Raw genomic sequence first — 72,089 nt, 5'->3', positions numbered from 1 at the left:
ATAGAGAACAAATCTTTAGAAGCTGACTCATTTCAGCTGCATTTGTTTTTTACTTTGTGGCTGGGGAATGTCTTCCCCCATTAACATTCGTTGCAAAAAAGCCCTGACAATTGCTTTCTGTTTCAGTAAGAAGTGGTGAATTTATATAAAAAGGACTTAGCTTCAATTTTCCCTTGCTTGGTGTCACTTTCTGACTGGTAGTGAGCACAAAGGTGTATCCTGTAGAGTAGACCCTTGGCAGCTGCCATGGGTATCATCAACATTCAGGCTGTCCTTTGCTATGTAAAGCTTAGCATCCTTTTTCCTGCTGGCAATATGGGCATGATATTGTGCAGCAATATCAGACCATTTTGTGGGATTTTGAATAATTCAGAAGCACAATATCCCACATTCATAAACAGGAGGTTATTTGAAGAATCACATACACTTATTTAAATTTTATATATATATATATATTTTAATGTCTAATTGTAGTCCATATCGCTTAATAAAATGCATATGAATATAGTAGGTTCGAGACAGGCTAAACTTATACAGTCATGATGTTTTCATCCCCAGTAGCAAAGCTACTGCTGTAGACATGGGATAATGCAGCAAGATTCCAGGCCACAGTGTCCATGGCAACCTTTGCAGCATTCCCCTTTATTAGGTCAATGGTTCATGTTTTGTTATGTAATTGCTCATGCATATTCATGTTGCTGAGAGGGGGAGCCAAGAGTGATGCTATAAGAGGCGGAGTCAGAGTGAGTCAAGGGGTCAGAGAGAGAGAAATAGTTTTGGAGGGAAAGAAGTAAATAGTGTGTGTAGTTTGGGCAATTCTGAGGTGTGATTAGAGTTAGGCAAAGAAGTTTGGTTCTTCACTAGAGCTTTTGGGAAAAGCTTAGTGGTGGTGGCTTCTGAACCCAGATCGGGGGGGGGGGGTCTAAGCTAGGGAACGACTCTGAAAGAAAATTCTTGTATTTTACCTCATGATCTGAGGATCAGTGGGCTAGCTTAAGGCTCAAGGCTCTAAGAGTTTAGAGAGCGCTTGTGAAAAAGCAGAAGCCAGGGGTCAGAGCGGATCTGAGGGAGGAGAAGAAAAGGCCTTTGCTTGAAATAGAATTATTTTAGTGAATGGAAGTAAGAGAAGAAATACAGGTCTTTTAAAAATCAGTAAACACTGTACTAATCATCTCAGAAGTAAAAATGCCACCCAAACATACCAAAAGGGGGAGTCCTGAGGCTAAGGTTTTACCTCAAGAAATGGAGAGGAACAGTGACCCTTTATCTCAAATAGAGCAGGAGGAAATTGATGAGGGTGCCTCAGAGGAACAAAAGGAATTAATGGTTGTTGTGGTCGTTATGGGTTTTTCGGGCTTTTTGGCCATGTTCTGAAGGTTGTTCTTCCTAACGTTTTGCCAGTCTCTGTGGCTGGCATCTTCAGAGGACAGCACTCTGTGCTCTGGGATTAAGCTCCTAGGAGTTTGAAAAATGGAAGCTGGAACGGGAATTTAAATTTAAGGAACTACAGCTCAGAGCTGAGCAAGAGACCAAACAAAGGGAACTAGAAATCAAAGAAAAAGCTGAAGCTGAGGCTAGACAAATGGAATTAAGACAAAAAGAGATGGATTTTCAATTACAGATGAGACAATTAGAAATTTCTGCTCCAAACAATAACGTTAACAATAACAACAATGTTGGAGGGGGAATTCTCTCAAAAATTGATCTTAAGAAGTTTCCCCAATATAAAAGAGGGGACTGTCCCGAATCTTTTCTCATTGCTTTTGAGCACGCCTGCTGGGACTTTGAAATACAAGATGATGAAAGGATGATTGTTTTGAGGGCTCAAATAAGTGGAGATTTGGCTGAGTTGTACTCCCAGATGCCCCTTGAGAAAGTGAGAGATTCTGAGGTGTAAAAAAAGATGGTTTATTCACGCTTTTGGATTAATGCTGAACACCTGAGGTGAACATTTCACTCTCTTACTAAAAGGCAGGAGGAATCTTATTCACAGTTGGGAGCTAAATTGCTGCAATGTCTTGAGAAGTGGATGGAAAGAGAGATCATTTCTCTAGAACAAATGAAGAATTTGATTGGGTTAGAACAATTTTACTCCATATTACCTGGGAAATTATGTTATTTAGTTAGGGACAAAAATCCTAAAAATCTACTATAAGCGGGTGAACAGGCAGACTTTATTAATGAGTACAGGGACCCAAGATTCTCATAGTTAAAAATTAACAGACCAAACTGGGACAACAATAAAAAAAACCCTTTAATAAAAATCACCTCAGCAAAATAACAGGAAGAGAAGGCCAGGGTAGTCTTTCACCTAAATTGCCAAGAACAAGCCTGTCAAACCAAATAAACCCCAAGTCAAAGTTCATCAAACTGCCTCAGATTGAGAGAAAGAACTATAAATGTTTTAATTGCAGCCAGCCAGGCAATTTACAATTCCAGTGTGTGCGAAATAAACCTAATACAGGGAAGAATGATAATCAAATCAATTAAGTGCATTTTTTAAAGCAAGTGGAAGCAGTAACCATAGACCTATTTCCATGACAACCACTGCTTCTACTGATCTTGAGGAGCAGGTCATTCCTGAAGCCCTTGTAGTACATTGACAATACCCTTCTCAGAAATGCTGGTGAAGAGATAATGTTCTGAAGGTTGTTCTTCCTAAAAAAATGCATTGCTATAAGGGACACAGGATCTCAAATTTCTATAGTACATTCTGATCTGATAACCCAGGATGACATAATTCCAAACTGTACAATGACCTCAAAAGGGATTGGGAAGGAAACCATGGAGTTAAAAGTGGCTGAGATTCAAATACAGTGGTGCCCTGCACCACGATGATAATTTCTTCCCCTGAAATTGCTGTTAAGCGAAAACATCATCCAGCGAAAACAGTTTCCCCATTGGAATACATTGAAATCCATTGTGGTGATCTCCCTTTGTGCCCTTTATATCTTTGGGCTCTACAAAGGTAAATACGCCCTTTTCGCTGCCACCAGGTATTCTCTTAATACCAATTCAGGTCCCCCACACACAGGAGTTGCTCATATTTATTATTATTTATTTATTGGACTTATATACCTCCCCATAGCGCTACAAGCACTCTCCAGGCGGTTTACAATTTAATTATACAGGCTACACATTGCCCCCCCAGCAAGCTGGGTACTCATTTTACCGACCTCGGAAGGATGGAAGGCTGAGTCAACCTTGAGCCGGCTACCTGGGATTTGAACCCCAGGTCGTGAGCACAGTTTTAGCTGCAGTACAGCATTTTAACCACTGCGCCACGAGGCTTAGGAATCAAGTTTTCAATTAAACATTCTTTTATTAATGAACAAATAAAAAGGAAATCAATATATAACCGGTTCAGGTATTCATGTATAATAAATCATGTGTTCAATCACTGGTATTCAAAACTCTTGTGTACTTTAAATCAATATCTCCCATGTTTTATTTATAAGTTCATTTCTGCCTGTTACATGTGTGTTTTAATCTTTCAGTTTCTTTTCTGAACTCCTTTTTATCTATTCCTAAACCCTAACACTTTCTCAACATCTTGTGGTCCCTAACTCTCTCTGTCTCTCCCTGATTCCAACTCTATCCCTATCTCATTCCAACCATCTCTTAACTGTCTTTTCCAGCTGTCTTAACTGTCCTTTTGGCTCCGCCTCCCCTGCCCTATCCTCTGATTGACAGGCAGGGATGACGTCATCTTTTGGATTCCGCTACACCCATTTAATGTGTTCCAATGCGGAAATTACCTTGTCGTCCAGCGAAGATCGCCCATAGGGGGCCCATTTTCTGAGCGCCGATCAGCTGTTAAAATGGCTGCCCTGCGAAGCATGGGTCTGGAAAACACAGGGCAGCCATTTTGTGGAGCCAGAAAACATCGCCGTCTTGCAAACAAATGGTTCGCAAAGCACAGACCTAATCGTCATCAAACAAAAGTCCCCCATAGGAAACATCATTTTGCGATCGCTATAGCGATTGCAAAAAGTCACCATCCTGCGGATTCCTCATACCGCGGGGTAATCGTCTAGCGAGGTACCACTGTAGTCTATAGGAATTGGTGTGGAAAGTGGCAGGTTGCCATTTCAGATGAAATACCAGCAGCTTTTCTACTTGGTTGGGACTTAATAGAGCATCTGCAGAGTGCTTTTGAAGTAACATGTTCCATGAGGGAGCAGTTAACAATCCCTGAGGGAAAAATTGATTCCCTAACCTCCAATTCTATTCAGCGATGCCCCAGTTTAGAAAAGGACCATGAGGTAACCAAAATGGCTGTTGAGGGTATTTTGGAAAACCCTTATGATCCTTCCTGTATTAAGGAACAGAGAGGAGATAGTACTTTGAAAGATTGTACTACACTAACCCCTGAACGGCCAGAGAGGTCTGTGACTGATAAAGATCTGAATATGGAGATGGGTTGCAGTTGATAGAGCTTGTTAAGAATGTTTTTGCACTTACACTCTCACCAGGGGGTCAGGAATTTCCTACTGCAGTAGAATTGGATACTGTAGCACAGGGGAGCCTGGAGGGAGAGGTTTCCTTGGATACCCAGCTTAAGAGTGGTGCTGAAGCTTATCTCATGCTTTTGAAAACCTCAAACAGAAATAGTTTGGCTCAGGAGGAGGACGACACTATTTGAGTAGACTGCTTTGAAGCAGACACCAATGCACCCACTTTGTTGTCTCCTGAATACCCTGAAAGGTCTTGCTTGGATAAGGAGCTTTTATATAAAGCAAGGTCTGTAGTGTTCCCCTTTATTAGGTCAATGGTTCGTGTTTTGTTAAGTAATTATTCATGCATATTCATGTTGCTGAGAGGTGGAGTCGAGAGAGATGCTATAAAAGGCGCAGTCAGAGTGAGTCAGAAAGAGAGAGATAGTTTTGGAGGAAGAGAAGTAGTTAGAGTGTGGAGTTTGGGGAATTCTGAGGTGTGATTAGAGTTAGGAGTGTATTATCAAATAGAAGGTTGTTGTTAATAATAAATTTACCTAAAGAAGATATTAATGAATCAATATCAATTTCTGTAATCAATAAACAAAAGTTCAATTTAAAAGACCTTGAAGTGTGGACCTGAATCTTTATCTTCCTGAAGTAATGGTGATTTAGTGATCACCTGGTGGCAGCAGTGTAAAAGAGCGGATTGTTGCCTTTGTGTGCTCTGAGTTTTGATAGTCAAGAAAGGGGCACGAGGGTGAACACCACACAGCCTTTGCCTCTAATACTGATTTTGCAGTTCCATATTGATATTTCCACCACACTCATGTGAAAAGGAGACCAATCAAGGTTGTTTCTAAATAACACTTTTAATGTGTAATTACTTTGTCTCATTCACGTAGTGTCACATGACATAGAACTCTTGGAGTCTTCCATTTCTAATATTTCTGTCTAACCCTTCCCACTGCTTCTTTCTTCCCACCTCCACCAACACCATTAGAGAGGAAAAGATGGATTACTACATAATGTTTTCTGTACCTTGTGTAGGAATGGCAGGCATACCATGATGATGGCAAAGAACCCAGTTCACATTCCATTGTGACAGGTGAGAGAAGTGTCTCATATAGCCATGCTGGAGTATGGCTAAGATAACAACTTTAGTGACTGTATGAATGAGTAAGTAGAGATGTCTCAGTCTGGGCATGGTCCAGAGTCTCATTCTGGGATTTATTCAAGCTTCAGTTACACCAACATCACTACTAATGAAAAACATTTGCCTACATGCAACAAAACAAAAAGACTTGAACTGAGTGTTGGGTGTTACAGTAATACACGCAATGCAGATATATCTAAGTCAGATATATCTAAGTCAGATCCATGGCTGAATGTCCAATTATTGCATTTTCTGGCTCTACTGAGAATTCCAGCATCCTTTTCGGATGGTACCAGCTGACAAACAACCAGAGTACATAACTTCTGTATCATGATATGCTGAACAGTGGTACAGGACTCCCCCCTCCCCCTTTACTACACTGGCTGAGACAACACACTGTCTGAATGGCAAAAATTGATAGATGTATTTGGTCCCTGCTCTTTTCTTTTTGTGAAAAACAAACCTGTACATGGCAAATGGCTGAAATTTGAGAGCACTGTTTATAACTGTTTAGTTGTTCAGGCATGTGGATTCTTAACAAAATGTGATTCTGAGGGACTATAATGTGCTCCTGAACATTCATTGTACTTGATAAAGCTAGAAATAAAAAGCAAACCAATATACTGTAGTAGTTAAATTGTTGGCCTAGTATATGGGAGAACTGGGCTTAAGCTATGCCATAGTTTAAGCAAAGAAACCCACTGGTTGACCACAGCCTCTTAGTCTGACCTTCCTCACACAGTTTTTGTAAGGTTTCTATAAAGATAAAACAGGAAGCAGGAGACCCATGTATGCCACCCAGAAAGCACGGGATAAAGAACAATATGTAAATGTACCCTTATCTTATTTTTAATATCTCATTATCAAAATGTTATTTGAGATACATACTTTTATCTACTGGGAAAATGGTAAAAGTCTTAACAGTCCAGACATCCCTTTCATTTTAATGTGGAGAACCATACTGAATGAAACAAACATTCTAGTTAAATAAAAGGAAGACTGCAAAAGCAGTTACTGAACAACGACTGACCAAAAGCTACACTGCTTTGTAGCATACAGAAAACTTTCCCCCAAGATGGTATTTCCATTTGTCTCCACCATGTCTTTTTTGCAATACTAGTGGGAAGTTCATAAATGTTTGCTATTTTTATCTTCATATGGAAGAAACCTATTGCTTTCTAAGCATGTAGGGGGTGGCTGAACACATGCTTTGCATTTTGTTGTGTTTTCAGATATAAATGAATGTAGCCTGATGCAGTGGCACACATAAATCATGTCAAGGCTGTTCGGATTAGAGTCTTTTCAGCACATGGCAGCTGTCACATTCCAAGTAGACATGTGAATAAAAGGTGTATGATACGTTGTCATTACTCGATCCTCAGTTCAACATGCAGTTTTAATATCCTAAAAAAATAAAGCATATGCACATTTAGGTGACACTATATCCCACTGAACTTAGTAAGGTTTATCTCCAAGTAAACATATATAGGATTGTGCAGGGAATCAGGTAACTAGATGTGAGATCCTTCTCCATGAAAGTGAAGGACGGAGGTGAGGGAATAGTCTAAAGCTAGAATGACACAGTGAAAAATAAAAATCATGAACTGAAACAGTTCTACAACTACATTTTTATGTGTTATATTGCACATATTCACAGGCAAAATATTTTGACATTAGTCAACATATATTTCTTTTGTAGTAGGTTAGGATTAGGATTCATTCATTCCTCAAAATACTTTTGGTACCTATTTTGAATCCATTCACTACAAAATGCTCTTATTTCTACCTTTTAGATGATGATGATGTCCCCTCCTAGTTGTGCATTATGTAATATACTAGTCACAACTTCAAATGCTTTCTATTATAGTTTAAAGTTAAAACAGGAACAGTTCTACTCCCTCTTATCATTTATGTGCATTTGTTTTCATAATTTATTCATTGATGAGTATTTTAAACTGTTACACTGAAAAATTTCAGATCATGGCTTAAGAAGGCGGATAAGATTTTTGGTATGGCCTCTAGGCATAGTTAGTATAATTGCTATGAATCAGGCCAGGTGTAACTAAATGATTTTTCAGGCAAAGAACTAATAGCAAAGCTTTTTACACAGTAATTTCCTTGGTAAGGTTCAACAAAATGAAAACTCATCAGAAACCCTGCTGGGATTCCATCAGCAAGCATTTATTTGCAGTTGCTTCTACACCTGCTTACACAGTAATAATACACCACTGAGTTAAGTCTCTATGCCAATGCAAATTAGCTTTATTTTGAACCAAACACAGGATTTTAGCACACATGATAAGCAGGAAAATGTGCTACCACTAGATGGATAGGCAGTGTGGAAAAAAAAATCCCCATACATACATTGCCGATTGCTGGTTTTCTTTATGCAGATAGGTCTCATAGGATTATCTAGCTGCTACTATTTATAGCATTTAGCTGGAACATATGCTTTATTCCGCTGGTATAACAAGGATTTTTTCTCTCTTGCAGTCTGAGCTTTACCATCTGTGATTTGAATTTGTTTTAAAAGATGATCCATATTTCAATCTAGGAAGAAATTCCTTCCTTTACACCATATGGGAATCTCTTCTCTATAAGATCAATTTCTCTCCATATGCTTTCATTTTATGTATGAAAGAAAGACCTCTATGCAGCTTTAATATTCATTTGGAGTTTCTGTGGGATGAACTTTTACATCAAATATTGAAGTTTAACTAATTCCTCATTTAGATCATATTTAGATTAAAGAATGCAGTTTGAAGAGACATGGCCAGTTATATAACTTCTATTTGTAGGTGCATTCTAAATCTGCTGGAAATCCCACCAGTATAGTAATACACCTTTTAGATAATATATGTCAACAGGCTCCATTTTAAAATTGGACTTTTTAGATTTTCATTTCATTTTCTCCCAATAAATGAGACTTAAGGTGACTAAGAAAAATGATAAAGCAATAAAAATCAATTGCATAAAAGCGACTAAGACAACTTTAATTGTTTAAAAATATATAAAAATTCAAACAAAACAATTACAACCAAAACAAAAAAGGCATCAACCACCTCCATTAAAAGTTTCTTTCATTGGACTCAACCAGCTGAAAAGGTCTGCTTGATCTTAGAAGACTCTTCTATGCTCAAAAATCCTCAGTGGAATGTTTTGCTGGTTTTATATGGTGTTAAGTCAGTTCTGAGGGAGAGCGGAGTTTAATTTGTCTAATAGCTGGCCTTTCGGAGATGGGAGAAAGCAAATGGACAGTTCCATTCTGAACCTAACCTCCCTATTCTTCCTCTGTCCATCTATCTATATATGTGTCTGTTCAGTGCAGACCTAAAGAAACGGCATTCAGTTTCCAGCACCACAGAGCAAATAAAAATACGCCCCATATTCTCCCAAACATTTCCACATGAGGTGGGAAAAGAGGCAATATTTTGCATTTCCTTTTCCTTTTCGAATAGATTTTGAGGGAAGGCTGGGCATCATAAATATATCCCCTCCCCCTCCCAACAATAATCATGGAGATGATGATTTCTGGAAAAGGAAGAGAACATTGCTCTTTCCTCTCCACAATGCCTCTGCTCATGGTGGTGCCTGCAAATTACAAGTCAGAGATGGCTGGTAGACCAGATTTCCTCCCTCACTAAGAGTCCTCAAATACTGAATGTCTGCTTATAGCAATAAATAATAGCCATTGGCTTACACAGAGAAATCCTGAAGGGGTGAGTGTGGGGACATGATTCAAGACAGAGACAGTCCTGCTCCCTATCACCTTCTGACTCTAGCCATTAATAATCACAGTGGCTCCTGTCTGCCAAGCACTATAATTGGTTTTTCCTTCCCTTTATCTTGCTATAGTTGAATGTAATATTGGGATTAGCTTTTAAGTAGACCAGTGGGACCTGCAAGAAAATGTCAAGTAGAGCTCCATCCCTTAATAGCTATGCTCCTGTTCAAGTTCTAACAAACCAGTCATTCCTTTCTCCAGGATACCACAAGCTGTACTGGGCTCAAGAAAGCCAATTCACTTCCCTTATCCCAGTTTTCTCAATTTTATTTCAACCTGGCATTCAACATTCAATAGCTTTATTAATTTAATTACTTAATTATTGAGATGCTCTCCTTGTATTGTCCAATAACCAAGCACTGTGGATGCTCAGTAAATAGTGTGCATCTGTGTGGTTTTTGTCAGTGCGCTTCTGGTATTTGATATTGGTTAAATTTGTTCTACTGATAAAAAATCTTAGCATTTTCTTGAGCACTCTGATACATTCCTCTTGCTTCTTAGTAACCTCAGTGATTCAGTCCACCCACTTGCCTTGATGATGTCTGTGGGAGCATTTCTATTTTCATTTTGCTCTCGTTGTCATTTTAATGGATTTAGCTAGGCAATGGTGGGATTCGGAGATGCGCACATGTGCATACTCATAAAGTAATTTAAAGAAACACACCAATTCAATATTGCTGTGTGAAACAGACAATGACATCAAGGACAAATGGAATGGCATGACATCCAATGGGCCATGCATTTCAGCTTACATAAGTTATATTAGCTCACATTAGGTGGACAGAAAACATAAAGCAAAGGGGAAACGTATGCGCCATGGCCTCAGTTTGGAAACCTTTAATCTACTATGGCACAACATTTTTCTCATATGTAGTTCTTGCCCTAGGCTACAGGCTGATTTGCTTTTGTGTCCTTTGCTAATTAAAGAAAGGTTACTTACCTGTAACGATGGTTCTTCAAGTGGTCATTCTGTGAATTCACACAAAGGGTTAATACCAGCGCCAGCGTTGGGCCTCTCGGAACGTTTTCTAGCTGCAAGAGAAAAGTAACAATGTTTAGGACTACCCCTACTGCGCACGCCCAGCCTAACCGTCCCTCAGTTCCATTTGTCCGCCATAGGCCCTCGAGTCAGAGAGATGCCAGTGACAGACAGACAGAGGGGAGGCCGGGCGGGATTGTGTGAATTCACAGAATGACCACTTGAAGAACCATCGTTACAGGTAAGTAACCTTTCTTTCTTCATCGTGGTCTTCTGTGAATGCACACAAAGGGTGATTAGCACGCTTACTAACCGGATGGTGGGCTGTCACTGAAGAGCCGATGCTAGCACTGCCCTCCCGAATTTGGTCTCCTCTTTTGCCCTCACGTCCAATCTGTAGTGGGTTATGAAGGTAGAGGCATTAGACCACGTAGCGGACCGGCAGATGTCGGGCAGGTCGACGCCACGAAGTAAGGCAGTGGAGGAGGCAACAGCCCGGGTGGAATGGGCTTTAAGTCCCTGTGGAGGATCTCTGTGGTTGAGCTCGTAGGCAAGGGCGATGGTAGACACGAGCCACCGAGAGAGCGTGGACGGCGAGGCCGGGCAACCCTTCTTAGGGCCAAAGTGGCAAAGGAAGAGTCTGTTGGCCAGGCGAAAGTCTTTGGTCCTGGATACGTAAAAAGCTAAGGACCGTCGAACATCGAGCATGTGGAGCATGCGTTCAACATCAGTCGTCGGAGACGGAAACAAAGTCGGCAGAATAAGTGGCTGGTTGACGTGGAAGTCGGAGACCACCTTAGGAAGAAAGGAGACGTCCAGGTAAAGCATAACCTTGTCCTTAAAGAACTGAAGAAAAGGTTGGTCATGGCGGAGAGCTGCCAACTCGCTAGCTCGACGAGCAGAGGTGATAGCCACTAGGAATAGCGTTTTTAAAGAGAGCATTTTGAGGTCACAGGTAGCCATAGGTTCAAATGGGGGTCTGGATAGGGCATGCAGAACCAAATGGAGGGACCACTGAGGGAGTGGAGGACGAACGGGAGGTCGGAGGTTAGAGAGACCCCTCAAAAACATCCTGACGGTAGGATGGGAGAAAAAGCGGGATGAGGGAGAAGCTCTGGGCTGAAAGAAGACAACCGCAGCCAGGTACACCTTGATAGTAGAGATAGACAGGTGGAAATCAAACAGGTAACGGAGATACTGCAGAAGTGTGGAAAGAGACACAGGTGAGGAGGTGAGATCCCTGTGCTGGGTAAATTTCAGAAAGCTGTTCCATTTGTAGGCATACAAGCGAGACGTGGAGGGTTTGATGGCATTGGTCAAGACCTCCTGAATTTCTGGACGATCCTCCACGCCGTCAGATGGAGCGTGTCGAGGTCGGGGTGAAGGACTTTGCCTGCTTCCTGGGTCAGTAGGTCTGGCCACATTGGAAGGGTTACTGAGTCCACAGCCATGCTGACTAGAGTGGGAAACCACACTTGGCGAGGCCAAAAGGGTGCGATGAAGATGGCCGGAGTCATCGAGCGTCGGAGTTTGATCAAGGATCTCTGTATTAACGGGATCGGTGGAAACATGTACAAGAGACCCTGGTTCCATGGAATCATGAATGCGTCGCCGAGCGAGTGGTGACCGAGACCTGCCCGGGAGGCATAGCGGGAGCATTTTGCGTTGTGAGGGGATGCGAACACGTCCAGCACTGGGGTCCCCCACTGGTTGCAAAGGTCCTGGAAGACCAGAGGGTTCAACTCCCATTCGTGAGTCTGATAGTGAAGCCTGCTCAGAGTGTCGGCAAGTGTGTTGTCCTCCGTGGCTACATGGATGGCCACCGGGTAGATATGATGACGGTAACACCATTCCCAAAGGAGGATGGAGAGATATAGGAGTGAATGAGAGCGGGTTCCTCCCTGCTTGTTGACATAGTGCATTGTGGTAGTGTTGTCCGTCACTAGCTGAACTCCGCGGCCGCGGAGGAGAGGGAGGAAGGACTTGAAGGCCTTGATAACCGCCAGCAGTTCCAGGTAATTGATGTGGAACATGGCTTCTTGAGGCGTCCAGAGGGCGTGAATGGTGCGGCGCCCGCAGTGCGCCCCCCAGCCGGACGGACTGGCGTCCGTTGTAACTTGAACGGTGAGACGGAGTGGACGAAAGGGCCGGCCAACCGTGAGATGGGGTGTGTACATCCACCACTGGAGTTGTCTGGTGAGCTCCGGGGTGACACGAAGGCGTTTCCTTTGACTGTCGATCATGGGGTCGAAAAGGGTGAGAAACCAAGATTGGAGCGACCGGAGTTTGAGGCGAGCGTGCGCTAACGCCGGCGTCGTAGAAGACATCAGGCCGAGGAGGTGCTGGGCATGGTGGGCTGTCACCCGAGCACCGGGGAAAAATTTCCTGATGGCTCGTCGAATCTTGTGTATTCTTTCCGGGGGAAGAAAGACTCGACCCTTTACAGCGTCCAAGCAGACCCCTATGTATTGAACTGTCTTGGAGGGAATGAGCCGGGATTTCTGATTGTTGACAGTGAGACCGAGATTGGAAAGAAGATACAGAATGAATCTTGTGTCTTTCAGGGATTGCCTTCTCGAGGTGGAGACTACGAGCCAATCGTCCAGGTAAGGGTAAACGTGAATGCCCCTGAGACGAAGGTAAGCCGCCACCGGAGCCATAACCTTGGTGAAGGTCCGGGGAGCTGTGGACAGACCGAATGGCAGGGCCTGGAATTCGTAGACCGTGTCCTGAAAGATGAACCGAAGGAACCTGCGGTGGTCGGGGTGAATAGTGACGTGAAAGTATGCGTCCTTTAGATCTATAAGGACGAACCAGTTGCTCTTTTTCAGCAAGTGCATGATGGACTCTAAGGTAAGCATCCGAAACCGTCTGGGTCGCAGGTAAGTATTGAGGAGTCTTAGATCGAGGATGGGTCTTATGCCTCCTCCGCTTTTTGAGACGGCGAAGTAGCGGGAGTAAAACCCGCATTGTACGTCGTGAGGTGGTACTGTAGAGATGGCCTCTTTTTCTAAGAGAGATGATATTTCTTCCTCTAGCGAGGAGTCGAAGGGAGAATGAGTAATGAAACCCAGCGGAGGAGATCTTATAAACTCCAGCTGGTAACCGTGCTGAATAATTTTTAGAGCCCAAGTGTCGTTTGTGATGACAGACCAGTTGTGAAGAAACGGTTGAAGGCGGGTGGTAGGTGGTGAGTGGGTGAAAACGGGGGGCCGAAAGTCAAAGATACTGTTTTTGTTTTCTGCCAGGTGGCTTAAAAGGTTGGCGGCGATGGGGCGGACGAGGGCGGTATCCCTGATAGCCCTGGACAGAAGAAGAGGACTGGCCAGAGCGCTGCTGAGGAAGGTGTTTGTAAGGACGGTATTGTTGGGAAGATTGATACTGTCCATAAGATTTACGCCATTGAGGGCGTCGCTGTCTAGATTGAGTCTGAACAGAATAAGACTTAGCAGTTCTCTTAGCCTTATGAAGGTCCTCCAAATGGGAGTCGGTCTTTTCGTTGAACAGCCCGGTAGCGTCGAAGGCGAGGCTTTCAACTTTTGATTTGACGTCCTCCATTATGTCCGCAGAACGGAGCCAAGCATGGCGCCGGATAGAGATGGCAGACATGAGGACTCTGGCAGAGATTTCTGCTGCATGTCTGATGGAAAGACGTTCATACTTGGATACCGTCTGAGCTTCCTCATATGAGTTAAGAAAAGCTTGCCTGGTGTCTTCAGGTATCATTTTCAACCCAGGCAAAAGTTTGAGCCACAATTGTTTGTGATAAGCTCCCAAAACAGTTTGATAATTTATGACTCGAAGTAGCAAGGTGACAAGGGAGTAGATTTTCCTGCCGATGAGTTCCAGCTTTTTACCCTCCTTGTCGACTGGAGTAACATGAGCTTTGGCCGAAGGCCTTGAACAGCTTGTTTCAACAATGAGTGAGTTTGGAATGGGATGCTTGAGCAGAAAATGAGTATCGGCCCCATGAATCTTGTAGAAGTGTTCTGTGCGACGAGGGACATTAGGTGTAGCCGCAGGCTGAGCCCAGAATTCCTTGATGGCCTCCATAACTACAGGCACAAAGGCTATACTGGGGGGAGCGGTACTGTCTCGTTTTATGTCTCCAAAGAACAAGTCCTCTCCTGGAGGGGAAGGGAGATTCAAGTCCAATTTAAGCGTCTTGGCAAGCCTGGACATCATCTGAGAGTAAGAAGAAAAATCCTCAGATGGAGAAGGAGCGTGAGTATCGCCAGTATCGGAAAGCACCAGATCACCCGGAGGTAAATCATGCGGTGGTAAGGGTGGGGGTGGCTCCTGATCGGAGTCAGAAGACCGCTCCGTGGACACCTCATCTGGATCAGAGGAGAAGACGTCCCTCTTCTTCCTTGGAGGGGGCTTCTCGACGTCGACCTGCGTTGTCGGGGGTCGAACGGGGACCACGGTCGGTGCCGAGGTGGGAGGGGCCGGTTGCGGTGGAGGGGCAACCGGTACCGGAAGAGGGTGGTCTTTGGCTCGAATGGCCCGACGTCGGCGTCGAGGTCGGGTCGACTCCGAAGAAGAAGAGACATATATGTACCGGATCTTTTTGCGGTACCGGTCTCGAGAGGCGGATGTCGACGACGAAGGAGGAGACCGCGAACGGCCGCGTCGACGTCGATGGTGCTTACGACGCTTAGGGCGGTCGGAATCCGCCGAACGGGAAGAAGAGGACCGACGTCGGTGCTTGGTACGACGTCGATGAGAATGGTGCTTCTTCTTAGAGCGTTTACGCTTAGAGGATTTCGAGTCCGAGCGATCGCTAGAGTCGGACTGAGTGGAAGCTCGATGCCTCTTCTTCGATCGTTTCTGTCGAGGAGACTTCGACCTCGAGCGGCCGGAGGACGGGGACCGACTCGGGGAGCCATGCTTCTCCGTGCGAGAACGTTTGCCTCGAGGAGATTTAGACCTCGAGCGCACAGGTGATCGAGGTATCTTCTCTCGAGGAGATCTCGAGTCCGAGTGTACGGACGAGATCGACACGGGAGGCGACCCCTGGCCCGCAGGAAAAGGGCTATGTGGGGCAGAAGCGAGGCCAGTAGTGACGGCGACTAACTGGCTCGGCGTCGGGGAAGACCTTCCCGAAGGCGGTATCACTTCAGTACGTCGAGCAGGAGGAGGTGCGGGTGCCTCGGCCGAGGCCCCGAAGCGCCTCGACAACTCCTCAAGAATTGGCGATGGGATGGAACCCGAGCTCGGAGAAAGTGGAATAGATGTCATTTTAAGCTGGGCGGCCGCCTTAGCTTTGGACGATTTCGACGGCTTAGCTTTCGGAGCCGGAGGCTCGGGTGAAGCAGGAGCGGCCGATTTCGACGACGCGGATTTCTTCGACATTTTGGAAACTTTGGAGACGACTGAGTGAACAGGAGCTGCTCGAGAAGTGGAAGCCATTTCCCCCTCAGAGGGCGCCGTGGAAGACAACGTTGACTCCCACAGATGAAGTTTAAGGCGCTGTTGGCGAGCCTTGAGAGCGGCCTTAGTGAAGGCTTTGCAGTGTGGGCAAGCTTTGGGATTGTGCGACTCGCCCAAACAATACAGGCAAGTATCGTGGCCGTCTTGATGGGGGATTTTGCGGTCGCACACCACACACCTGCTGAACGGCCCTGAAGGGGACATAGGGTAGTAAGGAAACCGAAACGACAAGTCCAAGGATAAGGCAGAGCAGTCCAAACACAGTCCGAGTAAGCCAGAATATACACCGGGTCGTCAAGTTGAAGGGAAAAAGCGCTAGGGTAGTCCGTGAGCGAAGCAAAGGTCAAAGCCAAAAATCAGATAGATCGCAATAACGCAGCAATAAACGCAGCTAAGACGAGAGGCTCCAAACCGCTAGGCGGAAAAATGGAACTGAGGGACGGTTAGGCTGGGCGTGCGCAGTAGGGGTAGTCCTAAACATTGTTACTTTTCTCTTGCAGCTAGAAAACGTTCCGAGAGGCCCAACGCTGGCGCTGGTATTAACCCTTTGTGTGCATTCACAGAAGACCACGATGAAGAAGGACAGTTACTCACTGGTGGGGAAGAGGAAAGGTAGAATCATAAAATTTGGTGCATGTGCTGACCAACCAGTAGCAAGAAATCTGCTACAGTTAGGTAATCCGATCCACAGATTTGCTTCAAAAGATGAAAACTAGAGTTTGTATTTACATGAACCTAAAATATTTTGAAAAGACTATCTGAGCGTTCAATGGCTAGAAAATTGTTGACATTCCTAAGATGGAAAATAAGTATAACATGTTTGTGCATTTTGACCTTTTCGTGCCTTGACTTTTCACCTTCATTTAAAGTGCAATTTGTAAGGTTTCAGAACAGTTGGGTGCACCTACATATTGACATACTATTACTATTCATGGGAATTTAGATTTTGGAATCTATAGCAATCAGCAAGATACTATTCAACAGCAAATGCCCCTAGGGACCTACCTTTTGTAGCACTGCCAGTGAGATCTGCAGAGTATTTTCTAAAATATAACTAGCAATTTTTAAAAAATGGAATTTAAGGCTGGTGCAGAGCAAAACACACTACTGGATTGTCTGCTCAGTGGGCTGTGTATAATAAGCAATTGTAATCCACTTGCTTCCTCAGGGATATGTGTCTGTATTAAACAAAGACAATACAGAATTGCTACAGTAAGCACCCTAGTGAGCAGTTTCATCAGAAAGGCCAAAGACTGGAAATTGAAAAATTTCTCTCACATATAAAAACTGAAAAGTGCCAGAAGCTATGACAAGAAACTTGCATTCCAATAGCTGTTCTCTGCCAACTATGTGAATAAACAATAGAGAGAGAATCAAATTTTAATCTCAAGCAATGCGATGTACTCTAAAAGTTATTATTACAATTGGTATTAGGAGAAAAAGAAGGTATGTTATGCATGCAAGCCACTCACTTGGACTGGGTGAAAAAAAGAGCAATTACTCCAAATTCAGGATTAAGGTGTGTGTATGTGCATTTGTGTGTGTGTGTAAAACTATGCAGCTATACTGGAAAAAATGTGGGAAAAGCTACAGGTTTGGGGTGGGCTGATTTACATTTTTCCCACTGATCACACAATACAAAAAGGAATGTGATTCAGCTGGAAGTTCCCTCCACCTTTAATTTGTAGTTTCCCCTTCTGCCACTGGGGTGTTTACTCTTTAAAAAACAAACAAAACAAACAAACTCAAAAGGCAAATTAACATCAATTCGGTCATGTGATTGCTTGAACCAGTACAGAAAAGCCACCACACTAGCAAACACTCAGGAACCACAAAGTCCACAGACAACACTTTTTCTTTTCTTTTCTTTTTTTTTACAGCTAAAGGTGAAGCAAAGCCACTCTCGGAACTCTCACCAAGACCCCCTTTCTCTCCCCCCTCTTTTTGTTTTACATCTAAGGGTGAGCAAAACATCTCTCAGCAATACTTTTTTAAAAAAATATTTTGGTGCCAATGCTCTTCCACTAGCTAGGGTACCGAAACAGCCACCCCCAAGCTAATGAGATGAGGAAGGTAAAGGTAAAGGTTCCCCTTGACAATTTTTTGTCCAGTCGTGTTCGACTCTAGGGGGCGGTGCTCATCCCCTTTTCCAAGCCATAGAACCAGCATTTTGTCCGAAGACAATCTTCCGTGGTCACATGGCCAGTGCGACTTAGACACGGAACGCTGTTACCTTCCCACCGAGGTGGTCCCTATTTATCTACTTGCATTTGCATGCTTTCGAACCGCTAGGTTGGTGGGAGCTGGGACAAGCGACCGGCGCTCACTCCATCACGTGGATTCGATCTTACGACTGCTTGGTCTTCTGACCCTGCAGCACAGGCTTCTGTGTTTTAGCCCACAGCGCCACCATGTCCCTTGATGAGGAAACCAGAAGAGGAAACTCTTGTTACACCTTTTAAGCAGTTCCTTTTAACTGTGCCCCCTACAGGGCTTCAATACAACTGCAAAGAAGCAACAAAGAAGACTTTTCTCCTATCTCCCTGTGTAGCTGCTTAAATTGAACAGATTTGAATTCCCCCATGCAAATTCAGCAAGTGAATGCAAGTGAATTCACATATCCTTGGCTGTGTAGTCACATCCTGAGTCAGTCCATTCACTTGCTTTGCTTATAATTCAACTTCAGTTGAAGCAGTGAAAACTGGACAACTCTGTGATGCTGCAACTGAAACAGGCTCTAGAGAAGCAGACTGTTTTAGTGAGGTATAGAAGAGAACATAGTAAGTGGCACATGAATCCCCCCCCACCAAATATAGTGGGTTTTTTTAAAATCTAATGAAAAATATAAATATAAAGCACATGCTAAACTCAGGTAGTGCCTTGAAGAAAATGAACCTAGACAGTTAAAAAAAATGAGGAAAGTCAAATGAAATGCAGAACAGAAATACTGACAACATATTTTTCCCACTGATTAAATGTAACCAACCACATTTCAAAGACAGACAACCCCTTGGGTGATTTGCTGCTTGTAAAATACATAAATAGTTTTTGAAGTATGGGTGTAGAAGCAATATGTCTTACATCTTTGTTTCCTTTTATGTAATAATATTGTGACTCTGGGAGATGACAAGAAAGCATATTTTAATTTACTGGCTCTTGAATTTTTCTGATTTTAAACCTACAATTTTGCATCAGACAACTGCAATATTGTTTTGTAATTTATGTCTAAGACCACCCAGAAAACCATTGTGGTTTGGCTGAAGGTGCGATTTGATGCTTTTCTATCCATTATTGTTTATTTTGACAGCATTATCAGCATGCCTGGAACTTTAAAGGGTACAAGAGAAGAAGGTAGGTCCCTGTCCTGGGGAGTTTGCAGTTCTGAGACAGGATGGAGAGGGAACAGTACAGAGAACAGTAGGAAAATAGAGAGAAGGCATGAACAGAAAAGCAGTTTCCAGTGGTTTTGCTTAGGGATGCATAAGCTTACTTAAAAGCTCAGTTGCAGTGGAATATGGAAACTAGGTTGATTTTAGGAAGTATTTGTGGGAAATATTACATAGACACCAGATAGGCAGTTCCAACATTTGAAGCAGTAAAGAAAGGGTAGTATTTTTGAGAAAGCAGGAGACTTTCGGACAGTGTTAGATCTGGAAAAGGAATGATCCCAAGTAAGAGTGTCCTGGGATGAAAGAGCAAAGACATAAAAGAAAGCAAGGTCTAAAACAGTGGTTCCCAAAAGATATTCCTGGACAAAAACTCACAGAAATCTTGAGCAGCACAGTCAGGGGTGAAGGCTTCTGGGAGTTTTAGTTCAAGAACATCTGTGGACCCAAGGTTGGGAACCACTGGAAGATATGTAGATATGTACAGGAGCTTCTGCTGCATCTGAGATGAGAGAAAAAGAATTTTAAAAGGGCTATTGGGAGATCAGAGCAATGAGAGGTGGAAGTTTTAGCAGAAGGATATTGGACAGACACGAGGTGACAAACACAAGGCAAGGAAGACTAGAAGGGAAAGTTTGCAATCATCTAGGCAAATGATGACCAGTGTATGGTGCTGAATTGTAATACAGTGGTGCCCCGCTTGATGCTTACCCCACATGACGTCAAAATCACTCAACGATGACTTTTTTGCAATTGCTCTTGTGATTGCAAAATGATGGTTCTTATTGGGGAAATCCGCATTACATTGATAAGGAGCCTGCTTCACGAACCGTTTGTTCGCTATACAATGATTTTTCCAGTTCCGCAAAATGGCTTCCCTCCCTTCTCAAAATGGATGGAAGCTTCGCATTACAGCGATTTAAAACAGCTGATTGGCGGTTCTCTATGGGCAATCTTCACTGGCCGAGGAGGTATTTCCCCCATTGGAACACATTGACCGGTTTTCAATGCATTCCAATGGGTTTTTTCCGCTTGACGACGATTTTGCTTAACAGCGATTTTCCTGGAACGGACTATCATCGTCAAGCAGGGCACCATTGTATTATAAAGCAGGGGTAGAAACTGCATGATTTATGGGCCATGTGCAGCACATGGTGAGCTTGTGGGTAGTCCCTGCACCTTAGTTTCACACAATTAAACAAAAGTGTGTGAAACAGAAGAATTACAATTCGAGAGGCCTGAAAGGGGCACATTTCTCACTGTAATTTTTATTCTAACCTACCCCATATCAAGGAATTTTAGATAACTGGATCAGGCTTTCTAATTATTTGTGGCTCCAGGAAAATGGGAGAGTGAGGTCCTGTGTGGGTCTAGTAGAATAGAAAAAGGTACATATGTGGCCTTTGCATCTTCCACAACTGTCCACTCCTGTTGTAAAATGAATATTGCACATCTTGGCAACAGACCAAATATGAAGAGAGCCAGCAGTGAAATACAGACCCCAATTGTGTAGGAATAAATGAATGAATGAATAAGAGTAATATATGAGGAGAGGATGGGTAAATATCTACTTCAGGACAACTTGCCCTTCAGAGATGTAAAGAACATCCACTTAATTCTTCATTCTAATTTTTTAGTCTGTCTCAAATTGGCAAACACTTGAATGAGAAATATTCTAGCCCACAAAATTCCTCACAACCAGGTGTGAATCGGGTGCTAATTTTTTTCTTATCAGGATGTCCATTATATACACAAAATCTTTGTGTGCAAAATAGATGTCCTTTCCTTTTCAATAGCAAAGCACAACCCTGTTCAAGCATGGAGTGACTGAATATAAATAACATCCCCCATACTTCTTATCCTTAAAGTTGTATGTGGCCATCATTTTGTGCAATGGTTTAGGTATTTGGCCACAAAGCTAAATGTTAGGGGTTCATTTCCCCACTGTGTCTCCTGTGAATGGAGCCAGCTTCTGTAGCCTTGGGCAAACCCCACAATCCCAGAATACACCAAGAAGAAGGGAATGGTAAATCACTTTTCTACCTGGAAGACCTTGGAAAAGATAACATTAAATCAAAATTGACTTGACAGCACATGATGATGATGATGATGATTGTGTTACACAATTTCCTTTATCTGTGTAAGTTTCCTTAATATTTATCAAATGTATTCTAACTTTCTTCTATTGTCTATAAGAACAAAATAACTCAGTAACTTGTGGATCAAGGGAAAAATGTATGGTTCTTCATCCTTGCATGTGAAGTTGTGAGGATTTACATCCATTCTATATGCTTTCACTTGTAAATTTCAACACAAGAAACACAAATCTGGTGTGGTTACTTTCATGATGGTATTTTTGTAGTTCTTTTCTTGGAGTAGCTGCTGTAGCATGAGTAAGAGAGTTGTACATTGCATTCTCGAAGGCTTTCACAGCTGGGATCTGCTGGTTGCTCCTCCTGCAGAGGACGGGAGTCAGACAGCGTTCTGACTCCTGTCCTCTGAAGATGCTGGCCACAAAGACTGGTGAAACATTAGGAAGAACAACTGTCAGAACACGGCCAAAGAATCCGAAAAACTCACAGCAACCAGAGTTATACATTCTTGACTAAAGCTGCTTCATCTGCGGACTGTCTAGGTATCACAATTTCAGGAGTCTTGGTAATAATTATTAGCTATGCAATAGACAAATTCTCATCACCTTGGTGGGGAATGAGTTAATTATGAGCTGCCTTTCCTGAATTGTAAGTTGGTTCTTGTACACTGATGGAGGTATAAGGAGTGCTGTCCTGCATTTCTTTTGTCCCTGTGGACATTCCCAGTTCTCTAGACCAACTATGACTGCTTCTAACCTTACGCCCAACTCTGCTTCTCCTAAACACAGAGGGGTGCCAATGCAGGATTTAGAGCAATGATCACAGAAAATATTTGCAAAATATGAGATTATAGTTGGATTTGCACTATATCAACTGGACATTCACTACAAACAAAAGGCGGCCTTAATCACGTTGGTTCAGTCAACAAGAAACTAAGGGATTAAATGAACATACTTACACTCATGTGCAAAGTGCTTCATTCAACATTCACCAAATTTTCCATCAGAATAACATTAAATAGCATGAACACACATATTTATAAACCAACTGGAAACCTGGCCTACTTAATGCTGACTACACACACTCTAGTTGTATTCTGAACTGAACAAGAATGAGCTGCACATTGATATAGTGAATGAATTAATCACACACTTTAGCATTGACAATGAGAGCTCTAATTCATCAACTACTGAAATGACACAGATTTTGCAATCCCTGGTTTGATACTCAAATTTACAATAATGATATCCCTGCAAAGGTTTTAAGCCTTTTCATATAATAGAAAACAAAAAAAAATGTACAGTATTTGTTAACATGTCCTCATGCCTGTATCAATCATTTGAAACAAAAATCTCAACATAACCCTACCCACATTTTTTACTCACTGAGCTAGATTTAATGGTCTCAAATGAGTTGACTGGTATGTTTAGATAATTTGTTTAGGCATTGAATTGTATAATTTATTTGATTTATTCCTACAAGAAATTGCATCAACTTCCTACACTGTTTGACAGTTCATCTTTGTCCCAGAGGGCAAAGTAGTAAAGCCACTGTAAGTTCAATTTGTGAAAGTCCTTCAATGGCTACGGTGAATTCAATACATTGTCATACACTGCTATGTTACATGTTTCTGTTCTGTTCTGTATTGTAAGAACATAAGAAAAGCCCTGCTGGATCATGCCAGGGGCCCATCTAGTACAGCTTCCTGTATCTCACAATGGCCCCACCAGATGCCTCTGGGAGCACATGAGACAACTAGAAACCTTTCTGCTGATACCCCTTCCTTGCATCAGGCATTTTGAGGTACCTTCCTTTTAAACCTGGAGATTATACATCCCCATCATGGCTTGCAACCTGTGATGGACTTTTCCTCCAGAAATCTGTCCAATCCCCTTTTAAAGGCATCTAGGCCAGATGCCATCACCACATCCCATGGCAAGGAGTTCCACAGACTAACAACATGCTGGGTAAAGAAATATTTTATTTTGTCTGTTTTAACTCTCCCAACACTCAATTTGAGTGGATGTCCCCTGGTTCTAGTACTGTGTGGGAGGGAGAAGAGTTTCCCTCTATCCACTTGATCCATCCCCTACATAATTTTATACAGTGGTGCCTCAACTTATTAACATCCCTACTTACGACCATTTCAAGTTACGACCAGCTCAGGCCAAAAATTTTTGCTTCTATTTGAGACCAGAGGTTCCAGTTATGAACAGAAAAAGGCAGGGGAAAAGGCAGGAAATTCAAATTGCTAACTGTAGGTGGCGACGAGGCTGCTTCCTTGTAGCTCTTTCGCCCCAGCAGTTAGACTGTGTGGGATCGGAGGAGCTTGGAACTGCCTTGCTTCTGCTTCTGAGTGTGTGTGTGTGTGTTTGCAGGAAGGCTTTGGGCTGCCTGGTGAGGTAAGGTGCTGTTATCTGTTTTTTAAAAACTGTTCTGCTTGTTTTGTAGCGTGGTTTTGGGTTGCGGAGGTTATGTTTCTGTGCTGTGATGCATCTTGGGGGGTCCGGCTGCTCATTGGTTTTCCCCCCATTTCCAACGGATCTTGGGGGGTTGTTTGTTTTTTGGCTCCCCTCCATTTCTGATGGGTCTTGGCGGGTTTGGTTGCTTTTTGGTTTTTTCCCCCCATTTCCGATGGGTTTTGGGTTTTTTTTGTTTTTTGGCATTGCCCCTCATGTCTGATGGGTCTTTGAGGGTTTGGTTGCTTTTTGGGTTTTTCCCCCATTTCTGATGGGTCTTGCATGCTTCCCTTGCTTTTTCCTTTGTTTTCTTTGCATTTCCGACCTGCTCCCTTTGCTCTCTGTGCATTTCCAATCTGCTCCATTTCATTTCTGTGCATTTCCTATGGGTCTTGCACGCTTGATGTCTTTTATTTCTTTCCCCCCCATTCAGCCAGAAGGGATTAATCATGTTTCCAATTAGCCTTGCAGTGATTTTTTTTGTGATTTTTTTTCCTTCGGCCAGAACACAATAATCACATTTCAATGCATTCCTATGGGAAATGGTGCTTTGACTTATGACCATTTCGAGTTACGTCCATCTTCTGGAACAGATTATGGTTGTAAGTCGAGGCACAACTGTACATCTCAATCATGTCCCCCTTCAGGCTCCGTGTCTCTAGACTAAAGAGCCCCAAACACTGTAGCCTTTCCTCATAAGGGAGGTGCCCCAGCCCAGTCATCATTTGAGTCGCTCTCTTCTCCACCTTTTCCAGTTCCACAATGTCTTTTTTGAAATGCAGCGACCAGAACTGTACATAATAGTCCAGTTGCGGCCTTACCATTGTTTTGTGCAATGACATTATAATGTTAGCTGTTTTATTTTCGATTCCTTTTTAAAATGATACCTAGCATGGGTATCACTGCCACTGCAGTGGGCATTTTGATTGAGCTGTCCACCAACACACCAAGATCTCTTTCCTGATCCATCACAGACAGCTCAGAACCCATTAATAAAATTTTGATTTTTTGCCCCAATGTGCATTACTTTACATTTTCTTATACTGAAATGTATTTGCCATCTTGCCACCCATTCTCCCAGTTTGGAGAGATCCTTCTGGAGCTCTTCACAATTTCTTCTGGTCTTCAGCACCTGGGACAGTTTTGTGTCATCTGCAAGCTTGCCTACCTCACTGCTTATCCCTGTCTCCATATTGAACAGGTTGAAAAGCACCACTCCCAGGACAGATCCCTGGGGCACACCGCTTTTCACTTCTCTCCATTGTGAAAATTGCCCATTGACACCCACTTTCTGGTTCTCAGCCAATTCTCAATCCATAAGAGGACCTGCTCTCTTATCCCCTGACTGTGGAGTTCTCTCAGTAGACTTTGGTGAGAAATCGCATCAAACATCTTCTGAAAATCCAGATAGACAATATCCACTGGTTTGCCCGCAATTTGTCTGGTGCAAGTCTTTGACAGTAATAAAGTCAACTATGTACTGCTGTTTGAATTATGATACATATCATTAGTTAAATACAAGGTATATGCCAGTTGAAACGTATTATTTTTCCATGTCTTAAATATAATTTTAAAAATTGAAAGCTAAATTTTTTTTTTTCATGGCAAACCATTCACTGGATCTTGCCATAACTTATTACATAACGCCATGACAAATCTGCTCATGTGTTATTATTTCAATGAGCAGGAGCAACAACAGCAGCAACAAAAACCCAGAGATGATATTTGAGGCACTCTCCCAATTTCCTACAGAGAAACATCTGTGATAAGGTAAGAAAATACGCTGGTGTTGTAAGACTTCAGTACAGAAAGAAATTTATTGGAAAATTTGATGAGATACCTTGAAATTGACTGTGCTGCTGAGCTATATTAGCTTCTCACAACAGTAGTAAGATGTTTCTTTCCAAGATTTAAGCATTTTTTGGGGGTGGGGGGACTTGAGGTGGTTCTATGAAAGTTTCTTAACCTTTTAAAAATTGTTTTACTGTGTCTGATCTCACTGGTGCATTTCATGGGAATAAAGCCCTTTGTCTAAACTTGCTCAAAAGTTCAGCCTACTGGAAAGGATTATTTCTCAACAGCTGCCACTGCTGGAATCTTATATGGATCTCTAGACACCAAAGGTTAAAAAAATATAGGCTGAGAGGAGGAAATGCCTATCTCTTGCTACCTGGCTCTTCAGTCACTTTTGAAGAAAGCAACTTACCAAACTGTCTATGTAGCTTTTATTCATAAGAATGACAGTGCAAACAACTGGCCATTTAGAATTTTCAATGAAACAAAATAAATGTATTGAGAAGCCAATGAGAGCAGAATATCTTCAGTGTACATGGTGACAAAGGTTTTATCATTATGTGAAGAAAAGCATGAAGCAGGCATGTAGAGGACAACCACACATCCCTCTCTGTGTGCAACATAAAATTGAAAACCTATGTCTTTCAGCTAGAACCGTTCAATTGGTAAACTTTGCCCATTGTTTAAAACTGATTTTGTAACCTGTTTAAAAGTAGAGCTGATTGGCCATGATGGCCCATATTTACCAATCCATGATACTACAGCTCATGGACTGGCATGGGTCACTGAGGAATGTTGCTGAACTTAGACTCTAGCTCTGCAGTTATTTGGTAACACTATTATATTTCAGTGTCTGAGGCTGTTCCTCTGATTGTGGCCATTAAGTCATAGCCACTCAGGGTCTAATGCCTCTTTCATTTTTACACAAACATGCATTACTTACACACAGAGAGAGACACAAACACACCACATAGTCACACACACATACACTCACATACATGCATGTCAGGGTGTGTTTGGGTGTCTATGTATATGAGTATACATATGCGCCTACAAAAGCTACAGTGTTCCTCTGTGAACAGAATTATTATTATTATTTATTTAATTTATATCCCGCCTATCTAGTTGTGGTGGACTACTCTAGGCGGCCAACAACAGAGATAAAATACAATAACATAAAACAGCATAATTACAACAACAATTAAAAATAGGGAAACAATAAAGGAGAGAAGAAAATCAAAAGTAATCTGGAGAGAAGGCCAAAAGAGAAGGCCAAAAGTAATCTGGAGAGAACTGTTGAGAGAACAGTTCTCAAAGGAAAATATTTTGTATTGAGTAACAAAAAAATGACACTGCTATTCATTTTTCTGATTGACACAGAACACAAAAATACGACTGGGGGGGGAGGGGAAAGTGGAACACTCATCAGGTCCAGACGGTGGACATGGTTTGAACATTTTCTGAGAAAAATTAGTTCCTAATGTCAGAGTAGAAAGAAGTCATTTAAAAATCATAGCCTCATGGCGCAATGGTTAAACCGCTATACCGCAGCTAAAACTGTGCGCACGACCTGGGGTTCAAATCCCAGGTAGCCGGCTCAAGGCTGACTCAGCCTTCTATCCTTCCAAGGTCGGTAAAATGAGTACCCAGCTCGCTGGGGGGGGGCAATGTGTAGCCTGCATAATTAACTTGTAAACCGCCCAGAGAGTGCTTGAAGCGCTATGGGGTGGTATATAAGCAGCACGCTTTGCTTTTTTTTTTTTAACCTAACATTCTCTATTGTATTTGCAAGGCTACTGGTACACTCACTATCACAGAACAAAATGCATAACAGAACATAATGTTTACGAAATAAATGTACTGGCTTTCACAGCACAGTCCCTTTCTATCTATAGACCCCAATAAAAATGCAAAGCAAAAAGCAAAGTGTGCTGCTGATATACCGTCCCATAGTGCTTAAAGCACTCTCTGTGCAGTGTACAATTTAATTATACAGGCTACACATTGCCCTCCCCAGTGAGCTGGGTACTCACAGTACCCAGAAACCTGTGGCCAAAATAATTCAGAGGAAACTTTAATACCAAGCTGCAACTTGGCCATTTTATTTCCATGTGATTTTTGAGCAATGAACTCCCTAGAAAACAAGTTTACAATCTGTTACTGTCAACAGACCAAAATGCCTCTTATTCTATTAAGTGTCGTCATGACTAAAATAATTTCAGTTATCTCTTTGAAGCACTCCTCAACCACATTGACATCTATTTATTTATTGCATACTCTATAAATATCTCAGTCATATTCAACCTGTTCTTCTCAGCACAGACTACATCAGCTTTTACTGATACAGTTCCAGTCAAAGGCCCTCAGCTTTATAGCCTCAAGGCAGTTATTCAGGTGTCAAACAAAATATGATTTTTCCTTTTTTGCATTCTTCTGAAGTGTAGAGGACTCGTGCTCAGCAACATTCTGCCAGACATAGACACTCTCCACCTTCCAATTACAAAAAACACCTCAGTGGAACAATCATTGTGATTTCTAAGCATACTGTCAGTGAAGTAAACTATATCGGGCAACAAAACAAAAACAGGAGTAAAAACAAAAGAAGAAGAAAAAGAAGAAAATGTTGTGGCATTTTAAACACTGTATTTTAATGTGAACTTTCATGGATAAGTCCACTTCTTCAGACAGAATGACATTACATGGCAAATATTTATACATGGCTGCCAAATAAACAGCTGTTTCCCCCTACACGTTATTGACAATGTGGTGTGTCATACTTGGTAATGATTTTCAAGACCCTTGCTTGATATTCAGTCCTTTCATTAGGAGCTTTGTTCTGTAAAAAGGACAATGGTTGTGGCTAAATTAACCGGAGGCTAGTTTACTAGAAAAGTGACACTTCAGTTTAAAGTCTTTTGTTCTATTTGGTATTTTGTAAAAGGACTTGGATGTTAATATAGCTCTAAGGCAAAATGGACTACATGAAAAACAAATTACTCTGTGCATTTTTAATTTAGAGACAAACAGTCCACAAACATATGTGCTTGGCATAAGTAGCCTTTATGGTATGAAAGCAACCATAGCATACCTTGTAAACAAGCAAAAAGCCCTGTGGTAATAGACTGTCAATGAATAGAAGAATGTAAATTATTTAATTTTTTAAATACCTTGTTATGTAATTAAGCAATGTTATTTTCAAAAGAGAACAGTTTTGAAGAAAAAACAACTATAAATAAGACATGAAATGTGCATTGGAAGAATGTACTACATGATATGAGATGATGAATGTTACCCAGAGCAAAGAAATAAAAATTAATAAAACCCTTTTTCTTAGCTACATGTAATTCACTAGAGGGCCTTATTATATCTCTGAAATAATTAAAAGACATTTATTTTATTTATTTTTATTTATTATTATATTTTTATCTCGCACCTTCTAGACAAAGTCTACTCAGGGCAGCTTACATAAAATCATTCATAAGACAATATACATATACAGTTAAAACAACAATTTAAATTAACAAGATTAACATTGGTCAAGATGGGAAGAAATAATGAAAAAACTAAATAAAAAGAAAAATCAAGTATTGATAGGAGGGAAGGCCTCCTTAAACAGCCAGGTCTTTGATTAGCTTTTTAAAAAACCCAGCGAGGGTGCCAGGTGAATCTCTGGTGGCAAACTGTTCCAAAGTTGAGGGGCCACTGCCGAGAAGGCCCGATTTTTTGTTCTTTCTGTTTGGACCTCTCTTGGTGTTAGACCCCTCAACCGTCTTTCCTGGCTATGACATGTGACTCGAGTAGATATAGGTGGGAGATGGCGTTCTGCTAAGTATCAAGGTCCTAAACCATTTAGGGCTTTATAAGTCATCATTAACACTTTGAAATCAATGCGGAAACGAATGGGCAGCCAATGCAATGCAGCCAAAATGGGAGAGAGGTGCTGGTATTTTCTCGCTCCACTAAGTAGTCTGGCCGCTGCGTGCTGCACCATTTGAAGCTTCCGCATCAATATCAAAGGTAGCCCCACATACAGTGCATTGCAGTGGTCTAATCTTGAGATTATGAGTGCATGGACCAGAGTGGTGAGGGCTCCACCATCAAGCTGGCAATCTGCCACAGATAGTAATAGGCGGAGTGGACCACTGATGCCACCTGGGTTTCCATGGTGAGCGCCAGGTCTAGACTTGTCTTACTCTTTTCCCAATTTTGAACTAATCAGTTGTTCCATATCCAGTTCTAACTGTTGCTTCCTGTCCCACATATAGATTTCTCAGGAGACAGATAAGGTGGTCAGACATTCCCATTTCTTTAAGGACTTGCCATAGTTTGTTGTGGTCCACACAGTCAAAGGCTTTTGCATAGTCTATGAAGCAGAAGTAGATGTTTTTCTTTTTGTCTCCTGACCACATGGCCTGGGGGTGGGGCCTAGGGGTGGGACTTCCTGCTTTAAAAGAGTGTGTCCCAGGACCCAGGACCCCTTTTCCCTAGGAAGCTGGGCTGAGGGCGAAGGCCAGGTCTGTTTGCATGGATGCCTTGCTGAGTTTTTTTTCCCCTGGGCTTTCTTTTTGTCTCCTGAGCACATGGCCTGGGGGTGGGGCCTAGGGGTAGGACTTCCTGCTTTAAAAGAGCGTGTCCCAGGACCGCGCACCTAACAGTGCGCGAAATTCTTAAATTTTGTATCTGGCCTTAATATGGTAAATAGGAAAGCCAATTAGATTTGCATAAGCCTGGGAGTCTGGAAAGTTTTAAGGATCAGATCGTACTTTTGCACTAGTAAAGAGCAGGCTGGGTAGGTGGGGCTCGTCAGCCATGGAAGGCAGCCCATCTAGGAGAAGGAAAACTCCAATTTCAAACCTCCACTGCCTTGTGGCCATATCCACTCATGGAAAAGGCTTCAGGAGTTAACCTCGAGGCAAAATCTGGAACTGGAGTCCCGAAGGCAGCATGTGTTGTTCTGCCAACTCCTGCGACATTGCTGGAACCAGTTGTATTGGCTCTTGCCTTTCCATTGGATCATTTCAGCAATGTGGAGAGGGGGGGTCTGCTGCTTGGGTAACAGCCTATCCTCCACATTACCTTACCCGGGCTTCATGTTCTGGAGAGGACACTCCTCGATTCAGAGCATGTTACCATAGTCTCTTGAGACTGAAGGATGCCTATGAGATGTTTTTCTGGAACTCTCTGGCTTTCTCCATAATCCAGGACATATTAGCAATTTGGTCTCTAGTTCCTCTGCCCCTTCAAAATCCAGGTTTTAATTCTGGGAGTTCTCAGTCCACATACTGCTGAAGGATTTCAGAAGTATGTGGGATTTTGAGCATGACCTTGCCAGCGTATGAAATGAGTGCAATTGTCCGGTAGTTGGAGCATTCTTTGGCACTTCCTTTCTTTGGGACTGGGATGTAGACTGATCTTTTCCAGTCCTCTGGCCACTGTTGAGTTTTCCAAACTTGTTGGCATATTGAATGTAGCACCTTAACAGCATCATCTTTTAAGATTTTAAATAGTTCAACTGGAATGCCATCACCTCCACTGGCCTTGTTGTTAGCCATGCTTTCTAAGGCCCACTTGACTTCACTCTCCAGGATGTCTGTCTCAAGGTCAGCCAACCACACTATCTGTGTTGTTTGGGATATCCAAATATTTCTGGTGTAATTCCTCTGTGTATTCTTGCCACCTCTTCTTGATGTCTTCTGTTTCTGTTAGGTCCCTCCCATTTTTGTCCTTTATCATGTCCATCTTTGTGTTAAAGGCCTTGTTGGACGGCCACTTTGCTTTCTTGCATTTCTTTTTCTTTGGGATGGTTTTTGTTGCTGCTTCCTGTACAATGCTATGAGCCTCCATCCATAGTTCTTCAGGCACTCTATCCACCAAATCCCGTTCCTAAAATCTGTTCTTCACTTCCACTGTGTATTCATAAGGGATTTGGTTTAGATTATACCTGACTAGCGCAAGCTCAGTTTAAGCTTGCATTTTGCTATAAGAAGCTGATGATCAGAGCCACAATCAGCTCCAGGTCTTGTTTTTGCTGACTGTATAGAGCTTCTCCATCTTTGGCTGCAGAGAATATAGGTAAAGTTTCCCCTTGACATTTTCAGTCCAGTCGTGTCCGACTTTAGGGGGCGGTGCTCATCCCGCTTTTCAAGCCGTAGAGACAGTGCTTGTCCGAAGACAGTTTTCCGTTGTCACATGGCCAGCGTGACTAGGGAACACCGTTTTACCTTCCCACTGAGATGGTACCTATTTATCTACTTGCATTTACATGCTTTCGAACTGCTAGGTTGGCGAGGAGCTGGGACAAAGCTCACTCCATTGCGTGGATTCGATCTTACGACTGCTGGTCTTTTGACCCTGCAGCACAGGCTTCTGCGGTTTAGCCCACAGCGCCACCACGTCCCTTGAAGAGAATATAATCAATCTGATTTCGGTATTGCCCATCTGATGATTTCCATGAGTTTGTTGGAAAAGAGTGTTTGTGATGATCAGATTGTTCTCTTGACAAAACTCTATTAGCCTTTGCCCCACTTCATTTTGAACTCCAAGACCAAACTTACCTGTTGTTGCTTTATCTCTTGACTCCCTACTTTAGCTTTCCAGTCATCTATAATGAGAAGAACATCCTTCTTTGGTGTCAGTTCTAGAAGGTGTTGTAAGTCTTCATAGAATTGGTCAATTGGTTGGTTGGTGCATAAACTTCTATTACTGTGATGTTGAAAGGTCTGCCTTGGATTCATATTGAAATTATATCATTTTTGAGACTGTATCCCTATACAGCTTTTCCCACTCTTTTGCCTCATGGTGCAGTGGTTAAACCACTGTACTGCAGCCAACACTGTGCTCACGACCTGGGGTTCAATCTCAGGTAGCCGGCTCAAGGTTGACTCAGCCTTCTATCCTTCTGAGGTCGGTAAAATTAATACCCAGCTTGCTGGGGAGGCAATGTGTAGCCTGCATAATGAACTTGTAAACATCCCAGAGAGTGCTTCAAGCACTATAAGCAGCACACTTTGCTTTTTCTTTACTCCATTTCTTCTATGGGATTCTTGCCCACAATAGTAGATATAATAATCGTCTGAATTAAATTCACCCATTCACCTCCATTTTAGTTCACTGATGCCCAGGATGTCAATGTTTCTTCTTCCCATCTCTTGTTTGACCACATCCAGCTTCCCAAGGTTCATAGATCTTACATTCCATGTTCCTATGCAGTATTTTTCTTTGTACCATCAGACTTTCCTTTCACTTCCAGGCGCGTCCGCAACTGAGTGTCCTTTCGGCTTCAGCCAACCACTTCATTAGCTCTGGAGCTACTTGTACTTGTCCTCCGCTCTTCCTCAGTAGCATGTTGGACAACCTCTGACCTGAGGGGCTCATCTGTCACGTTCCCGGGAGTTACGACAAGCCAGAGTCCGATAATCAGTCTAAGGTCAGCAATACCAAAAGTTCAAAGCCAGAGTTCCAAACAAACTTACAGAGCGCAGAGCGAAAGGCAAAGTCCAGGTCCAGATACACGGTCAGAGTCCAGGGTACAAAGCATGTAGTCCAAAGCCAAGGTCCGAAGTCCGATGCAACGCAGATCCAGGGTCAAGGTCCAGGGTACAGGAGCAGGAGACGTGGATGCCAAACAGGTTTTCGACACCTTGCTTCCACGAAGTTTCCTGCTTTGCTGAAGCTCATTTTATCCTAAAACAGCTCCCTGAGCTGTTGGAACGCTCTCCATTCTGCTAATACTCAGGGCTAGGTGAGCGCAGGTCCCTGTGGAAAGCTTTAGAGCGATCCTCTGCTCTTCTTTCCCTGAGTCTTTTCCGAAGCCTGCCCTGAAGCCTGTCTGCTGTGGAGGGAGAATCTGGAGGCTGCTCAGCTGTTTCTAATCTCTCCACATTCTCCTCAGCCACAGTTAACCCTTCTGGGTTCAGATCTTCGGGTGCACTCATGACATCATCTTCCAACATCATATATTTTAGCCTTTTGTTTCTGTTCACGGGGTTTTCTTGGCAAAGATACTGGAGTGGCTTGCCAGTTCGTGCTCCAGGTGGATCGCATTTAGTCAGAACTCTTCACTATGACGTATCTGTCTTGGTTGTCCATGCATGGCATAGCCCATAGCTTCTCTGAATTACTCAAGCCCCTTCACCACGACAAGGCAGCAATCTGTGAAGGGATGTATACATACTAATTTTTAACTTATATACATATTTACCTTGTTTGAATGTGGCTCATAATTAGGAGAGATATTTAGGGCAGTTATTATAGAGCTCTGAGAATAACTGTAGTTCTGGAAGAACTGAAAGGGACCGATTCATCCCAACAGAAAAAATGTTTTCATTTAGAACAACAGAGGGAGTGAGATTGTCTCACCAAATGTTTTTGAAAGGTGAACTTGTTTCCTCAGCATATGCATCACTAACACTGTAGTGTAAGAGAATGCTGTTCAACTGGGCCCTCCACCAGTTCATATCTCTACATAGAAGATTTGTGAAGCAGCTGGTAGATGAAAGCAAGGACAACAACTGTCTCTATCAGAAAAGTATAGTGTGAATTTCCCATATGAAGTCTATTGTTACAAAGAAGAATTATGTTCATTATATTACTGAACTGAAGAGCTCTATTTCAGAGCTCTAGAATTCAGGCATTTCATGTAGAAATCCTTTTTCCAGCTGATTTGAAAGGCTGTGAGTGGTTTGCAGAAAATGCTAACATATACAATTTTGATAGCCTTTGTGTAAAGCATTCTATTAGAACACTAATACAATGTCCTTGGGTTGCTGGTGCTTTTCATTTTTAAATAAATGGGTATAGAATCGAGTACATAATTTTTCTGAACATTTAAAAAATAACTAATATGATCCACCCATTATATTCCTTTTAACTGAATGGCAAAATATTCATTCGCTCTAATTGTTACATATTATGAACTGTCAGTACTTATTCTCCTCCCTTTCCCAATTGTTTTATAGTTTATACCTTGTTTCAGTAGTGTAGCAATCTTTATCCTGGTCTGGAGACTTGATTTTAGTAAACACAGGACAAAAACATGTTTCAGTGGCAGCAGTTGTGTAGAGTGATTGTGTCTCTGTGATTGCTTTCCATGTCATGTTGCTAACATTTCTACCCAGGAAGACATTTGCATCCCATTTTTACAAATCTGTCACCAGCTACTCTAGAATAAGAGTGACATTTGGGTGGCAAATAACTAGTTGTTTGTCCCATCCATATGGTTTTCAAACCAAGTGTCACAGAGGTTTGTAAGGAATCCATAAACACACTCCCATGTTCATTGTCAGTAATGTATGGATTGCTGTGCTGAAATACTTAAGTTAAGCATCAGTTGTGGGCTTGGGTATGCCTTGTGTGCTTGGAGAAAAATGCCTTTAGGATTATTTTCATTGGATAACTTCTTTCTGTCTGTGGGGGATAGAATTAATCTGTGCATTTGGTGTGCATTCTCTTGATATAAGCTCTAAATCCATGGGCTCTGCACTATTGCAAAGCAATTTTCAGAAGAATTAATCAGGACAAGGTAAATTTGAAATTTTATTTTGTGATGGCATCTCAAGATGTCAGCATAACACATTCAGTCCAGGCGGCAAGGTAACAAATACCAAAAAAGTTCTCTAAGAGGAGGTATGGTTGGCTCCTTAGAATTATTTATGGAAGCAGGAGATGCAACTGGGTACAGTACTTGTTATTATATTCAAGAGCAACTGTGGTACTTTTTCAGTATAGAGTTCCATATACAAAAGTAGTTAACTCTGATGACTTTTTAGGTATGAAAAAAGAAATGGAACACACATCCATGTTGTCAGTTAATTCCTCATTTAGGCTTTACACATATTTATAAGATAACCAGTTTGTGCATACATTAAGGGAGAGAAAGAGAGAGCTCACTGCTAATGATTTAAATGCAGGTTTGTAGGTAGTTTTCTTCAAAGGAAAAGAAAAAATGATGGGAGGCTAGCATCTGGACCCTACTTTACTGTAAACTTGGTTGGATACAACATATGAAAAGAAAGGTCTTGTGTATATTTCACTTAATCTAATTCCCCATCTCTTTTATTTAAAATGGATGCATTTTTTTTTCATTTACGAGGAGCAATGTACAATAGATACATTGCTATAGGGACTTGGCAATATTATCAGCTTTAGAAAAGTGACAAATTGGTGCATATTTCTCTAAAAAGAGCAAAACAGTGAGTGAATATAGAGAATATAACCAAGAGTGGACAACAGCTATATACTTCTTCAGGATGTGGTGGCTATTCAGGAAGTCTTTAGACACCCACATTTGTTACTGCTTATAAAAACATGTCAGCTTTCTATGGAAAACAAAACAAAATGGGAGATACTGTTCAGATCAGTATCTAATTTATTAGTTTTGATTCCATCAGTTAACTGTGCTGAATAGTCAATATTCTGTATTCTTTTATTATATCATAATGCAAGTATCAATATTCCCATGACATTTCAACTTTTACCCTTTCCCTACATGAATCATTATTTCTATAAAGCATGAATTGTTTCCTTCTTGTCTACAAATCTTACAAATAAAACAGTAGCAGAAGGCTATAAATTCAACAGTTGTACACATGAGACCAGTTGGGACACATGAAATATTTTCTCATGCATTTCAGAATGCGATTGTCTTGAACGTCGTCCTCTTCCTTGTAATTCAACATTTCAAAATGAAGTTCTTAAAAACTAGAGCTTTGATCCTCCTTATGAAAGTCTACATTGGGCATGTGTTCATAAAAAACAGAACTGTGGGTTTTATGGTAGTTCATAGACTGCAAAAGCATAATCATGTACATGCTTACTCAGTAGTAAATCTCAGTGTTCAATGGGATTTATTCCTACTGAATGTCTTAGATTGCAGCCCATATATGAAAATCTGACCATTCTGATATCATTGTCTTTTTTTAAAAAAATCTCTGACTATTCAGGAGTTTTATCCTTGATCCAGGACAAGAAGCTATGAAAGAAACTAAAACCTGCAGAAATTACCTGTACAGTGCCTCTGAAAACTATTTTCTTCAAACAAGGTAATTCATTAGAACAGCCGTTTAAGTCACTGGTGTCATGATGATGGGATATGTGATCAGAAATGTGTCATGATGATGGGATATGTAGTCAGAGAAATGTAAAATTGAGTCATACAGGTTTTGTGTAAAGATGATTTGAGAGACTTTGGAATGTGTTTTTCTAAGCGCCATGAGAGTGTTTTTCTGAAGACTGTACAGCCTGTTTTGAGATAACCATGAAGGCCAAATTGAGAGCCCCTGGAAGACTCAACATTCCAAGCTTGTTACAGAATAAACAACACATGGACTTTCATGGGAATAAGGAGAAAGTTGACTCTAAAAAGTTAACTGGTTAACAGCCAGAAAGGCCATGAAGAAGGGAGGAGTTAGGAGGGTAGAAAATGGAAGATGGGTTATGTGAAAGTGATTGATGGTGAGGGAGGAGAATGGAATGTGATGGTTTGTGTGTTGTTTGATTTCATGAAGGAGAGAGGATATAAGTAAAGGAGAAAGAAGAAGAGGGGGGCTAGCTCACTATAGCATACCCTAGGTTAGCTTTTTAGTGTTTATTATTTTAGATGGGAAATAGTTATCTTATTTAACTGCAAATGATCTTTGAATATGTTTCTGATGCTAATGCTTATGCAATATAAACTGATTTCTAATGAAACTCTTTTTGTAATGAAAATTAATTATAAAAATTCTACCAAAGGTCTGGTCTCTTGAACAGCAGGGTCTGGCTAAATCCAGGAGTGGAGAGGGCCACAAACTAGCTATCATTTAAGACTCCTACCTAACTGAGCTGTTGTGAATTCTAAGGGATCACAAAGCCCATGTGCCTGTACTTGCAAAGTACTGAGTAAGTGCAAAGTGTTCTTTTTAAGTCAGACTTGTCCAAAGGGCTTATGCTACGCACTGCTGAGGTCTTGGGGCTTGCCCCAGTGCAAAGGTGGCAGGTAAGTGCCAGTCAAACTCTCTGGCCAAATGCCCAGCGGCCCTTTAGGGGGTCCGGTGCATCACAACTGGTATTCTTCTTTCAACCCTCTAAGGTCTACCATAGTTCAACTTATTATGATTTGATCAGACTCAGAAATATAATACATCCAAACTGTTTCCTTACAGCTGCCTCATCCTGTCATTAAACGTTGCAATGAAAGAAGTGTGTAGGACTTGGTCTTAATTTTAAAGCTAGCAAAGAAAACGGTTGGCTGACTTCCTGATTGTTATAATATCTGATGCACTTCTGGAACAACAATATTCTCCAGCATGAACATGCCACTCTTCTGGGAAGGACACTTGCAGTATAAAGTCCTGCAAAGTGAGAGTGAGGTAAAGGGCTTCTGCTCTAATGTTAAGTGTGTTCTGATGCCATAGGCACTGCTTTGCATTGGATGAATAGTATTGTATAGGGTAGTGTATGGATTTGTAGTTCAGCCTTTTATGTTTCTTAGTGCAGCATGGTAAAACCTGGGGTAGAAGGTATGTCATTCTTGTACTTAGCAATTGTGCAAATGGCTTTTAAAAAGTAAATAGCAAATGCACCACACGCTAGCCTGGAAAGTTGGTGTGAAGGCTAGGGGGCTTTAAGACTTTATGTATTGCTGTAGTGATAATCCAAAAGGTCCTCTGTCCCACATCTTGTCTTTGCATTTGAAAAAATGCCCATGTTTAGTATATGTGTTAATGATCCCTTTCGTTACATATAGTGCAACAAACTCATGTAATAAAATGCACTGAAATTCCCTTATGGCTTACTGAATAAACTTTTCCTGTCATGAACAATTTTTATTAATAGCATTTTACTTTGAATTAAATTTAAAACTAAGTGGCCAGGCAATTTCCTGTGCAATAAGAAAAATTTAGTACCTCTTTCTTCATTCACCAACATTTCATTCTCACATAGTGGATGGATTGCAAATCTAGCCAATTAAAATGTGGGCAATATTTTTCCCCAGTTTTATTACCACTGTTCACTTTGCCTACAGGAGATATAATAGATTTAATTACTGCTACTACTTACTTAGGAAACAATAGTACAACACATTTACCAAAAGAAACACTTATGTGATGGCTAAAGGACAAAGTTCTTGGGATAGATGAATGACTCTCTTCATGCAGGTGTGGAACTTTAATATAGCTATCAGTCTATTTCTACAGCTGCTGATCTTTAACACCTGTCAAGAGGCCAGGCTGTGGCTGATTTTGTAGCTCTATAATGAATGAGTACAATAGACTACAGCCAAATTTGTAATTAGTTTTCCTCTTCAATTTCTTTGATGTGTTCATTGATGTAAAAAAAACTGTACTTTTTAAAAACAAGAAAAGTATAAAAAATATGAACCCACAAAATAATTACCTATGCCAGGAATTTTTTAATGACTATGGTAATACTAGTTTTGACTTTCTTTCTAACTGTGAAGGTTATGTACAGGTCAGAGAGGCCCATACTAACCATTCAACACTGCCCAGGCTTTCCTGGTACGGGTAGATTTCAGGAGAGCTAAATGTGCTGATGGCTGCAGGAAATCTTCCTGCCTCATACTCATTTCCAACATGTTGAGTCACCCTGACTGCTCAGTGCTTCATGGAATTACCAAGAAATTCATGAGGCTGAATATTTCAGACTGCATGTCATCTCTGTCGGATAAGAATACCAAAATATCCACAAATGTATAAGGAATCTAGTAGGTGATAAGGGCAAGGTCCTTTTAAAAGTACTGATCAAAGTGTGCTGCTTATATACTGCATTATACCACTTAAAGTACTCTTTGTGTGGTTTATAGTTTAATTATGTAGGCTACACATTGACACCACCACCCATCAAGCTGGACTTGTATGTTACTGACCTCAAAAGAATGGAAGGCTAAGTCAAACTTCAGGCAGCTACTTGAGCTGCCAGGATTGAACCCAGGTTATGAGCAGAGTTTCGTCTGCAGTACTATCATTGTTCCACAAGGCTCCAATCAACCCTCCTTTCCCAAGATAATCAAACTGCTCTAAACATTTTATTATTTTATTGAAGATTTTGCAAAAAGATAAAATTTCAAACAGTTCCAAAAGATAGTTTCAAAAAATCCAAAAGCAAGGTCTATTATTCAAAATATATTGAGGCAAAGGCAGTTTCAGAACAGTTCCCACAAAGAAACAAACTATCCTGAGCTAATACTCACATTTAAGAAGGGCTTCAGCATGTTTCTATAACATGTGCAGAGTACAAATCAGGTAACAAAGCAGCAGATGAGCATACTATTCTCCTGAGAGAGACTAGACTAAACTAAACAAATAATTTTTCCATTTTTATACCCAACATTCCATTTTCTAAACCTTTCTAGGGAACTCATCATTCAAGCCTCAAGTCACAGTGAACCTTCTTGAAGAACAGGGTAATTTCTGCATAGTACATTTGCTCCCCTCCACTTTACTTCAGCTGAAACCCATTTTATTAATTAGCTCATACCAAGACTGAAGTTTTATGCTTGAAAATTCCTTCTCACTCAAATAAAACAGTGATGCCAAAACCTTCCAATTAACGAACAGTTTCTCCCCATCTTCTGGCTTGCTTGTTCCAGGTAGAAGCTAAGAAGCTTGTATTTCAAAGGACAACTGAAACCATCATTCCCCCATTTTCCAACCACTTAACACTATTTCAGTAGTATGAATACATACTAATAGACATGTATGGAAGGCCAAATTGCCCTTTCTGAACAAATCTGGTGATCTGGCAATAAGGACATATCCTAATAGAATTCTTCTAGATGCATTCTGTATTTTATGACAGTAAGGCCCATAACAGCAAACAGATTATTGCAGTGTGATCTTTTTGTGGACTATAACCTCTGTTTTCTTCTGCATCATAGAAAACCAGATGTCCTATTTACAACCACAGGCTGAAAGGTAGTGAGATGCCACGAAGTGTTGGGCAAATCCTAGTGGAAGTTTTCCCTATAGAAAGTGGAGAGGAGATTTCGAATAGCTGTGAAGAACATGTGGGAGAAGAATGGAAATGATTATTTTCACAGTGGTCACAAAAATGACATATAACTGTTTCCATGTTTATAAATACATTTTTCTTCTGTGTGAATATTCCCTCCTCTCTTTTATAGTATTTTGTGTGCTGATAAAGATGTGCACTTTCTCTTTTATTTGTCTGAGTCTCCTTGTCTTACAGACAATTTGGAGGACCTTGCAAAAGGGATGTACATGAATGATATCAAATGGTGATGGGAATACAGTAACTTCCTAAGTGTCTGTAAGGGTCCACTGAGGTCTTGTTGCTTAGTCTTTTCTCCCACCATTGCAAGACTCACTGCCTTTCAAACAGCCTTAGAAATACACCATGCAAAAGTCATGATGTATTTTTAAGTCTTAATTCAACTCTTGTATACTGTTTTTCTAAGGCTAATATGGTATTTTAAGACCATATTTTAAGTGTAGCACATATGGTTAAACATCTTCAATTAATCTGAACACACTGATTTGTTGAAAATTGAATCATATGTGGAGAAGTATCAGTACTGTATGTCAAGAACTCCCAGGGTGAAAAAATCAGAAGTACTTGCCTCTTTTTTTCTTTTTTCTATCCACAGTAAATTATACAATGGTTCAGATTTCAATCTTGGCATGTAAGCCTAGGAATTAATTGATGTGGGAAACAAGAACATGTGGAAGAAGTGCTCTGCAATTCCTGCTGCATTCATGCAGGAATTGTTGTCTAGGATAAAACCTTTAAACAGCTCAGAATTGTTCAATAAACAAAGCTGACATAATGTTGAACTATGGGTTTGGATTTACTTGCGCTACAATCATAGTTTGGAAACCATACGCAAATACTGAGAGTACAATTTTCGAAGTGACCTATCAAGAAGAATTAGGCACAAAATTTCCATTAAAAATAAATGGAGTTGCTGGTTTAATTTTCACAGACTAGTGCTGAAAATGTACCCTGAGTCTATTTTTCCCTTCTAAAATTGAACCAAGTGAATAATTAATGTGGTTCAATTTTTGCATTTTTCCATGGCTGATGTCAAAGGATGGAATGTATAATTTCCTATGATTTTCTAAAAGGAAAAAAAGAGAGAGAATGTGTTAAAAATGACAAATTAATTGTCATTTCTAAAAGTTAAAATATTTGTTTGGACCCTTGTGCCACCCCTTTTACCATTAAATTCTAACTGTGAACCCTACAGCAATGTATACGTTATCCATAGAACAAAATGGCAGAGTGGAAAGAGAATCTAGAATAATATCAAAATCTTTCTCTAATATATATAACATCCAGGTGCAATAACACCCTGCAGTTTAGATGAATTCAGGATATATACATCTTGATGAGGTGTTAGATTGCATTGTACAAGCTTATTCTACTGTTTAGAATTTACCAATCTAATAGACTTTGTTGTTTATTTTATTTTGCAGAAAGTTCCTTGGTGTATGTTTTGTCCGAGAAAATCACCAAGAGACTAATGGGACTTATTTCCCAGATTCAGGTGCCATTGACCACCTACCTGATTAATGTCTGTTACATTTGCAACTTTATTCTGGGATTATTGATGAGATCACCATTGCTGGGCAACTTTATGCAGAAAAAAAAAAGAATCAAGACTACATAAGCTCTCTTGCACACCTTAACAGATCTATCATTTTTAAATATATTCTTTCTTTTAAGAAAGTATGCCATACATGCCATATTTGATGTCAGCCTTCAGTTAGTAGTTTGTCTGTTATTGTCTCTCTCTCTCTCTCTCTCCCTCCCTCTCTCTCTTTTTTTTCTTTTTTGGCTACCATCAATCACGAAAACAAAATCTTGATATCAATTTTTTTTCATTTAAAAAATTTAATATGTTTAAAAACCCAAATGAAGTGTTTTTTGGGGAAGGGCGCTGGCTATGGTTCCAGTACCTCATAGGTGTGTTTGTGGGGTCACCGCAGTAAAACAACCTAATGAAAATATCAGTAGCTATTGAAAGAGTTTAGATGTATATGTTATGCAGGCAAAACAATCTTTTACCCCCTGCCACTATTGATGCCCATACACAGTAATGCCTGACACTTTTGTTTCACTTCAGCTTTGGCCATTTCTCAGAAAATCTACCTGGTGCTGGACCAGCAGAGGGAGCACAGAACACATGGTTATAGCACTTCAGTTTTCAGACTGTTCAGATGCTTAAAGCTAAGTACTGATTTTAAATGCTTTGTAGACCTGAGTGCACTATAACAAATCTATGTTTCTCATCATCTGCTATGCCATACAGTTTCCATTTGCCAAATTCAGTGGCTTAGCTAAAGGACAGTGATGCAAAGTTAAGATCTCCAATGACCTGAGGGAAATTGAAACCTCTCACTGCTTCCTTAAGAATTCTTAAGTCATTACCAACTGTGAAATGCAACACAATTTGCAACTTACGCCAGTTATGCTATTCACAGCCTGATAGCCAGCTTCTTTACTAACAAACCATTGTCACTTTGCCTTTTATCTATAGTATATCCCAACCTGGTCATGGGGCCATATATAAATATGGCTGTTATATGTCTATGTCACTCACTCTTATGTCTGAGGGAGTGGACTTGATTCACAAAAGCTACATTAAAGTATAGTAGTTAGTCTTTAAGGTGCCACAACATTTTTGTCTCTTATTTTTATTTTTTGTTTTGTTTCTTGCCTGATTTCCTTAATACAGCTTGTATTAAGTATCTTAATTATCTGAGCATTTGCTTGTAGAAACACAGAGAAGGAAGATGGTTAAATTTCAAAGGTCATAATCCTTTTCAGGTACTGGAACCTTCTCAGAAGTACAGTATTGGACTGGAAAATGACAGTTCGGCACAATGGCTGTTCTGGGTCTAAAGCCAGAAGGTGCAACAAAAGGCAGATTTGGCTGTACACCTGCAATTCAACATTTAACAAATAATCCACACAGACTGGAACCAAAGTTTCCTGAAATCAACATTGTGCTTTTCTGTAACCTACTCACAACTGCAACTAGTGGTCTTAAAGCAATGGATTCATACCTGTCTTACTTAAGCATCATTCACATATTTTCACCAGCTGTTTCTTGGTGCCATTCTGCCTCAAATTTAAACAGGCCCCTGTCCAAAAGAGTCTGGAAAATATTTTGAAATTAGACATTCAAAGAACACTAAAGCTTTAAAAGTAGCTTCTTCAGCCCCCTTGACATTTTTAGTCCAGTCGTGTCCAATTCTATGGGGTGGTGCTCATCCCGTTTTCAAACCGTAGAGCCAGCGCTTGTCCAAAGACAGTTTCTGTTGTCACATGGCCAGCGTGACTAGGGAACGCCATTTTACCTTCCAACCAAGGTGGTACCTATTTATTTACTCGCATTTGCATGCTTTCGAACTGCTAGGTTGGTGAGGAGCTGGGACAAAGCGACGGGAGCTCACTCCGTTGAATGGATTCAATCTTACAACTTCTGACCCTGCAGCACACAGGCTTCTGTGGTTTAGCCCGCAGTGCCACCATGTCCCACCCATAATCCATACTGAGTAATATAATAAGTGTCTAAATCTCACTTTCAATTTTATCAGAATTTATCTATGTTATCCTCCTCCCCAATCTACCCAAGTTATCTCATGGCCCTTTTGCCTGCACTCAATTGAACTAAACTGAAATACTAGATCCTGTGCAGAGCACAGGAAAGAACTTGCAGGAACAAACATGAAGATGGGCCCCTGTAGATCATTTGAGTTCTATCAAGTATACCTCAGTTACTGCTTATAAGCATCTGTTTCCCACTGTCATAGAAACTGCTGGAACTAATGCTTTCTAAGAACTGAAAAAACACTCTTTAAAGTGTAGCTTGAGAATCATCCATGTACATGGGATTTCCAATGATCTACATCAGCTTTCACTCTCCACCATCTGTTTCTAACTGCTATAGGAGATGTTTGAATGGAGATTAGTTTGAATTGAGATTTTAAATGCCCTATTGATTGAATTTTGGTGATGGGAAAGCTGTGAAATTTTGTTAGGATGGGGTGGGACCTGAATCTGAGAATGTGACTACAGAGGGAGGGGATATAAATTCACTTGCATCCACTCACTGTGAAGTCGTACCAGGAAATTCAGGTCTGTTTAACTTAAGTGGCCTCATAGTGTGGAGAGGAAGAAAAGACTTGTTAGCTCCTTGCTTGCAGTTTTATCTATAGTCTTGCAAGTGCAGTATGACAAAGAACTGCATTAACATGGTAGAAAAAGGCTTTTTCTTCCTCAATCCTTCCTTGATCTCCTCAATATCCATCTATAAAAAACTTTTGAGGATTGAGAGAAGCCTTGCTTTCTGTTTTTCAGCTGTTAAAAAACAAACAAGAGTGTTACCCATGGAGCAGAAGGTGCCCATGCAGAATGGTTTTGCTTGTTGTGAGTATGTGCTGGCACTGCTCTCCCCCCCACACCTTTCTGTGTCTTGTCCTCTCTCATGAAATAAGAGGTGAGGTGGAAGGTGCTTTGGGACGGCACTGCTTAGTGTGTGGGCGCATGCACTTGGCTTGTCCGGCCTTTCTGCATCAGTTCAAGCAATCATATACTAGAACCAATGCAAACACACACACACACACACAGACACACACACAGACACACACACAGACACACACACACTTTAAAAAGTAGAAGCCCAATTAATAGAGGGGGAAATTTTGGGGAAGAGAATTCTGTACAGTATTGTGTAATCCCTTTGTACAGTATTGTGTAATCAATGGACAAAAAAGCAAATCAGCCCATTCCAAACCCAAAGTATTTCCTGCATTTTCCCCCAGTGTAGTTGCAGGCTAGTTGGGTTTTCTCTCTCTGATTTTGTTGCCATAATGTTTTCCTTGCCCTTAGGTAGATTAACTGAGTTATATGAACAAGGGCGGGAGAAAAAAACATGCAGGAGTGAACTGAAGTATATCTTTTCTCCCTGCAGAACTTTTTTATGGAAAAGTGAACAAACTGAAGTCCATGAAGTAGCATTGTAATTGGAGAAAATACTGCATCACTTCTTTTCCACCATTCTCGAATACAAAGGCCTCACCTTGGAAAAGGAGGTTTCAGGTGTGCTCATTGGCACTAGTTGGCGCATCTTTTTGGAAACTGTGAGACAGAGGAGTTCACCTTGCAATGTAAACTTCACAGATTTCTAAGTTATCCTCAGTTCAGGAGGTGGAATGCTTGTGTCCAATAAATGTCTTCTAAGGGGTACACAGTGGCTTTGTATGAGAACATACAAAGAATTGTATATCCTTTATTCATATACAGAGAGGGTTGAGAAGCTTCCATACACCTCTAAGTTAAGGCTAAACCCAGAATCATGTGGAGGCAAAAAGAAACAAAGGAGATAGAGAAGAAATAGACACCTTATGGAGCATTTGCCCTCTTGAGCATCAGACCCTGGATTTAGCCATATATTTTTGGACCCAGGTGAATCCATAATAGGTACATCTGAAATTGTTCAATGGAAGTTGTAATAGTTGGTTTTGGCTAGTTGTGCCTTGAAACACTGTCAGATCCTGAGGAAAAGCCATTTAGAAAAATTGAAAGTATCAACTTGTGGCTGGCAGGAACTTAACATATCTATTGGTCAAATATGCCACAAACATCGCTGAAGGAGACATTGAATATGGGGGAAAGTATACATTTGGAATGTAACTTCAGAAGAATATTATAAAGTGTTGAAGTTGTGAGAAAAAATGGAAAGAAGCAAACAACAAAAATTGTTGAAATAATTTATTCCTTTTTCATAGAAAGATGAAATGAGGAAACCAATGGCAGAGATATGTAATTCTTTGCTGATAAGAGAATAAGAAAAATGCACTAGGGACATGAGGGAAGTGTATATGCCATCTATATTTAGAATAGGAACTAAGTACAGAAGAAGGTTTCAGAATCATTGAGTAAGGACAAGACTAGAGAACATTTTAACAGGTACAGACTTAGACAGGTCAAAGCCATTTAAAGTGGAGGTCAAGCTGAACAAATCTGATTAACTTCTTCAAGGGAGTGACAATGACAGCTGACAGAAATGAAGCAACAGACATAATCTACTTGGACTTCAAGAAGCCTTTTGCCACAGAATTGCCTCAAAGAACAGCACAAAAGGTTAGGGAAGATGGTATTGCTAGCAAACCCTCTAAGTAAAAATTGAAGAGAAGTCATTGAAGGTTAACAGCTAATTCATATTTGAATCTAAACGTTTTCGAACTGTTCCTTTTCCAGACGATGTGCTTCCATTTTAAATTAAAGGCTTATACTCACATACTGAAGTAATTACTTGAAAACCAGGAATCTAAGAATGGCTACGGCGCTGGTAGAGGGGACAAAGTCATGCCTCAAGGGGGGAGCAGACTGCTGACTTTCAGGATCTATCTTTTTAGAATTTGAACTCCAGAATCTTTTGAGAATCTCTGTGTGGAGACCTTGATATGTAAATACAGGGATATGGATTTACGTTAGTGGAACAGGTAGGGTGGGGATGGGTTTGTCCAAAGCTATGAGTGAAATCCTGCAAATACATACAGAGAGAGCCTATGTGCATAAGAAGGCTCATTGCATTTCAAAAACCAATGTACATAGAACATGTAAATGCATAGGCTATCCATACAAGTTGAGATAAATCGGTGAGAGAACACAAGAGCAACAAGCTTACTCCTCTTCTGTACTGCTTGTGTATTTACTTGGCTGGAAATGACAGGATTGGACACAATGCATTAAAAGTAATAATTTTACTTGTATAAATGTTACTTTTTGTGTAATTAAAATATTGCTATTTTCAATACATTTATAATAACCATGTAACTGTTACCATTTTCCCATTAGGAGTAATGTTTTTTTGTTCCTTCAAACCTTATTTGGTGGATGAGGTTTCAGCAATTTCTGGTCATTTCTAAAAATGTAATTATTCTTCAAAGTTTAATAGAAATTTTTGAAAATAAAGTTATCAGTGATGCATTAATAATGTTTTGCTTTGCATGTTGGTTTTAAAAAATTCCATCAACAGGTAATGTGTTATTTAAAGAGAGAGAGAGAGAGAGAGAGAGAGAGAGAGAGAGAGAGAGAGAGAGAACTTCTGCCACCTGACCATGACAAGCCTGCCCTGGCTTTGAGGTCTGCTGTAGAGGCCCTGCTCACAGACCCACTACTTTCAGAGGCCTGCTTTGTGGTGGCTCCAAAGAGGAGGTTCTCTGTGGCTGTGCTCAGGCTCCAGAACTCCTAGGTAAAGCAAGATAGGTGAGTTCTTTCCCTGCTGTTTTTCGAGTAGCACTCAAAGAGCTTTTTATTAAGGCAGGACTCTGGCAATCAACTACCTCTTACAGCTAGTTGAGCATTCACATAAATAGGTATTGTTTGCACAGTATTCCAGCCATGTTCACCAGCCGAGCTGAGCATGCATTCCTGAACTCACTAACTAGACCTATAAATATGTAGACTAGACTAGAGACAAACAATATAAGATATACAATGAGCTTAAAGGAAACTAGCAGGATCGTATAAATAACTCTGTATCCCACAGAAATAACTGAGGATATAGATAAGTATTCAGAAAAGCAAAATTTATGTTACACCAAAATAATAACATTTCCATTTGAGATAATATGCTTATCAACACACTCATTAATGTGTAGGAAGCCATCTAAAGTTTTCACTGGGCTGAGCTCCAGATCTGCTTGCTGTATAATAAATGAAAATACTCTGGCATGAAATGTCAATGTTCATGTTACCGATTATGTTACAGGCGCTGAAGTCTGCTAGCTGGAGCAAATAATATTTTAATTTCAAAAAATAGAATTCTGATCCAGTTTGATACTATACTGATAGTTTTGTAGTCAGGTTGCAAAATGCAGCCATTCACATGGAAGTATCACAGACCAATCTGCACCAAAAGATACGACTGCAAGGTAGCAGAAGGCTTAACTCCATTTCCCTTGTATTGCTATTATTTTATTTTTATCTGCCATAACTTGAGATAACATTCCACAACACCTGTCTATTACCTTATTGTGATTTATTGCCATTCTCTCAAATGAAGATACTGAGAAAATAGTGGTTAGAGTTTCTTCTTCTTCTTTTCTATTCAAGCCTTACTGGAATTATTTTTATTGTTTGTCAGTTTTACAAAATGGTGACATTTCAGGTAGCCTTTGCCTGTTTTTTTCATATATAAATACTCAGCTTCTATCTTGTATAATATATTTTCAATAACCAAGAATAAAGTTTTACAAGGTGTTTCTGTTAATTTCAAGAAAGAAAAAGGGTGGAAAGGGCTCTGCCACAATAAGCATTGCAAGTCCATTGCTTATAAAACATGTTATCAACAATCTATTTGAATAAGTCTACAAATACAATCATGCCAACCTAGCAGTTCGAAAGCATATAATGCGAGTAGATAAATAGGTACCACCTTGGTGGGAAGGTAATGACATTCTGTGTCTAGTCACATGACCATGAAAAGTGTCTTCGGACAAAGAGTGGCTCTATGGCTTAGAAAAGGGGACGAGCACCGCACCCTAGAGTCGGACACGACTGGTCTAAATGTCAAGGGGAACCTTTACCTTTACATTACAAATGCACCAGATTTCAAATTGACCAGACAACAATTGCCACAGATATAGCAGGTTAAACTGTCCTGAAAACTGCCACATTTCCCTTTTTTTATTCCAGATTTTACTCAGGGTCATCTTATATTTCACTGTCATTTTGGATGAAACTATGAAATACTTTATATCTAGGCTTATTGATGAGTGATGTCTTTCACAGGGTTAGTGAAGTTTTGAGTGGTGGTTCAGAAGCCATTGATGGTTTCCTCCTCCATTGACATCTCTATGGCAGCAGCTGCTGGCAAATTTGCATAAAACATACACATGTTTTATTTTGAAATCAGAATGTTACTAGTACCAGTGTCTTCAGGGAGATTCTGTAATGCAAAGGAAATTTAGTACATCCAAAGGATATGTTTTAGTTATAAATATTGGCAGAGTATGGAAGTTTGGGGACGTGGTGGCGCTGCAGGGACGTGGTGGCGCTGCGGGCTAAACCGCAGAAGCCTGTGCTGCAGGGTCAGAAGACCAAGCAGTCGTAAGATCAAATCCATGCGACGGAGTGAGCTCCCATCGCTTGTCCCAGCTCCCGCCAACCTAGCAGTTCGAAAGCATGCAAATGCAAGTAGATAAATAGGGACCACCTCGGTGGGAAGGTAACAGCGTTCCGTGTCTAAATCGCACTGGCCATGTGACCACGGAAGATTGTCTTCGGACAAAACGCTGGCTCTGTGGCTTGGAAATGGGGATGAGCACCGCCCCCTAGAGTCGAACACAACTGGACAAAAAAATTGTCAAGGGGAACCTTTACCTTTACCTATGGAAGTTTAGTGCCTTAAAAACCTTGAACTATGCAGTGGATAAAAGTTCAGAGACCTGCGGAACAGAATTAGTTTTAATTTTCCCTGTAGTAGACCACACCTTATTGTTAGTTATCCTCAACTGGCAGTTACTGTCTCAGTAAATTACTCAGAGACATTGGTAAGAAAAAGAATAATAATAAAAAGGTTCTTGATCTTCATAGACCAAGAACAAACAGCATTCTTTAGAAAAATATTAACTGGTTTGATCAGTGGATCCCAGCCTTTTTCAAGTCCTGACACATCTTTATAGTAGTCAAGTAACCTGTGGACCCCCCATACAAATTTGCATTAAAAGGCATTTTAATGGAATAAGGTCATTCCTTCTCAGAAGTAGAGGCTTCTCTCTCCCCACTCCTAAGGGCCAGTTTCTCATACATACACATACCCACTAACTTTAATATCCCACTCTGAAAGGTCAAAGAAGAAATTATTTAACAAGTGTACAACAAATATCCTCTATGTGTCCTCTATGTGACACATATGCCTGACTACGGAAAAGCCTTTGACTGTGTCTTTGACCAATGGCAGTGGAAGACAGGAGGGCCTGGCGTGCTCTGGTCCATTGGGTCACAAAGAGTCGGACACGACTTAACAACTAAACAGCAACAACACATATAAGATGACTCACAATCCTCAGAAAGCACTTTGTGACCCCCTTGAGGGTCACGACCCTCAGGTTGGGAAACACTGGGTTAGATGAACAGAGGTTAGCTAATTAATTAGCTTCATAACTGATTCAATAAATGACTGACTAATTACGTAGCTCTAACTTAATTTTTACTAAAAAGAATGGGAAAAGAATTCTTATTTAGAGAGGTATGGCTGTCTTCAAAATCTGAGGCAGATACGGAACAATTTGCTTCCACTGGATTGAGTCAGAGTAAGTAACCCCAGTCCAAAAAGATCCCTCCCTCCAAAAACCTCTTAAAGGGAACATACAAAGGTTGCTAGTAATTCCACAATAAAATCTGACCTCACAGTGTCAGGTGACACACTACGACATAAACTTGGATGTGAACATGGATGGATGTGAGCATCAGAGGCATCCTATTATCATGTATGAGGCATGAGACTACAGACATGAGAAAGGGCTTAGAGCACTGGTTCTTAACCTTGGGTTACTCAGGGGTTTTGGACTGCAACTCCCAGAAGCCTTCACCACCAGCTGTCCTGACTGGAGTTTCTGGGAGTTGCAGTTCAAAAGCATCCGAGTAACAAAGGTTAAGAACCACTGGCTTAGAGCTCCTTATCCTTTGACTCCAGGCTTCTCATCAGTATCAGGTTCTATATGCTTGATTGGAGGGAGTGCATAAGGGAGAAAAGTCAGAGGATCAGCTTCTGGAGGTGATGGACCTTGTCCTCACTTTCTGAAGACACAAATACAGGGTGAGGTTCCTTAATCCTACTAATTCTTTGTACAAAGGATTGTTTCTCACATACTACAATTATATCTGTACATATACAAAGGCACACTTAGTAAGAAGGTTGTGAGAATTTCACTGAACTTCTACATACAAATAGAAGAGTGGGGATGATATTTATCATATCTTCTCTCTTTCCTGTCACATTGTCACTGTCCACTAGATATGGAAGGTGTTTGTCTCCAAAGCAAAGCCTTCTGTTTTTAAAAATTGTCTCTAAGATTTTATAATCCTGAATCCAGTTAATGAGTTTGTTGCTTGTTTTTGCATGAGTATTTTAAAGACCACCATGAAAATAATGTTCCTTTTAATGTACCAGAGAAACAGCAACATATTTACAATAAAAATAAAAACTAATTTACCCGGATGGTAGAGGATATGGAAACAGAATTCTAATGAGGAATGCATGGAGGAGTTGGGTATGTTTAGCCTAGAGAAGAGAAGACTGAGAGGTGATAATGATAGCAGGCTTGAACTAACTGTAGAATTGTCGTTTAGAACAGCCAATCTCAATCTTGTTTTGGCCACAACCATAAACACAATATGAAAGAAATATAGGCCAAATTAGGATTGTACAAGAGGGATAACAAACCTTATAAGGCAGTGTGTGAAGAATTGTTCTAGTTTGTGGCCCCCTTCAAATGTGCCAGAGGCCCCCAGGGGTCATATGGCCCCCACTGAGAATGGCTGATTTAGAAAATGGAACAAGCTAGTTTACTGCTGATCTAGAAGGTAGGATCTGAATTGATAGATTCATATTACATGAACATAGGTTCCAGTTAATGATTCCGGGGGGGGGGGAATTCAACAATACAACCTGTTCAAAAGTACAATGTACAGCATCAGCCCTTTCCAACTCAGGTTGGATGGCCATATGCTAGGGATGGAGTTTGTTGCAGATTTCAGAATGCATAGGGGATTGGACTAGATGATAATTGGAATCTTTTTTTAAAGCTACAGTTTTGTTGTTACTCACAATGGTGGCATTAGCACCAGATATTCTATCCCAAGATATTAGCAACAAGAACACTATAGATCCTTTTGAAGATTTGAAGGTCTTCAGTTTCTCACTGTTTAACCCATTCTGCTGACTACTGATGTAAAGAACAAACAGATATGGATCAGCTCTAAGGAAGGCTCATAAGTGTCATAAGACAATATAGAACCAGCAGAAGGTGTGATATCTTTGGAAATCCCATGCACTCAAACTTCCCTGTCTACAATTGGGTGTGAAAAACCAAGGCAAAGTGTGGGTGCATACAAAATAAGTAAAAAGGAAGCATAACACAACAGCATTACTGATTATGCTCATGTCTGTTAAGGCATCAGTCTCTGCTTCCGCTTTTCTTGGCTTTGCAAAGCTTGAGCCACCATGACTTAACCTGGTTCTTAAACCAACAGTTTTGGCATAAAAAATAATAATTGAGCAGTAATCCATAATAAATGGTGGGGGGGGGATCACACATTTGGTTCAGGCATATGAAGCTGGAACTCATGTGTAACTGCACCTCCTCAAATAAAAGAAGACAAAAAGGGGAAAGGCTAAATGCCAGAGCACATCTAAGGAGAACGAACGGGAGATCTGGGGGATTGCAGCAGATGTCAGATGGAAAATTCTAGAATTTAATACTTCACAGCTCAGTGTAAGCCACAAGGAGAACCTATCATCATCCAATTGGAAGTGTGAGTTTCGGGGACCATTGAACACTGAACATTCACAATGTACTGCAATTACAGGAACAATTGTGCTAAATAACTTTGTGCTGATAGTGCATGAACACCTGCATTTTTCTCAGCAGCTCTCCAAATTTCACATTTCTTTCTGCCGGAGAGGTTGACTGCTCATCGGACTGGGATACCGAATGTTTAGGGCATGAAGTTACTGCTTCATTTACTTCAAAAGATGCCTGTGCCCAGATACTTATCTTGCAGAAGTGATAGTAATTTCCATTTAGTGTTTCTTTTGACATTTAAGTGTTGTATTTGTATTTCATAGGGCAGAATGATAAACAGGTTTAATACTGTTTGATATCAGTTTGAGGACTTCTGGGGTATAGTCCATATCTTCAGCAGTTTAAATGCAAGCAGAAATTGCTTCATGCTTCTTTTCTTTTCAAAACATGAAGAATGTGTATCATAAACAGGCAGGATTGTATCACAGTAAGACAACAATAGTTGCTTTTGCAGTCAACATGATACTCATTTTGAATATAGGAACAATGCTGCATATTTCTGACCTAAGGGAGGATATATACAAGAATTATTCATCAACAAGTGACTTTTAATCTACAGTTATGGGGGACCAATTATGAACAAAACTACTCATCATGATCCACAGAGTATAATCTGCCCCTATTACTATTACACACATTGGCACTATCTTTTAACAATGAGAAATGAACTCAGGAGTAGCAATGTTGTGGAGGGATTTAATTCCCTGTTGGAGGGCTACCTTGGTCATGACCTTTTCATCCTAGATGGTGATTGTGTGACCTTTGTGAGAGGAAATTGTGGATTTGCCCCTGTTCCCAAAGGACAGTTGCTTATATCCATCAAAATCTAAACCCTCCTTATTATTAAGCTACGAAATAGAAATAACATATTGCAATTTCCTTCCTCATATGACTATTGTAGAGAGCTTTTGTAATAACATCAGAACTATTGGTCAGTTGAAATCTTTCTGCTGAGAATAAACAGAAGACATCGAATTCTAAAAGTTCCAAATACCGTTGTTGAAAATTATTCCCCTTACTTAGAATTTTAGCAGATGTTATAAGGTAACCCAATGACAGTAAAGAACAACTCAGTTATCCTGTCTTAGTACAAAAGGCAGCACAAACTAACCTCTGTTGAAGATACCTTGTGGGGGAAAAAACAGTTAAGAAAAATCTGTCTCTTACATATATTTAGGGAAGCATAAGAACTGTCTGAAAGAAGCAACCATGTGTCTTTGTTCCTTTGCGGCTACAGCCTGAAGACTCTGGAAGTTATAGAGAAAAAAATCCATATCATCACAAATGTGAGCATAAACTACTGTAGTAGCATAGTTACTGGACAGGTGGCCATCAGCTAATATAACACTGAAGATACAATGTAGGTCAGAGAACAAGTATAAGCCCTACCAGTCCCCTTCCTTTCTAATGTTTCCCCTTACTATTCCCTGTCTTCAAACTACAGTTCTCAACAGTCAGTGTACTGCAAGCTCACCAGAATATTGGGACAGTGAACATTCACACAGCATAGAGGCTTCTACAGTGGATCTCAACTGTGTTATAGGCATAATACTCTGTGAACTTTGTTCCTGGCTTCTTTTCAAATTCTTATTTTTTACTCTGTGAATTTCTTTGGGTATGCTTTGCTTCAGAAGGTGACATAGAAAGACTTCACAGAAGCAAATAAGCAAACAAACCACTATGGCTTCTAAATAAAATTGGGAACTGTAATTTGGTGAAGAGAGTTTTGTTAGAAATATCCTTCTTCCTGTAATAAAATATTGATAGTGACCTAGAAATAAGGCATACATATTCAACCTGATCTTGCCAAATACAGCATTTTTTGGAAGAAACCCTTATCTCTGTCCTCTCAGCACTGTGGGCACACTTGGCAGGAATGTAACAGAAGACCATCTTTGGAACTGTTTCCAGGCTGCAGGTCTCACTGCCAACAGAAGCTAGCTCCTGCTTCAATGTCACATTATGTCCTGATGAACTGAACATACTCCTCAATTAAGTTTCTTTCCAAGAATTGAGCATCCAGGTTTGTCTTCTTCCTCTTCCCTCCTAATAATGTTTCCTTTTGTGTCATGTGTTTTTCTCATTTTGGACATCTGCAAAACATCCCGAAAGATTTTTGGAAGAAATTTGCAAGTTATATGCACAACTGAGAAAGAAACAGGTTGTTGGCCCTACGTATACAAAGCCCACATGCTGTTTTATGGTAATGTAAGAACAAAGACATATTGTTCTGAAGAGTACTTTCCAAGCTGCTATGCTGGCAATATAAGTAGAAATTTTTATCAAATTAGATACTGAATGTTGCCAGAAATCCTCGCATTCCTCTGATTAACTGTTGTGCCTTCTAATTAAAAAGTAAATTAGGCTGAAAATAGTAAGTGCTACAAAGTCTTTGCTTTTGTAGCTTGATTGTGTTTTTAATCTTAATAGAACTGAGAGAATAAAATGATTATGATTATTGCCTTGTATATGAGACTGATCTTCCGAGAATAAAGATTTTTATAGCAGGATAAAAATATCTCTGTGCCTGACAAAAGGAAACAGTTATTATGTGCACAAGTACCATGTGCATTATATTTGAAATGCTTCTTAGATGTACTATTAAGAATTCAACATTTTGTGTTCCATTGTCAATGTGTTTAAACTTTGTGTTTTGCTAACATGTCTCAGTTATGGTGTTTGTAAGCATAAGGCTTCTATACTGTTTTTTTTTTTTAATTTTTTTGTTTTATTTTGTTGGTTGCATTTAGATCCTCTAACAGCAGCTTAAAAATAGGAGAGAGATAATGGTCCCTGACTAAAGGTGTATAGTCTAAAATTGTACATACAGTTGTAAGTACAGACTTAGAACCTTTCTCATTATCTTCTTAGGTTTCAGTCCCATCCTTAACTTGGCCCGTTTATCCTTACACATAATAGTATTGGAGGAATTGTCATTTAATTCATTTTAGTTAGCAAAGCATAAATACAGAAGCCAGGAGCAGCACAGGGAAACATGAAGGAGAATAACTAGAAGTCCCAGATTTTACCCAGACACTTTTGGTTTCACAGTGACTAGCTCTTTGTATATAAAAAATCACTATACAAGTAGTAGAAAAAGAAAAACATCTTTACTTACTTTCAACATGACTAGCAGAATTCATTATGCATTGGATTGCTGATGTACCTCACATATTCTAATATAACTCCAGAGGTAATAGGAGCATTATGTATAATTTCATGTTATTTTTGGTATGTATCTCATCCCATACACAGAGCACATGCACATGGCTTGTACATGAAAACAGCAAATTTATACAGGGAAGTTATGCTGGAATGTTTTCTCAAAGTATAAAATAAAATACATGACAATTTGTTCTGAGCAAAGTGCTCCTTGTTACAGATTTTTGACACACTTTGCTCTTTCTATGAAACATATTGCTTGAGTTAAAGAAATCATCTCATGCAATAGCTGCATGAAGACCATATATTAGTGTTGCCTATATGCCTAAAATTGTGTGACCACAGTTAGTTGAACTTTTAAATCTTGGAGTTAATGCATTCTTAGCAATAATAGTTTACTTTCTAGCTAAGCTATTAGCGAATGATCCCATAGAAATGGTATAAAGTTGGAAAACATGAAATAATTGACTACAGATGGGATTACATTTCCTTTGCTCTTTATTGGTTCAGTGTAAACACTGACAGATGTGACAGAGCTAAAATGACCCTGTTATGGAAAAAAGAGAAGAAAAATCTGTTGCATAGAATAAACACAGAGTTGTCTGAATGTTAATTTTAATCCTTTTTTCCCCCTCCGCTTTCTTCTTCTTCATTATTCCTTTCCAACACCTAGCTCATTCAGCACAGGTAGCTTCCTTGAACAAGGGCACAAGTCAGCCTTCTAGCAATCTGGCAGAGAAAATGTAAAGGCTTGACATCTAGTGTAAGTCAATTGCCTTACCCTGGTTACATTGCCGTGGGTGAGATTCCAAAAAGAAACTTTTCCAAATCTAAAACTAAGGAGTTTCTTTCAAAAATATTTCTGCCTTTTAAAGAACAACTCTAGCCACATACGGAGATTCTATAATTTCTACTTTTGGGATCTCTAATAGAGAGGGACTTGACCTACTTTGAATCAGATACAGAGTTTTACTGCTCAAGGCATTTTTGAGACTCATCTTTTTGTTTTTCTGAAACAGAAAGTTACTTTTTCTCATCCCATTAGCTTCAATGCATCTAAAGAGGTTAAAATGCATTTCACAATAGCTTGTAAAGCTGCGCACCCATGTTTTAATAAGGAGAGAGGAGAATTTCAGAGAAAGTACAGATGTTATGTACAAGAAAGTCTAAATGTAACAAAGAACAGGCAATGGATACCATAGGCCAAAAACGTATATACTGACAGTGAGATTTATTATTAAGTGTCAGTTAGGATATGAAGATCACTGTTGCTGGAAAGTCTTCTTTTACCATTTCTCCATCATTTTGGCTGCTTTTTGTCCAATATGGCTTAATCTAGGCAAGACAGAACTTCTGTTGGTCAAGAGAAAATATTACGTGGTTGGGATGGGAACATGATCTGGATGAGGTTGCATTTTTTCTGAAGGTGCCCTCATTTGCAGTTTGGATGTGCCCTTGGACCTATTATTACCTCTGGAAGTGGCTTCTGTGTGGCCAGAAGTGCCTTTGTCCAGATTCACCTGATATACCAGATGTGTTCTTTTCTGGAAAATACAAATTTGCCCACGGAGAGCAATATATTACTTACCCTTTGATTAGACTAGTGTAATGCAGTCTGTGTTAGGCTTTTCTACTGTACAGTGGTTTGGGTTTTAAATGGTTTGGGTTTTAGAATTTAAAAAAAAGCTTTTAAAATAGTTTTAATTTTAATTTTGACTAATTTTCTACAACGCCTTATATTTTGAATCCTAATAGCTAGAAAAGCCATTAGCAAATATTTTGATGAATAAATGCTTTTAGTAAATAAACGATAAATCTACAAAAGCAGGACAATGTACAATTGAACATTTCCTGTTGTATACTAATACAGGGCCTCCTGAAATCATTAAATGCTCACTCTTTCTCCTGTCCTAATCTAACCAAAGCAGCAGTGTATCATGTATTGATTAACTATAGAGATTTTCAGTGTCCTTTACAAGAAATGCTTCAAACACCACCTAAAATCTAGACTCTATTTTTAAGCAGAAGCAAGACATTCCTTTTGTATATATAGGTCTCACCCTTTGGGAACTGTATCCATTGTTTTGAAGAGTACAACAAGTTCCAGATCCTGAAATTCCAATGACATTTCTTAAAAGATGTTCAAAATTGGTTTCAGAAACCATATGTGATTTTGGAAACAACTTCATGGATAGACACTCATCATGATTAGCCTTTGGAGCTGCTGGTTAGATGCCTTATATACCTTGAATACTGTTTTCTGTTCTGTGCAGGAGACTGTGCATTACATCTTGATACAGCTGACGAAAGTCTCATATTTCTTCAGTTGCCTCAGGTGTCTCCTAACTCCCATATCTGCTCAGAAGGCTTAGGCACTTGGACTGAAGAGGTATTAAGGCACCATGACAATGATACAGTGGGGTCTTGACTTGAGAACTTAATCCGTATTAGAAGGCGGTTCTCAAGTCAAAAAGTTCTCAGGTCAAATCTGCATTTCCCATAGAAATGCATTGAAAACCATTTGATTCGTATCTGCTCTTTTCTGTCCATAGAAACTAATGGGAAGCTGCTATTCCGCCTTCGACCACTAGAGGGGGATATTTTGTTTCTTTTTTTCTTAGGTCAAGAAAGGTTCAGGGAAGGCAGGGAAAATACAGTCCAGGCAGTACAGTACCAGGCAGTCCGAAGACAGTCTCCCAATCCACTCTCTAAATGCTGGGAGGAGTGAGGAAGCAGACAGGCACCCTTTTCACTGGCCAACAGTTAACTGAAAGTTCACATTTTGCACTTTCCCTGCCTCCCACGTGGTTTTTTTTCAGTTCTTAACTCAAATCTAAGTATGTAAGTCAAGTCAATATTTTCCTATGAGAGTGGTTCTTAAGTCAAAATGTTCTTAACTCAAGCCGTTCTTAAGTCAAGACCCCACTGTATTGGCCATTTATAGTTAACCAGTTGCTGGTTTTGACAGTGGCAATTTGTTTCTTAGGATATGCATTTCTCAAAATGCATTTTTTTCTATAAGACCAACAAACTGCTTAGGCTAGTTAGTTGCAGTTTTTAAAAAATCCATTGTCCAGAGATGTTAGGAAGTAGTTAAGGAATGTGGTCTTTTTGGCATTGATTTCTTTCTCTTTTTAAAATCTACTCACTGCATTTATTTACCCTCATAAACTGAGTTCTCTGGGTGGTAAAAAAATATATATACATTGCCCTCCGTAGAGGTCCTTTGTCTTTAGGACATCTGAAGATGGGCAATAACATACATGATTTTTAAGACATATAAAGCCCATTTGCTTTTCCAGGGGAGTAGAGCAGCTGAATTGCTGAGGTGGAACTGTTCTTTATGCTGATATTTCTATAGGAGAGTATTGCCTGATTTAATACTGTTTTTATTGCTGGCTCTTTTGTTCTTATTTGTATGCTAACGAATTTGTAAACCATCAAAACTGTAAAGAAGAGGAATGGTGCAATATTTGTAATTTAATAAATATGTATGCAAAATATTAAGTTGTGGACTGCAAATTAAAAATGTAATGAAAATCCAGTAGTTTAAATTAAAAATAGAAACCCATATATCCAGCTACAACAATATAAAAAAAAAAGACTGGAAGTTATGAAGTTATAATCGTATATACTATCAGCACCCATGATAGCACCATTAAAACTTTCACCTTATTTATCTTACAGTTTATCATACAGGTCTCCTGGGAGTTCTGTTATGGGAGGTCAGCCACCAGTAAAGAGTTGTAAAAGTTGATACCCATGTGTGGATCTGCAAATATGGAAGTGAATGTGATGGTAACATTCAGGAGAGCAAAATTATGCTCAAAGTGTCTTGTCTTATAAATTGACCCATTTTTATGTATGAAAGGGTTACCAAGGACATTGGTAATGGATGAAACACACAACTTGGTGTCATTTTTATAACAACTCTGTGTCATTTTATATTGGCTTCAATTTTTTATACATGCAGGCAAACAAATTCAAAATATAAAAATAATTCAGATTAAGTATAGACTGGTAGATCACAAATAAATTGGATTCTTAATTACCTAAAGACATAAAGGCTACTTCCCTGCTGGATTTGTGGGATAGGCAGAGACTTTTTTTGCTTTGAATATGTGATATGTATACTTTGATGCTTGTCTGTAAAGTGTTCATTAAAACCAATTTAAAACTTTAAAAAGAAAAAGTTACATTTAATTGTTTTTCTTTTAAATTCACTACAAAATCCATCTAATATTTCAAAGTGGGCTGTACAAGCCCTCCTTCTGCGTACCTACATGTGATTTAATACTCGTAGATCTGTTGTGTTTTAAAGGTATATGTATATGAAAGAAATGAAGTCTGGATGTCTTGCCAAGTGGGATATCCATTTCCAACTGGATATGTATAGCACTAGCTAACAATGACCTGTACTAAGACTACTGAACAAAGACCTTAGGGGGTCTTTTATACCTTTAAGGCAAATAATGCCTGCATTCTGACTAGAATCATAACACTATACTTTTAGTTGGAAAAATGATAAAATAACAACCCACTAATTGGTACATTCATAAAAAGAAACCATATTAATTGGCAAAATGATAACACTAGTTTCTTCAAAGCATTTGGCTCAGAAGCAAACTGATAACACCTTGGTTTCCCAGGTCCAGGTGTCTGACATTGACCTGCATGACTGCGATAAACAAATGCCTTTCCTAGATGATAATCACATGCTTTCAATGTAAACACATGTCTTTCCAAGGCAATCATTTCTCAGGTTATGAAAAGGGCATGAAGAGAGAAAAGAATCTTAAAAACAGAACCAGTTTCCATTCAGGCTAAAAATGAGCAGTAAAGGCCTAAGTAAAGATGAAAACATATGCTGATAAGGCTACAGAGACAAGCAAGTGTGGACATACAGAACCGAAAGATAATAATACTCATCATGATGACTTATGCTTAAAAAGTAGCTGTTAGAGATCCTTCAGAACAGTGGTCCCCAACCTTGGGCCTCCAGATGTTCTTGGACTTCAACTCCCAGAAATCTTTGCCAGCAGAGGTGGTGGTGAAGGCTTCTGGTAGTTCAAGAACATTTGGAGGCCCAAGGTTGGGGACCACTGCTTTAGAACATTCCCTATAGAAACGCTTACATGGCTTCTTTTAAACAAGCATTTTGTTAAAGCAATAGGAATTATGATGAACATAATGTAGTGTTGATAGAGGGAGATTGTTTAGGCAGTGCAGGATATGGCTACATTCCTGGGTCAGGTGACACACTTCTGATTCATAAATCACCATCAAACACCAAACATAAATAATAATAATTACCACTAATAAAAATCTGACAATACTGTAGTAAAGAAATTTCCTCTGCAAGTGTTTATTTATTTTATACAGGCCAGTTCCACACTGCTACTTTTAACTAGATAATAGACCATTTAATCAATTGCTGTACAGTACTCAATATTTACGTAAAATACACAGAGTCAATAAGTCTACTTTACCTGTGACTAGCAATAAGATACTAGGTAGAGATACAGATACAGATACTACTTTTGTATATTGCCTTTTTGCCAAGGAACTTGTATCCTTGTACTTTATGCAGCAATCCAGCCTTCATAACATTATTAGCCTCCTGTTAATTAGTTATGTGCCATCAAGTCAGAACCAACTCATAGTGACCCTAATAGGACTTTCAAGGAAAGTGAGATATTTAAGGACTGGTTTTACCAGTTCTACTCTGGTCCAGTGAGTTTCCATGGCCAAGTGGGAATTTGAACCCTTGTTTCCAGAGCCCCAATCCATCACTCTACCCACTACACCACTGTGGGCACTCATGTACCAAACCTTAAAACCCATGAAACCAGTCCTCTGATTTTGGCATATCTTTGAGTTAGGTTAGTGGCTTTTAGGGTGCCAAGCACTGTTATGATTTTTTGCTTAAGCAACTACCTTCTTAACAGACAAACTATTCTTTATATTATATTATAAGTTACAAGAAAAAAAGTTCACCAATCCCCAGGCCCAGCAGTCTTTGCAAAGTGAAAGATTAAACAGGTAAAAGTCTTAAAATTAATTTTTGAAAGACCAGTCTACACATGGAGCAGATATTAAATACCTGGATCTCCCAGTATTTGTCATAAAGCACTTATATTTGTGTGGAGAGAAATTGTAATAGAGTCACAACATGTAGAAAGGAAATATATATCCAAAGTTGTCATTTGTTGCAAAGGGATGTGGAGAGGGAAGAATGGAATTCTTAAGGTCCTTTTCTTATTTTACATGTACAGCTAGTAAGGAGGATGATCTTAAACTGGAGATATGGTATAAGGGACTGTAGCGGGCCACTCTCAAGCCTCTACCAATACAGGCCTCCAAGAGTGCTCACTACTTTTCTTCACTTGCTGCCACCAACCTATCCTTAGTACTCACAAAGAACAAATTTTTCTTTCAAACAAATAAAGTGTTTATTGATTTGTACAAAATAAAAAGGGTGAATCACAGGTAATAAATCAAGTTGTTAATCATGTTTCTCAATTACTAGATCACACAGACTTTTCCCTCACTGACTATCTCTCTCAAATCTATCTCACTCTCTCAATCAACTTCTCTCATCTTTTCAAACTCTCCAAAACTCTCTCTTTCACACATCACACACACCTTATATAATCCAGCTCCTCCCCCTTCTGCATCACCCTCCGTCCTCTCATTGGCTGAGGTTCCCCTGCCCATCTGTGACGGACAGGTGAGAGCAGAGCTGTATGCCACAGGGACACTCTTACATAACACTACATAGATCATGTACAAGCAAGCAAGCCAATTAGGTAACACTAAGTTACATGTGCAAATGTGTAAGATCTGTACAATTGCTTTATTAAAAGAAAGAACACATTCAGATGCAGTATGTGCTCATTTTGCATAGATTATGCTGGTATTTTCCCTACTATCCAGATATTTAACAGTACCAATAGCAACAAAGGTCTCATCCCCACACAGTATGTGGATTAGAACCATGGGTACTTTCCATGCATAGATTTCCATAGATCCAGAATCACTAAGTTTTCATATCTGGTACTCAATTTTCCTTCAGTGTAATCTGGATTCTTCTGATTTCAATTTCCACATCATTTCCCACCTCTCCCCCTCCCCAGTTTTCATGTCCTTACCATTCTCTACCCTTGTCTCTTTTCCTCCATTGATGTTGCCTTTCACAGCCTTTTCACAGCTCTGTCACCAGATGGCTCTCTTGTCTCCTAAAGACTGACATATCACAGAACCAATCAGGTTGTTGGAGAGGAGGGAACAGTTTCCAAGCTAGGGAAAATAATACTGCAGTGGAAGGGAATTATTCAAGTCTCCAGTAATATCATGTAGATATATTCAACTAATCTGAATCAATTGACAATGGAACCACCTCTTAATCAGGAGCAAACTGGATGTGTGGATGGAGGAAGTAACAAGAACTCTAGCTTTCTTGTTTTTTATTATCTTCTGTGGATGGTTTTTGTTAATTTTTTTCACTTTGTACCAGATGATGGAATTCAGGCAACGCCACCTTCTCGTATCAGAAGCTTTCCGCTTACTACTAATCTACTAAAACAACAATGAAAACAAAAATCCACAGGAAAATATTATTTTTAAAGAATCTACTCAAAGTTTTAAAGCAGTTTATTTGAAAGAGAACAGATCTGAAAAACAAATTAACAATAAATATCCATGTCCAAGAACTACTGTTGGAAACTGTCAAGTTCGTGTTGGTTTGGTACAACAACAAAAATCAACAGTTTTTTCCATGTTTCTTCAAAAATTTTGAAATAACCTTGAACTGTTTGTTAAAGAGGAGCTGACTGCTTAAAAAGAAGAGGAAGGGCCCTTGAAAATCTGTATGGAAATACACCCAGGTATAACCCACACTCTTTAGGCACCCAGCAATGCCAGCTGGCACAAAGGGGGGAGGAATATCCAACTGGATGAATCCTAAGTGATATTGGAAGATCTGTCATGTCACATACAGTTTTACCTTTTGTTTGAAAGTTAAAAATATCTGAGAGTTTATCTGGTTTGTTTGCTCTTTACTGAAACATCTTGTCATAAGACAACAGGACTATACATCTATTTTTCTCCAGGATGTAAAGCACATAGCCTTTGTCTTTTGTTCTTGTCACACTGTTGTAGGTTTAGAAACAACTACATGTTTTAACTGCTGTGGCAGTTCTATCTGTACTTTTTATGTTGAGTTCTTCTGAGAGACGCTAGAAGCAATAAATTATTTTTCAGGCAGCATATGGGAAAAAAAGTCAGTTGTGATACAATAAGGATAAAATAATAAGGGTAACTCCTTTGGTGTAAAGTTGACTTCTTGTCCCTGAAAAAAGAGTTCCAAAACTGCAGTAGTTTGGATTTACTTTTACTTTTCTTGATTAGCTACTATCTACATCCCCCTTATAGCACTACATTATCAACACAATTTTTTCAGCCAGCAATTATGTTTTAAAGATGATCTTGCAAAGTTTACCTTTTGCTTCTAGATGGGCAGTTACTTGCTTCTGACCTCCAGGATTATGGTGATGGAGTTGTCCACCCCGCCCTTTCCAATAGTGTCATGGTTTAGGTTATTACGGCTAAAATATAATTTCTGAATGGGTTTTGTAGTCATGGAATTGTGTAGAAGGAATCCATATTGGTCTGTGTTAGCATAACTGGATGCTTCGAGAAGCTTTTTCTCCTAGAGCCAGCTGGAATTTTCCATGAAGCTGACTTGGCCAGAGACGATAAGGAGCTAAGACACAACATCAGGACGATGGTCAACAACACCTGCACATCCTGTGGGAAATGGAGGTGGAGTGTGAAGAGACAGCCCTTTACACTGATTGGTTACTATCACAGAAGAGTGGAGAAGAAGGGTGGTCCCAGCATGAAAGAAAATGGAGAATGGAGACAGAGAGAGGACTTGATTTTAGCTTGGATTTTAGATTTGATTTTGGATTTGATTTTTAGGATGGATTTTTGAGTTCCAATTGCTAGTTTTTACTGTTATGCTAGGATGTAGTTCAGAGTAAGGATAGAGAAAGGGGGGCTATGCCTTGCCTACCTTTCAAGCTATTTTTAGAGTTTTTTATTTTATTTTTATAGCTTTGATTTATGGAAATGTACTTGATAGCTATGCTTTTGCAAACAAACTGAATATCTCTAAATTCTTTATTTTTCTAATAAAACAATAATTCTTAAAATCCTGCATTTGGTCTCTTGAACAGCAAACCTGCAAGTTTATTTGTTAGGCCACAGATATGCTACTTGAGTCCATTAATTGCCTGAGTTTTGTTTGTCTTGGCAGACTCCAAAACTCATGGTTTTTATCTTTGTTCTTCCTCAGTTAATTGATTATTAGAATGGACTTGGGGAAAGGAGTAAGTGGTACTGCTGGGTACCCGGACTCAGCTCAGCTGATTTAGGAGTACGCTTACACCTGGAACCTCTCTGTTCAGGCCTCATGTGCTCTTTTAGAAGAGCCTGAGTGCTCACACTCAGTTGTAATCACTGAAGTTTACAGAACATTTTGTTAAAGTGTTGTGAAGTCAAATCCATTGCACCCTCCATAAACTATTAGCTGTAAAAGCAAGTGAATGCTGTTAGACAACCACCACAAGGTAGCTGAAGAAAGGAGAAAGGACAGAAGGTGGCTGAAAGGCAAGGAGCCAAAAGAGAGAAACATATTGATGGTTTCGAATATGATTTAAAGGGATGGAAAAACACTTGAAAGAAAAATGCTCTCTATGCTGCATTTCCATTCTCTAAGCTGACATAATGCCTGAATGCATAATGCATGAATAATGAGTTCTGTCCTGGTGCAACAAGAGGACATTTGCATTGCATGCTCCATCCCACCTGAGCCCAGTCCAAACTCAAATAAAAGGAGCAGAGAATCATTCTGTGCAAAGGTTCTGAAGACTTAAATATTTCACTGTTGTTGTTGTTTTTCTTGGCTGCCTATTGATGGTAAATACATAGGACTCACAGAGATGTGTGCAGTCCTTGAGCTAGCAATTATCACCTATGTAAATGGGGAAGGCTATTCTACACGAGGAGAAAGTATACCAACACTGGGCGAGAGTGGATAGGAAACTGTCCATTACTGAATTTTGACAGGCTGAAGAATGAAACAATTTTGCTGTGTTTACAATTCAGAATAGATTGTGGAACTGAAGCCAAAATGGCCAGAAAACATTTGAGAAAGAACAGAAGCTCCCTTGTAGACAGGTCAAAAAAATCTGTCAGGAATGTTTAGGTATTTTATTTCATTATTCTCAGTTTTTATAGTCTTCTCCATGTCATCTTAAATGGGTTAAGGCCAAGATATATAAAATATCTGTTCCTTCCTTTAATTGTGTAATGGTCCAAAAAGCTAAACGTTTGATGCTGGATTTTAAAATCTAAAATTAGTTTTAGATTTCTTCAGGATTACTTTCTAGAAATAGGTGCTGCCTCTTAAATATACTTCTGATCATGAGGCTACCTCATATACGTTATTGATTTATGAACAAATCTTAACATTGACTCTTGCAGAATAATTGTGCTGAACTACGAATTCAGTCATGTTGCACATTAGAAAAATAGTCTCAGAATTAATAATGTCAAGACGTCTTCTGATATTCTGTGCAAAAGATTTTCTCTTCCCTACAGTTGTCCTATGAGTTTGATTCTTGTATTGGCAGGAGGTTGGATGAGATGTTCTTGGAATCTCTTCCAGCTCTACGGTTCTGTGATTCAGAGTATGAATGGGTGCAACTGCTTCTGTTATCCTGCTGTCTGTATTAATCGTGAGCATTGTCTTCCTGCTGTACTCCAGACACTTAACACTGTAAATGCAATTTTTCTCTGCAATTTTTATAGCTAAAAACTTACAATTTATTTATTTATTTATTTATTTATTTATTTATTTATTTATTTATTTATTTATTTATTTATTTATTTATTTATTTATTTATTTAACTTATATGCCGCCCACACTACCCGAAGGTCTCTGGGCGGTTTACAACATTTAAAATACAATAAAAAGGCAAAATAATTAAAATGCAATTAAAAATATATACAGTGGTGCCTCGCTTAACGAGCGCACCGCATAACGACGAAATCGCATAGCGATCCGTTTTTTCGGATCGCTAATGCGATCGCTTAACATTTTTCTAATAGGGCAAAATTCGCAAAACGAAGCCCGACGATCAGCTGTTCGGCGGCCAAAATGGCTGCCGGAAGCCCGGAAATGGCCCAAAATGGCCACGCGCAGCGTTTTCGCGCCCTCGTTAAGCGAGGCGAGGGCGTGAAAATGGCTGCCGGCCATTAAGAAGCTTCGCTGAACGGTGAGTATTTGGCCCATTTGGAATGCATTAAACCATGTTTAATGCGTTCCAATGGAAATCCCTGCCCCGTTCAACGATGCTTCAGCATAGAGAAGGTTAATCCGGAACGGATTAACCTCGCTATGCAAGGCACCACTGTACTCTAAAAATTGCCATCGGACCCACAGCTGATATTATTTCAGTGAAAAGCCTTCTGGAACAGGAAGGTTTTGACCTAGTGCCAAAACATCATCAGCGTTGGCACCAGATGAATCTCAGTTGGGAGGGCATTCCATAGTCTGGGGGCAGCTGCCGAAAAAGCCCTTTGTCTACAAACCATCCCTCTTACTTCCTTGAGGGATGGTTCTTTCAAAAGGGCCCCCTGGCTAGATCTTAACTACCAGGTAGGTTCATATGGAAGGAGGCGGTTCTTCAGGTATCCATGGCCGAAGTTGTTTAATTGAAATTAATTAATTGAAATATATTATTCTGACTTAAATATTTGCCTAGAACTTAAGTTCAGTTTCATATATTTTTAAGTTTTTGTACCTATAGTATTCTTCATAGCTGTAAGACTTTTGTATTTTGCAGCAACTGTGAAGTAATGTGCATATAGAACATAGAAGCAATGTAGATAAATAAAGGTTCCATAAATGGACAAACTGATGTTGCCTGTTTCCAACAATGAAAATGTTTATACTTTGACACTCAGATAAATTTTGATATGATTGTTTATAATTGTTTGGTTTCATCCTGGAATTAACTCTTTATTGAGAGAAATTCCAGCGGTGATGCACACAGTCTTATGGTTTTTTCCCCTGGAGGTCTATGATGTTACATAGGACTCTGGGGGGTGGGAGGGTTCAGGTGTTAGCTGAGCTAACCTGGCAGAGTATCCATATTTTCTCTAGAAAAACAAGAGTACAAGCAGATACAAGCCATGTACTGTTAATCTAAAATATTAGTGTAAAGCTGAAGAAGAACACTAAACCAATCCTGAATGATTAAAGGACCATGTAAAAAAAAGAATTTGCATTGTTAAATTCAATTAATCATGAGCCAGAAGAACTGTGCATTGAAGCCCACTATATTATAATTAGGGAAGAATGCAGAAATACTGTTCCTGTAGTCAAAAGAAAAGAGAAGCTTCAATGAAGATTTTAAAAAGCTTTTTAAATTGTTACCAACAGACAAGGTGAGATTTAAAGGATGACAGAAATAGAAGAAGCCTAAATGCAATTTTTCATTTATCAGCGCATGGAAGCAAACATTATTTTAATAATCGTTGAACAAATTGAATGGAACAATAAAGAAGGAAAAAAAACAGATGACCTTGAGTTTGCAAGTATTGGGCAGGCCTGTTGGTGATAATTATCAGAGTCACCATGAGTCAGGAGCAACTTGGCAGCACAGGAAAAAAAAGAGCTCATAATATTTAGACTTAGCGGCTGGTCTTTCCCACTTAGTTCAGGCAAAGGGCCTGGTCTACTGCATGCATGCTGCTACGGTTTGCTGTGTGTGTGCTAGAAAAATACACATTTTCATTTATTTATATTAATTGGAATGACCATGACCAATTGTAATGTCAGCCTGCAAATAGGGCAAAATGCCTTTATTTTAATAACGTACTTCCCTTGTGAACAGGGTAATGGGATTATCCCTTTTGTAGTGATCTGCTCCCCAGCTTTGACAGAACACTGCAGTGATTATTGTAATGTGTTTTTAGTGAACTCTGTCAGCAGAGCAAGGTATGGCTCATCAGATACTCATTGGGGATAAATGTGAGATTTAAAATTCTTATCAGGGTGTTGGAGCTTAGCAGTCACTGACCCTTTCCCCATTCATATCAAAGTTGCCCACATTTCTGCTAGCTTCAGTGACTTATGGAAAAATATTCTCTGTTTCATGTCTGACTGCAGTTGAAAGGGGTTGAGGACAGAGCAACAGAAAATTAAATCGGAAATGTTCATCTTTCCTCAGTTTCACCAATTTCTGCCATGAATGTGGCTAATTAAAATATACAGATTTTTAAAGAAGAGGCTTGAATTAATATGCTTGCACATTTTCAGTATTTAAACTGATCCTATATTACCCTCAAAGCCTTGGCAAACTGTGTTGCAGTACAAATACAGTAGGACCCCTGTATCCCTGAAACTAGTATCAGCAGTTTCAGTTACCTGCAGTTGCTGCTGCTGCAACTCAGCTTGCAGTGCACACATACACGCCACAACGTGCATGTGCACTTACCTCCTCCTGTTGCCCTTCGCCTATCTCTCACTCTCTTTAAAGGGTTTCCTACTGTTTGAGGTTTCATGTATCTGTGGTGGGGGCTTGGAACCTATCCCCCACAAATATACCGCAATATCAAAATCATTTGTGATTTTGCTCAAATGTGTAGCCTGCATAATTAAATTGTAAACCACACCGGGATTGCTCTAAGTACTATAGTAAGTATATTAGCAGCACTTTTTGTTTTTTTTCCAAATACTATGCAGGTATATAATCTGATGGTTCGACTTCACCAATCTATAGGTGGATTATTTCAGATGCATCGTGTTTATGTGTTCCAAATATATAGTTGTTCCAAATGTAATAGTTGTAAAATTACAGCATTACATAATTATCTTTGGTGACCAGAATATTATTGGTGTGTAAATTGCTGCAGCTAATTGCAACTTATTCTAGTTCCCTGAATATACACAGCAAAATGTCCCTTTCTGGAAGACAATCAATCCATTATTTTCTTTAAAGAAAGCCTGCTTTTTTTAAAAAAATTTTTTTACTCTTCAAGGCAACCTTGTCTTTTGACTGTTTCTGTGTCCTTTCATTCCTATCCAATCATCTTCCTTCCAGGCCCACAAAGCTACAATAATGCATCTACTTTGGAACGTTCTTCCTGGCAAGCCTGTTTCACATGTTCATTTTATAACAAACTGGTTGTTTGTCCTTTTTGAAAGGCCTTTTTTGTGGATCAATATTTCAGCTCTTACAGGCTGTATTCCTTCCAAATTTTTTAAAAAAGCAGGAGGGGCCAGCCATTCTCTTTTAAGATAACTAACTGGGTTGTTAAACTCAAGCCACAAATGCCTAAGCTGTAACCATAAAAGAGCAACCACTTTCCTAATTTACATCTAAGAAAAACAGCTAAGAGAGACATGTCTGGCCATTTCCACCTTGCCAAGAACTTTTTGGACTTTACATCCAAAATCAAAGTGCCTGGCAAAATCCGCCATAAACATTTAGACTTTAAGTTCTTCACACTGATACAAACCTAATGAAGTGGTGTTTTAATCCACAAATGCTTGTGAATCGTATGGTGTTTCTTAATGGTCTATAAAGGTATCTTCAATTTCTATTAGCTATTTTAAATCTCTGGACATTTGGAGTCACTTGCTTCTGCATGGGGGACAAGCAGTTTTTAAAATAACAATCATAATTAAAAAACCCTTTGCTCAAATATCCCCAAATCTGGCCCAGAGCAAAAACAGATTGTCTGCTATATCTATGCCAGATTTGGTGCTATGCTGAAGTCCAGTTTCAAAGTTATAAACTTTTGTTTCCAGATTTACCTTGTAGAAGTTTGATTCAGTCTGCTGTACAATAACATCAGTGCACTCTTGTGCAGTGATAGTAACATGTCACCCTTGGGTTAAACCTTTTAAAAGATTTTGATAACATGAAAGCCTGATTAGCAAGTTTATAAATGGTTCCGTTTCAATTTGAAACAAAATACATGTCACCACTCTGACTTTTTAAAGAGCAGCTTCTTCCAATATCTAAGTCCTATGTGAACAAATGTAGCATTCCTGGAGTCCAAGGAAATAAAAAGCCCAGCTTGTCTTGTAATATATTTTACTCTATATAAACATTTAAAGCTCAGGCTGCCATTTCATTTAGTTTAAACACTATTACTAACTCGTGTGTATAAGCAAATATTTTCACTGTACAGTATCTGTAAAATTATTTAATTTTGTTACATAAAGGAAAGGGAGAACCTAGTGACTTCTCCACGTACAACCTGAACATTGTGGTTTGTCATGCGTGCTGAAATTGATTGAGCATAGTGGCAGAATCAATAATTTTTTTACATGTCAGAGAATGTGTTTCTTGGTTCGTCAGACATATTCTGGCAAAAGCTCACTGGCAGACTGCAAAATTGTTCTTTCAAGAGAATGAGCAGTTCAGCAGACACAGGGAATAGCTTGGTCATGGCTCTTCTGCTCACTACTCTTTATTATAGGCTGTTTCTGTTCCTTTTCATGCAGTTGTAAAGATCTATTCATAGATCATGATTCTATAAGGAGTATATTCAAGGGAACCAAATGTTCCTTTACAATAGTATGAATGTGGTATTGAACATCCTGACAGACACCTCTGTCAAATCAGCGATAAATTTACATAAGTGTCAACAAAAAAACAAGAGCAACTCTTGGATCCCATACCTCATATACACTCAAAAACTAATATCAAATGTAGTCTATACTATTTGCAGTTTCCCAGAAACAGATCATATTCATGAAAAACTG

General features: G+C 39.9%; 1 long non-coding RNA gene across 1 annotated transcript; it reads left to right on the top strand.

The window, feature by feature from the left end:
• Positions 1-33,041: 33,041 nt before the first annotated feature.
• On the top strand, positions 33,042-44,858 carry LOC144587753 (uncharacterized). The gene is made up of 2 exons (XR_013542899.1): positions 33,042-37,867; positions 39,871-44,858. It is a non-coding gene; the product is annotated as an uncharacterized LOC144587753 (long non-coding RNA).
• Positions 44,859-72,089: the final 27,231 nt, after the last annotated feature.

This window comes from Pogona vitticeps, chromosome 3 (assembly GCF_051106095.1).
Source record: "Pogona vitticeps strain Pit_001003342236 chromosome 3, PviZW2.1, whole genome shotgun sequence".
Lineage (NCBI taxonomy): Eukaryota > Metazoa > Chordata > Lepidosauria > Squamata > Agamidae > Pogona > Pogona vitticeps.
Note: the sequence above shows the minus strand (reverse complement) of the source record. Positions and strands in the feature narration are given on the sequence as shown.